Below are 72,089 nucleotides of genomic sequence, written 5' to 3' on the forward strand. Positions count from 1 at the left end.
GTAACATAAACTAGCCAAGCAGACCTTTGCCAAGACTACAGGGAAGATTTTCTCTTTTTGAGATGGGTGCCAGCTGAAGGGATGCTGTGGCTTGGGGCTGCCAATTCCAATGTTGTTAGCAAATGTTCAATTTATCTGGAAATGAAACCCAGCAAGGCTAAGAGGTGGGATTTTAACCTCCAGAGCAAACCACATTTTTGTGAGCTTTCCAGATGCAGGCCAAAATGAATTTAATTCTTCTGCTTAAGCTAGTCTTATTTGGGTTTCTGTCACTTACCACTTAAAGAGTACTGTTGCAAAACTCTTCCTAAAGTATTTTATTTCTTTGGACTTCTTCAATTGAGACTATTGAATGCAGTCTATCACCTGGGTAATCTATCACTTAACATATTACAACCTGTTAGTCTCAACTGTAAAATAGGAACAATAATATTTAGACATTTTCTAGAAATTTAGAAAATGCTTTGTGAGGATTAAATGAAATAAAGCACATACATAAAAACACCAACTGCTACGTATAGAATTCAACACCACTTCATTTCCCCCTTCTCCATTACTTTTCCAAAACATCCACAATTTGAGCATCAGATTGGTTCTAAGTTATTTTATGTATCAATTCATTTACTGTATGCAACTACCATGAGGTAGGTACTATCATTGGCCCCACCTCCTAGAGGGGAGGGGTGGTACAGACAGGCTTTGAACGTATCCAAGGACACACAGATGCCGAGGGGCAGCTGGGCTACAAATTGTCACATTATACAATCAAAGTCCGGTGTTTTCTGGATTTCATTGTCTTTTTGTTATGAGGCTGTCACTTCTTCTTACGTCACTAAACCTGTCTTCAGAAAAGCTTTCCAAAATTTAGCTGTTCTACTCTTTTGTAGATTAGGAAACCAGGTTATCAATCATACTGCACAGTTAGTGCCGAACAAAGTAAGGGATGTTCTAAGTGCAGACCTAAGAGGCACAATATATGTAGTACAGATGCTTTGTTAATTCAGAGGTTTAGAAGCCCTTTTTGCTTGTATCTTACTCAAAGTATAGTGTCAGCGTATTATGTATACATACCTATGCTCTATTTTTTTTCAATTAGTCCCTAAAGGAAACTCACAACAGCTGTAATAACAGCTGATGTTTACTGAGTGCTTATATCAGGTACTCTGCCAAACATTAACCTAAGTATTTAATTTACTCCTCATAACCACCCTAAGAAGTATTATAAAAGACCAGTCATTGCAAAGGAACCCAAGGACAGCCAGGGAGTGAAGGGCAGGGTTGGGACCGGCCTCGCTGTGCTCTGGGTCCGCTCTGAGGGAGGGGCAGGGTCTTACTCTTCTGGCACTGAGTACTGTGCAGCGCACCCCCCGGGAAGCACTCAAACAGTTAATGAAGGAATACATGACATGCTCTTTGCTTAAAAAAAAAAAAAAAGCGTACTTTCAGGTGATATAAAAGAGGACTTTAATGTGAAAGGGGCATTTATTGTGTAGAAAGGAAAAAGCTTTAAAAGCAGATCCTTTCTTGACAATTTATGGTAACTTCTTTAATCCTAAAAAATCCACACTGTCAGCGTAATACACATTTCCTGTCCCCTTTTCACCAGGCGGACTTGCAGACTCTACCCAAGTGAACACCCAGCCAGGGGTAGCAGAAGTTTAGTATGTCTGAAAGTGAGATGCAGACGAGGATCGAGGATCGGAAAAACAGTGAGGCAGCCACAAAGTAAGTTTATTTTATGATTCAATTTAATCCTCCTTACCCTCACCTTCTAATATGAGCAATGTATGCTATTATGATAGCTGTTAAGGGTGAAAGGATTAATTAAAACTATAATTATCTGATAAGACTAAGCATACTGTCTAACCGGATTTAAGGCAAATCCATCTACTTCAACTAAAAATACTGAATAGGAAAATAAAAAAGGTGAATAATGAAATAAAAACCCTGCAGGTCCTATTTCCTGAATGACCTAAGGAGGGTATCATTCAAAGAGTCATAGTGTGTTTTAAATTTTTATTAGTAAGAGTTCTGAGTACAAATAAATTTAACTAGACATTTAGAAAAAAAAGTTATTCACTAAGGTTTGTTCATAAAGAAAAACTTGTTCTGTACATTTTAATCTCCAATTTTAATGCTCAACACCATAATGCTTCTAAGTCTATAACTTAATTTTAGGTTTAATTTTAATACTTCTGCCTTATTGCATCTGGTTAAAAAGACTAGAAAACGTCAGGCAGAAAAAAGCAAGGGTAATTAAAATGACCTGAACATAAAACTTTACTAAAGGACTTTTAAAAAAGCCTTTAAAGCAAAAAAACCCTAAAAATTAGAATACTTTCGGCTGAAAAATTAGCAGCTATGAACAAAATTAAGATTACATAATAATATTTGATCAAGAACTGCATTACAATAATATTGTGGTTTACATATATTAGAATGATTTACAACATACTAAATGCTTATTTATATCAATCATAAAAAATCTCTATTAAAAAAATTTTAATATAGTTTAGCACTTTTGAGAGATTCAGTTCCCAGTAAATAACAGGAACACAATTTAGAAGATGCTAGGTGGTACGTCTATTTTAATTAGAGACCTAACCAGGTAAGTCTTATCAAATAATTATGAAGTTATATCAATAATAAGTGTTTATAAGAATTCAAGATAAAACAGCAACTAGTCCCCTCATCATTATGTATGCTTGGCATCAGAAATCATACTATGAGCAAATACGTAGTAAATTCTTGAAAAAAACAGTTCACTTTAGAATAAGTGCCAATCAACATTTATTTATTCTTCCCCTGACACACTACTTCCACCACCCTTTATCTGAACTGTGTTTTCTCCTTGGTTGGTGGTGTATTACTGCTTCTTAAAGACCAGTCATGCCCAGCATAATCCAAGGTCATCAACTCCTTTGCAGCTGAAGTGAGCTACAAACAGCAAAAGACCACACACTTTTGAAAAGAAAATCATCCACCCTACTCAGCAAGGCAGAAGCCCCATCTCTAAAAAAGTTTTAACCATGGCTGCTTTAAAGTTAGTCCTGTAAGTCCAATAGTATCACACTATCATTTCTCTTTGGTTTGACAGTAAGTTCAAATCTTAAAAGTACATATTAAAATTTCCTAGTTACGTTATCTGGAAACATAATTGAGTTGAAAATCTTGCAATATTGGGATGTATTTGGATGTACCTTCTATTCCATGTATTTGGTATGAAATCTCACATCCAGTCACTGAGACAAGAAAAGCATAGGAGAGGAATTACTGATTACACTGCAGCCACACCTCTGGAAGCCAGGACAGGGAACTGTCCATGCAAACAGACAAACATCTTCTGAATTGAACCTAATGTGTTAGCACAGTTGTAGGTAAGTGATTTAACGAGACTCTGTAATTGGGAAACGAGTAGCATTTAACTGTGGTTACTTCCAGAGGAATGGGAAGTTCCCATGTTGTCACTGTTTCCACTTAAGAGCAGCTCAGCCTTTCCATATAAGAAAGGGACCCCTCACCCCTCGTCACAGAGGACAGGGCTCCTGCGTAGCACCAGCTTTCTGCCTCTTGGGAGCTACGCTTCCGAACAGGGCCTCTCACTCTTCAATTCCATTCGACAATCAGCGGGAGGACTGTATTTAGCTCAGTGAGGATAGGACCAAAAATAAATAAATAAATAGGGACAACATAGAAAATGAATTTTTATGCCAATGGAGTAAAACTCCCCATAAAGCGGACTCAAGAGGTAAAACTTATTTGTAAAAAGAAAAGTAAGATATGTCTCTATTTTTGGTTTCAGTCAAAAGAGCCTCCTTCATTCTTGGCAAATTAGCTATGTGGTGTGATATGATTTACTTTTATTTCCATTGTATTTATACATTAAAAATTATTCCTTAATAAGAACTTTTTAATATTAAAAAGTCTAAATGTTTATAATAAATACTGTATTAAAATATTTTAATATTTACAATTGAAAAAACATTCTAGTCAGTCATCTCAGTGCTACTTCTTCAATTTCATCTTCTACAGAATCAACCACTTTTACTGCTGGCTTATTGTTTGCATGTTTTAATCGGTGACTATTCGGATTAAAACTTCTTCCTTCACTGAAGAAGTCGTCATCATCATCATCCCTACCCCTGCTGCTTTTGTCCCCAGGGAGAAAATTTAGAGGCTCAAAGTCTCCTTTGGTAGCAGCCAGAGAATTTGGGTCACTGCTTTTAGAGGAAATGCTGCTGCTGCCACTGGCACCAAATAGCTGTTCCATCAGATTCGCTTTTTTCTCTTTTCTTGTGATTAAATCTACACTGTCTTTACTAAATTTCTCTATATTGTTTCTTTGGAAATCCAAAAGGCCACTTTTTTGGCTAACTGGATTTAACTTCCCTGATGTTTTTGTAAATGAAGGCACATAGCTACCAAATGCAAGCTCATCTGGAGAGGCTGGGCTTCTAATATTGCCTGGATTCTGACCATCTCCTTTTATATTTAAAAAAGCGATGTCTTGCAAATGATGCCCATTAAATAATCTTTCTGAGGATTCAGAGAACATGTATGTTTTGGGGTTTCTCTCTGGGGAGTGCAGTTTTGATTTCAAATCAGGAAGCAATGGCAGAGAAGGATATTTTAAATTCTGAGAATCTTGGAGTTCTCTGTTGATATCATTCAGTTTATCAAGTAGCATTTCTCTCTTTAGCCTTTCTTCTTCCTCTTCTTCCAATTTATCAGTATTTTGAATTTGGTACATTTCCATTTGGTATCTTCCAGTTTCCAACACTGGCTTTTCTTCTCTCTCCAACAAAGATGTCTTTTCCTTTTGCTTTTCAGCAAGTTTTTCTCTTTCCCAGTCTGTATAAAATCAAATTTTAAAAATGGGATTTTATAGTAGTCAGTATTGTCAAATAAGAAAACTCAACTCTCAGCTTTTACAAACAATAGTTTTACCTAATTTGTGTATGATCAGTATAGTAAGGTTGGATACCACAAATACATTTTTATACTTGATATTCTAGGTTTCAAAAAATACATACTTAATATACTTAAGATTCACAATTCTAGAAAAAAATCTGTTCTTCAAGTTAGGGGTGAGGAAGAAGCTTCTCTGCCTATTTTTTATACCTAATGGAGTGCTTTACACTGAATGGAGGATGGTGGGATGGATGGAGCAAAGACTTTTAAAGTTAAAAATAAACTGAATCTCTGGATGTCATACCCTGAGAAGGACACAATATCACTTGTGTAGTGTTCTGAAAGAAGATGCAATAACCTGAATTTCATTAAGGGGAAACGTCAGATAAAGCCCAAACAAGAAACATTCTATTAAAAAAAGGATCTGTGTTCATAAAAAATGTTAATCTCACAAAATATTTTTAAAAGTCTGAGAAGCTGTTCTAGATTAAAGGGGACTGAAGAGATATGAGAACTAAATGCAATTCATGATCACATCCTAAAGGGAAGAAAATGCTATAAAAGACAACACTGCATCAACTGACAAAACTATATTATGGATGGCAGATTAGAGAGTTGTGTTGTATCCAAGTTAAATTTCCTGAAGTTAAACTATACTTGGATGATAAAAGAGAATGTCCTTATTTTGGAGAAATACATATGAAAGTATTTTAGGATACGGGCATGAGGTATACAACTTACTCTTAAGTGCTTCTCTGGCTATTATTGCCACTTTGTTATACTTTTGAAAGGATTTCTAAATGAAAAAACTAAAAATATTAAAACATTTAAGAACAGAATATATCTGGTAACTTTAGTAAATGACATATTCTCACTGATAATCAGATCATTCTACATAGACTCCAGGGGGAAAAAAAATTAGTCAAAATGAAGAAGAGAAGTGATAGACTTCTGTTACTTTATTCCTTTTCCTGGTCCCTAGACAGAACTGACCATAATAACTAATTTTCTATTTTCTAGGTTAACATGTGCAAGCACCTTCCTTTCTGTGTTAGCCAATAGTGATATAAATGTGGCTTCTTTTTCAACTGTTATATTGTTTTAAATACACACAAAACTATACATACTCTAAGCAACAATTAGGTCATGATTTTTTGTTAACTTTAAGGGAAAAAAGAGTATTTCTCTGTAAGCAGCTAATATGTAACTAATAAAATACATGCAAAGGATTAGAGTCTGGGATTGTTTTCGCTTATACCTTTAAGACATTTTATCCAAATGGAAATGAATTTACTCCTGAACTTTTTTTCCAGTATCTGAAACTATGTGAATTGGTTCACTAAACTTCCACATTAATGGCTGAATATGTTAAAAATTTACTTTATATATTAAAACCAAAGAAAAATTATAGGACTATATTCAAGGCCTCACAATTCATTGATTTTAATGTTTGGGCTGGTCTCCAGACTAGACAGTCTCAAGGTCAAGCCAATAAACAGGGTTGTCTTTCAGTTATCTCTTCATCAAGCTTTGGTTAATACACAAAGAACTTTTTCCTCTTTCATTTGAATTCTACATCATCTGAATTTTCTGAAGGTAACTTGTCTTTATCCCCTAACCCCAAGAGTGACTGACTTACAGTCTTCACTCTTTTTCTTTCCTTATAACTTCATTCACATGTTTGTGACTCTTGATAGACTCCCCCACCACGGTATCGACCTCTTCCTGCTCTGTGTGACCAATTCACTGTCCAGCTGGAAGATATCAGGGGACATTAACCCTTTCTTTCCCAAGGGATGCTGACTGATCACTTGCTTAAACTTTTTCTTACCATCCTCCAGTTTCACAACATGGAGTCCTTTAACAAATCTGTCTTCTCTTTCCACAACTGGGTTTAGAATTCCTGCTTCTTCATGATCATCTCTCTCTTGAGACTCCAGATCCTATTTACATTAAAAAAAAAAAAGAAATTCAACTTCACATGCAGGAAAAGGAGGAAAAAATTTAATATCATAGACTTATCTCCCATTAAGTACAATCCTAAGTTAGAAATTAAAGCAAATCTTCCATTTCTAAAGCAGCAAGCCACAAGTTACCACCTTTGAAAGATTTTCAAAAGCACACAAGATTATTTCTTTAGTTAAAAATTTTAAAGAGGCATTTGGAAGACATATCAGAACCAATATAATGGAAACAAAGCCAATACCCTACATAAAATTCTGAAGAGACAAGTATCAGAAGTATCCTTATTTTCCACATTTCACAACAAAATTTGATGAATTCAGTTAACCAAAAAAGGCTATTCATCAACTGTTGAAGGCCAAGTGATATGGCCTTGAGCTGCAACACTGGCAGTGACAACGGCATTGAATCTTTCAAGTTTATACTATGCCCAAGGCCTCCAATTAATAAATCTTATAATATTTAAATCAAATAAAAATGTAAACAAAATTTATTGTTTCTTATGGTCCCTTTCAGGTGTGTGTGTAACTTTTCTTAATAAAATTTATTATTAGTGGATTTTTACAGTAGAGAATTGTTCCCTAGTACCCATTTCCCCCTCCTTCCTTTCAGTTACAGAATCCCTTGAGTTTCAGCAGAGCACAGGGCTGCCTAACTGGAGATCACATTTGCTAGCCTCCCTTGTAGCTAGACAGGACAATGGAATGTGAGTGGAAGTGTGTATGCAACTCCTGATCACATTTATAAAAACAAAAGCTGCTTGCCCTCCATTTCCTCATTCCTCCTTCTCCCAGGTATGGTAAATTTCAACCCCACAGATGAGGCTACACTCTTTATGACTGAAAAACAATAAGACAGAGAATGGCTACCATGGAACAAAGGTGTCTACCTATTCTGGACTACCCACTGACCTTCAGTTCATTACAAGAGGAAGAATCTTATATCTTGTTTGAGCCATTGTATTCTGGGTCTCTTTCCTATAGTAACAGCCTATACTTTTACTAATACAGCTCCCATTTGCTGGGACCCCCTTAAAGTGACAAGATTAATCTTAAGAGCTTTGTGATTAGTTATTACCACAACCCTGAAGGGTAACCAACCCTTGTTTTATAGATTAGGAAACTGAGGCTCCAAGAAGTCACAGAGGTCACTAAAATGTTAGAATCATAATTTAATTAAAAAGCACTGCTAACTCCAGGGCTATATCCTTTTTCACTATATCAGATTGCTGCTGCTTCTGCTAAATCTTATAAAGAGCAAATTTTTTTACCCTTCTAAAATTAAGAATTACTTTGCTATTCTACACTTTACCTTTCCAAAAAACAAATTAACATGATCTAGTCTCAATGATATGTAAATATAGGAAGAAACATATTTAACAGGTACAGCTAACTTATCTAAAGTATAAAACAGAAGCAAAATAGAGGGGAAAAAAAAAAACTAGAATACACACAGGAACCAATTTAGTCCATCCTTTCTGTTTTATAGCACAGGAAGAGATCTCAGGATCACTGGGATGCTTACAAGGCACAAATATAGGATTATAAGAAATATGCAGGACCCCTCATATATTATTTTCTTTAGAGTTTCAACTGTAAACACTAAAGATAAAACCCTATTAGAGAAAAGGACCTTCCAGTACTCAATATATGAGTCCTTTTAAATGAAGATCCAACACAGACCTCCTGAATTCCACTCTAATTTTAATGATATAAAGTCAGATTCCACTGCAATTACCTTGCTAAACATTCAGCTGAAGTATAAAATTCTCTTACACGAGGCCCAAAAAATTAAATGTAGTCAAATTCTATCAAATCATTTAAAAGCTACTATAATTTGCTATTAAACATAAAAGCAAGAAGCATTTTTAGAGACCATCTGGTAAGAAACATAAAAGGTAAGAAACTTAGAAAATTTTCTTTTCTTCTTCCTCCAACCCAGAAAGTATAATCAACCTTTCTGAAGCATCTGAAAGATGCAGTGTTAACCAAGAGTCTATCCAAAGGAGTTTAATAAAGTGCACAGATGTTATCTCTTTCCCTGTAAAAGGCTAGTTGCATATTTATACAACTATGGCACTAGCTTCATTGCTGAAATTTTTAAATGTATGATATTGTGTATTTAGGAATAACTTCAAACCTAGAGTTTAGTACCTAATCATACTGCTAAACTCACCAAAGAAAGACGTTCAGGTTCTTCCCATTTGTTTTCATAACACATAACTGTTGGTGATGTTATAGGATATTCTTCCAGCTCGAAGTCTTCACTGGTTTGTACTCCTTTGGTATACTGGTTTGTAAAATCACTCTGGCATGCAGCTACCATGAAAATTATAAAAGAATTTTTCTAATCGTATTGAACAGTGCTAAAGTATATGGAATTCAACTGGTATATCTTCACCCTCTAAATGAGATAATGCATGTTTCTCAGCTCCATGTCTACTCACTATTACTATTTTTATTTCTAGGATTTACTGGCAATTTTGTGATTTGAGGACAATTCTGAGGGATAAGTCCTGTTAAACTTTTACAAAGTTTATGTTTTTAACTTTTTGCAATTCAGAGAAGAAGGAAATTATACTTTTGTTTTTTAAAAAAGTATATGCATAAAAATACCAAAGTATTTATGAGTGAAATGAAATGACAGCTGAGATTTGCTTTAAAATACTCTAGAAAAAAAGTAGAAAAAAATAGATGAAATAAAGTTAATAAAATGTATAACTATTAAAGGTGGTGATACATAAATAAAGGTTTATTATACTATAATCTCCCATTTAGGTACACTTATTTTTTTTATAAAAGTTTAAAAAAATAAGTTATAGTAAGAAAAAAAATTTTGATTATGTAGAACATAATTATAATGACCTCAAGGGAAAAAACTGAGAAAGTGAAAGGATTTCTGAAAAGTACCTATAAGGAAATTTAAATTTATTTCAATAAAGTTCTTTTCCCTTGTCTTCCTTCTACTTCAAAATTAATTTATTATTAATAACTACAATGTTTTTCAACAGTAATAACTACTGTACCATTTTTTCTTGATGTAAGTTCTTTTTCTTTCTTTGGAGAAGACTTTGGCAGACGATTAGAATATATGTTTTTTATGTCCAGTTCTCTCTCCTTTTCCTAAAAACAAATCCAATACAATTAAGAATGTAGAGTCTCAGTTTAAAATAAAACAAAAATCTTCATCTTTTCAACTGGTATTTTCCTCACCAAACTGGAATATACCTAAGTTTAGCTTCCCTTTGTAACTACCAACTGTGGAAAGGAATATCTTTAGAACATTTAGGTTAGGGTAGAGCAACGATTCTCCATTCAAAGTCCAATATGCACTGGCAGTCAAGAAAATTAGAATAAGACAAAATTCATTTTCTACCCACTCCTACATGATAGAGATATTAGTAATGTCTTCAACTGACTTCCAGGCTTAGCCACAGACACAAAGAATTTAATTAGCATCTCTCAAATGTGGGTTCCAAATTAATGATGAGTTAAAAATTAGACCATTTTTTTTAAAACACGAGTGTTCTTCACCATTTTGCTTATGTTATGGCTTTCTCTGAAAATCTGATTAACACAATGAAAATTATACGCAAGATAATGCATAAACACTTAATACTGCTCTAAATTTCAAGTCATCAGTGACCTTGGGACAGAATTAAGACAACCTACTTTAAAAAATTAATTAATTTGAATGCTCCCTCTAAACACTGTGAAAAGGAAGGTCATTATTTGGAACAACTTTTAAAAATAATCAACCATGGAGTTATCTGAGGAAGAACACTGGATTATTCAACCATGCAACACAGAAAAACTCTAGTTCCCATAACTTTCTTCCAGGATTTTGTAACTTTTTTCAGTTATATCATTCCTGTTAGTGTATCTAATGTCTCATTTTTGGTTAAAGTGATTATATTAAGAAATATTTTCTTTATAAGTGCCAAGAAAATATTAGAATTTTGTAAATGATGCTGTACCAAAGTTCTAAATATAAATGATAACAGTGTTTTAAAATATTGAGTTTTCATCTAATATATAACATAGGGAGGAATGATGCCATTTAAAATAAAATGCTTACCTTTAATTTGTGATATAGTTGTTGTAGCTCCTTTTGAAGAACTTTATTTTCATCATGAGCCTCGTATGCCCTTTTCCTTTCAGCAAGCAACTGTCGTTGGAAACTGTTAGTGCTTAGCTCAAGGTTTCTTGATAGTTCCTATGATATGTGTATAAATACATAAAAAGTAGTACTTAAAAAATAATTCAACAGTAAAATACTGTACTTAGTGTCAAAGTGACATTTTTAGTGGTACTAAACAAAACATACAAATCAGGCTGGGCTTAGTGTTCATAAATATACAATAAAATGGAATATAGATTTACCAACAATTTAGTAAGATACTTAGCCTACTATTTCTCTCTGTTTTTCACAATTTGTAGATAAACTCTTAAGCATTTGAATGAAGAGTACATAGATAATCATTTAAGTTGGGAGCAAAAGACAGCCAAAAGATGTGATGAGAAACACTGGCTTTGGGGAATCACTGTTTGGGCAAATAGAAACCAAGACAGCTGTGTAAAATTACACAGCACTATTCAAGGTGCAGAGATCATCATCCCAGTTTTTATTTATTTCAGCTCTAAAGACACATAGGATCAAAGTGAAAGGATGGAAGATGATTTATTTTAAGCAAACAGAAATCAAAAGAATGCAGACAGTCATACTTCTATCAGATAAAACAGATTTCAAGCCAAAAAGGGTAACAAAAGACAAAGAAGGTCATTATATAATGATAAAGAAAACATAACAATCATAACACATACACTCTCGGACTTCCCTGGTGGTGCAGTGGGTAAGACTCCACACTCCCAATGTAGGAAGCCTGGATTTGATCCCTGGTCAGGGAACTAAATCCCGCATGCATGCTGCAACTAAGAGTTTTTATGCCTCAACTAAGAGTCCGCATGCTGCAACTAAGAGTTTGCATGCTGCAACAAAGGTCCCACATGCTGCAATGAAGATCCCGCATGCTGCAATCAAGATCCCGCATGCTGCAATGAAGATCCCACATGCTGCAACAAATATCCCAAGTGCCACAATTAAGAGCCAGCACAGCCAAAATAATAAGTAAAAATAAAAAGTAAATAAGTAAACAAATATATAAATATTAAAAAAATAACACACACACTCCCAACACCCAAGCACTGAAACATATTAAGCAACTACTGATAGATCTTAAGGGAGAAATCAACAATACAGTAATAGGGGAATTCAATACCACACTATCAGCAATGGAAAGACTGTCCAGATAGAAAATCAACAAGGAAATGTTGGAACCACACTTTAGAACAAATGGACTAACAGACATATACAGAACACTATATCCAAGAATAGCAGAATACACATTCTTCTCAAATGCACATGGAACATTCTCCAAGATTGATTATACTGACCACAAAACAAACCTAAGCACATTTAAGAAGAATAAAATCATACCAACTATCTTCTCTGACAATGGTATGAAAATAGAAATCAACAACGAGGAAAGTGAAAAGATTTATAAATATGTGGAAATTAAACAACACACTAAACAACCATTAGGTCAAAAAAGAACGAAAAGAGAAATTTAAAAATTATCTCAAAGCAAATAAAAATGGAAATACAACATACCAAATCTTGTGGGATGCAGTAAAAGCTGAAAGTTCAGAGCATTAATGCATATATTAAGAAATTAGAAAGATCTCAAATAAACAATCTAACTCTACACTTCGAGGAACTAAAAAGAACAAGTTAAGCCCAAAGTTAGCAGAAGGAAGGAAATAATAAAGATCAGAGTGGAAATAAATGAAAGAGACCAGAAAAACAACAGAAAGGATCAATGAAACAAACCACCAGCTGGTTCTTCAAAAAGATAAACAAAATTGACAAACCTTTACTTGGACTAAGGAAGAAAGAACTAAAAGTGAAAGAGGAGATATTATAGCTGAACTACAGAAATGCACTTAATCATAAGCGACTAGTATGAACGATTATATGCCAAAAATTACATAACCCAGAAGAAATGGATACATTTTTAGAAACACACAACCTACCAAGACTGAATCAGCAAGAAACAGAAAATGTGAACAGACTAATAATGAGTAAAGAGATTGAATCAGTAATCAAAAAACTCCCAACATGGAAGAAAGGAGATCAAGATGGTGGAGTAAGGAGTTGTGCAGCTCACCTCCCCCCATGAGCACATCAAACATACCCCTACAGGTGGGACAATTCTCACTGAAAACTAACTGGAAACTGGAAAAAGGACTGTACAACCAAGGCTGTAAGGAAAATACACAGGTGATCAGATAAGAATGGAAGAAAAGTGATCAGGTAGGGACCTGTGCTCCTGGGAGGGAACTCAGAAGAAATGAGAAATTGCATGGGTGGACACCCACCCTGGGGAGTGAGTGGGTCAAGCTACAGACTGGGTGTCCCAGTCCTGGGGTCCTATGTGGAGAAGACAAGCACCCTGGACTGCCTGGACATAGAGAAAGGCTGCAGAAGCCCGGACTCCACTCATGAGGAGCTTGTGAGCACTGACCTGCCTCTGAGGCAGGGTGGAGAGAGATCTGTTCTAGCGGCTGCAGGATTTCCCACAACCGTGCCACTCTGGGTCCCAGCTCAAGCCAAGTGAACACTCCAGACCACCTCACTCCATGCCACTGTGAGGCAATGGATCTGGGGATGCCAAGACCAGAGAAAAGACTTAGCCTTGGGACACAGAGGCAACAAAGTCCTGGGGCAGAGTCCGGCTGGGTCTGTGGCAGCCATTATTGGCACTTATTTAAGTGGTTCCCAGGAGCAGGCCCTATTTCTGACAGAAGCCACTGTATCACACCTCAACACCCCCTACCCCATAAAGAAAGAAAAACCATGCAGACTCTACCTTCCCTGTGGAGCACAGTGGAGGCTGGGAACAGTGATCAGCTGTGAGGGAAAAGGGGTCTTGCCTCTGAGGAGAGGTATGGGTGATTGCTGGGTTTTCTGCAACCACTTTACCGTGTGCCCCTGCCAAAGCCAAGCGAGTGCTCTGGCCCTATTTAGCCTGTGCCACAGTGTGGCACTGGATGTGGGGTAGCCACAACCAGCCACCATGGTTTGCATCTGAAGGAGCCAAAGACACCTACACAAGCAGTGTGCTGAACCTCTGTATGTGAAAGGCCCCACTTGCTTCAGCACTCCCTACTCTGGGACAAAGGTCCTGGTGCTGGGAGAGAGAAAAACACACACTTAAAGGTAACAGAGGCAGCTCAAGCCTGACATGAAGGGCTTCTGCTTCAGCAACTTGGGATCAGACTCTGCCCCTGACAGAGAAGTGACAGCCACTGAACAAAAAGGAAGTCCCATCTCACACCAGGAGCCAGCTCTAGCCCCTCCATCTCCAGCTGCACCCACTACCAAGGTGTGAGTTGCCAGCACAATATCAGGAAAGATATGACTGGCATCCACATCAAATCCAGCCCTACCACCAAAGGCACTGGGCATGTGCAGTCTGCACAGGGACACTCCCAAATAAGAAAACTGCTTCAAGACCACAACAGGTCACTGTTTCACCTCAGTTCAGAGAAGCAGAGAAAATTAAGTAAAATTAAAAGGTAGAGGAACTATTCTCAATTGAAAGAGAAAGAAAAAGAACTCTGAAAAAATAATGAAACAGAAATAAACAACTTAACAGATAAGTAATTCAAAACATTGGTAATAAAAAGGTTAACTGAATTAGGTAAAAGAACTGATCTAAACAATGAACATTCTAACAAGAAATTAGAGACATAAAAAACACCCAGTCAGAAATGAACAATTCAACAGCTGAAATAAAAAACACACTAGAAGGAATGAATAGCAGATTAAGTAATACAGAAAAATGCGTAACTGATCTGGAAGATATAATAATGGAAATCACCAAATCACAACAGCAGAAAGAAAAACAAATTTTAAAAAATGAAAGCAATCTAAGAGATCTCTCCAATAACATTAAGTGTTCCAACATTTGCATTATAGGGGTTCCAGAGGAGAGAGAGAAAAGGGGATCAAAAAAGGATTTGAAGAAGTTATGGTTGAAAACTTCCCAAACATGAAGGAGGAAACAGATATCCAGATACAGGAAGCACAGAGGGTTCCAAACAATATGAACCCAAACAGACCCACATCAAGAAAAACAATTAAAGTGGCAAAAGTTAAAGAGAGAATTCTAAATGCAGCAAGAGGAAAACAAGTCATATACAAAGGAATCCCCATAAGGCTATCAGCTAATTTCTCTGCAGAAACTTTGCAGGCCAGAAGGGAGTGGCATGATATATTCAAAGTCCTGAAACGGAAAAGCCTGCAACATGCAATACTCTGCCCAGCAAAATTATCATTTAGAATAGGAGAGATAAAGAAATTCTCAGACAAAACTAAAAGAATTCAGCATACTAAACCAACCCTAAAAGAAATGTTTATATGTGAAATATACAAAAATGGTACAAATCAACCAGTCTGCAAGGCAGAAATAGAGACACAGATGTAGAGAACAAACATATGGACCCCGAGTGGGGAAAGCACAGGGGCTGAGGGTGAGGGATGAACTGGGAGATTGGGATTGCCATATGTACATTACCAATAAGAAAAAAAAATCAAATTGTACACTTAAAATATATGCAGTTTATGGTATGTCAATTGTATCTCAATAAAAGTTCTTTAAAAATAAATAAATGTTGAGCGGTCTTCTCTAAATTGAAAAGAAATAAGAATCTATAGGAAAGGGAAAATCCCAGTAGGAAAGGCAAATATACAGTAAAGAATTGAAGACCAGTTAAGCCAGTATGTAGATTAAAAAAGAAAAAAAGTATAAAAGTGGAACTTCCTGGTGGCACAGTGGTTAAGAATCTGCCTGCCAAACTGTATATCAATAAAAGTTCTTAAAGGAAAAAAAAAAAAAAAAAAGAATAAACTGAGAGAAAAAGAAAAAAAAAGAATCTGCCTGCCAATGCAGGGGACATGAGTTCAATCCCTGGTCCGGGAAGATCCCACATGCTGCGGGACAACCAAGCCCATGAGCCCCAACTACTGAGCCTGTGCTCTAGAGCCTGAGAATCACAACTACTGAGTCCATATGCCACAACTACTGAAGCCCACATGCTTAGAGCCTGTGCTCCACAACAAGAGAAGCCACCACAATGAGAAGCCCATGCACTACAACAAAGAGTAGCCCCTGCTCGCTGCAACTAGAGAAAGCCCATGTGCAGCAACGAAGACCCAATGTAGCCAAAAAATAAATAAATAAATAAATAAATAAGTAGTATAAAAGCAACTGTAACTAAAATATACAGTTAAAGGATAAACAGGAAGATGTAGAATATGATATCAAATCCACAAAATGTGGGTTATTGAAATAAAAAATACAGATCTTTCAGAATGTTTGAACTTAAATGATTACCAGTTTAAAACAAGTAGATAAAATTATGAGTCAATATATATGAACCCCCTGGTAACCACAACTGGAAGACAAGTAATAAAGTGGCAATAAATATCTATTAATTACTACTTTAAATGTCAATGGATTAAATGTTCTGATCAAAAGACGTAAGGTGGCTGACTGGATTAAAAAAAAAAGCCGAAGACCCTTGAATATGCTGCCTACAAGAGACTCACTTCATGGCTGAAGACACACACAGTGTAAGAGGATGGAAAAAAGATGTTTCATGCAAACAAAAATGACAAGAAAGTATGGGTAGCAATACTCATATCAGACAAAATAATACCAGACTTTAAAATAAAGACTATAATGAAAGACAAAGAAGGCCTTACATAATGCTAAAGGGATCAATACAAGAAAAGGGCATTAACTTGTTAACACAGACACACCCAATACAAGAGCACCTAAACATATAAAGCAAATGCCAACAGACATAAAGGGAGAAATTGACAACAACACCATAATAGTACGAGATGGTAACACTGCACTGACATCAATGGAGAAATCATCAAGACATAAAATCAATAAGGGACACAGGCATTAAATGACACAACAGACCAGTTAGACTTAATTGATATCTACGTGAGACTATATGCAAAAAAAAAGCAGAATACACATTCATATCAAGCACATATGAATGTTCTCCAGTATAGGTCACATACAAAGTCACAAAACAAGCCTCAACAAATTTAAGAGGATAGAAATTAGTTCAAGCATCTTTTCCAACCACAATAGTACAAAACTAGAAATCAACTATAGAAAGCAAAGTGGATGAGGGACAAACGTGGAAATTAAACAACATACCACTAAAAAAACAATGGATCAGTGATGAAATTAAAGAGGAAATCAGAAAACACCTCAAGATAAATGAAAATGAAAATACAACTTTCCAAAACCTATGAGATGTGGCAAAAGCAATTCTAAGAGGGAAGTTCACAGTAATATAGGCCTTCCTCAAGAGCGACAACTACTGAAGCCCACACGCCTAGAGCCCATGCTCCACAACAAGAGAAGCCATCGCAATGAGAAGCCCATGCACCACAACAAAGAGTAGCCCCTGCTCACCACAATAAATGACAACCAATAATACCACAGAGATACAAAAAAATCGTAAGAGAATACTATGAACAGTTATGTGCCAACAAACTGGACAAAAAACCACCCAGCAAGCCAAAGTCCAGGACCAGATGGCTTCACAGGGAAATTCTACCAAACATATAAAGAACTTACGCCTATCCTTCTCAAACTATTCCAAGAAACTGAAGAGGAGATAACACTGCCAAACTTATTCTACAAGGCCACCATTACCCTGATATGCAAACTAAAACAAGACACTACAATAAAAGAAAGTTACAGACCAATATCTTTGATGAATATAGATGCAAAAATCCTCAGGCAAAAAGTACTCGTAAACTGAATCCAAAAATATGTAAAAAGGATTATACACCATGATCAAGTTGAATTTATTCCAGAGTCACAAGGATAGTTCAATATTTTGAAATCAATCAATATGAACACCACATTAACAAAAGGGAAGATAAAAATCATATAATCATCTCAAAAGACACACACACAAAAAGCATTAGATAAAATTCAACATGCATTCATGATAAAAACTCTCAACATAATAATGGCCATTGATGACAAACTCACAGCCAGCAAACTCAATAGTCAAAAGCTGAAAGCCTTTCCACTAAATTCAGAAACAAGACAAGGACGCCCACTTACACCACTTCTATTTAATGCAGTATTGGAAGTTCTAGCCATAGCAATCAGACAAGAAAAAGAAATAAAAGGCATCCAAATTGCAAGGGAAGAACTAAATCTGTCACTATTTGCAGATAACATGGTACATTACCGTAGAAAACCCTGAAGTCTCCACCCCAAAACTATTAGAACTAATACATGAATTCAGCAAAGTTGTAGGATACAAGATCCATATACAGAAATTTGTTGTGTTTCTATGCAGTAACAATGAACTACCAAAAAGAAAAAGTAAACAATCCTGCTTAAAATTGCATCAAAAATAATAAAATACCTAATGATAAACTTAACCAAAAAGGTGAAAGACCTATATTCTGAAAAGTATAAAACACTGATGAAGGATATTGAAGACGATGAAAGAAATGGAAAGATATTCCATACTCTTGGATTGGAATAATTAATATTATTAATATGGCCATACTATCCAAAGCAATCTACAGATTTAATGTAATCCATGTTATTTTTCACAAATAATCCTAGAACAATAATCCTAAAATTCATATGAAACCATGAAAGACCCCAAATTGCCAAAGCAATATTGAGAAAAAAGAACAAAGCTGGAGGTATTACCCTCCCAGATTCCAGATTATACTACAAAGCCACAGTAATCATAACAGCATGGTACAGGCATGAAAACAGACACATTAATCAATGGAACAGAATAGAGAGCCCAGAAATAAGCCCATGAACCTATGGTCAATTAATCTATGACAAAGGAGACAGGTATATACAATGGAGAAAAGACAGTCTTTTCAATAAGTGTTGCTGGGAAAATTGGAAAGCTACATGTAAAATAATGAGATTAGAACATTTCCTCACAACATATACAAAAAAAAAATCTCAGATGGATTAAAGATCTAAATGTAAGACCTGAAACCATAAAGCTCCTATAAGAAAATATAGGTGGAACCCTCTCTGACATAAATCATAGCAATAATTTTTTGGATCTGTCTCCCATGATAAAAGAAATAAAAGCAAAAGTAATCAAATGGGACCTAATTAAACTTAGAAGTTTAAAACTTAAAACCCATTCCATAGGTTGTCTTTTTGTTTCAACAGAAATGAAACAAACCAAAAACAATCCAATCAAAAAATGGGCAGAATATCTGAATAGACATTTTCCTAAAGAAGACATACAGATAGCCAACAGGCACATGAAAAGATGCTCAACATCACTATTTATTAGAGAAATGCAATCAAAACCACAATGAGATGTCACCTCACACTTGTCAGTATAGCTATCATCAAAAAGAACACATATAACAAACGTTGGCAAGGATGTGGAGAAAAGAGAATCTTTGGTGAGGATGTAACTTGGGGCAGCCACTATGGAAACCAGTATGGAGTGTCCTCAGAAAACTAAAAATAGAACTACCACATGATCCAGCAATTCCACTTCTGGATATATAACCAGAAACAAAACTAAAACACTAATTTGAAAAGATACATACACCCAATGTTTATAGCAACACTTTTTACAATAGCCAAGACATGGAAACAACCCGTGTCCATCAACAGATGAATGGATAAAGAAGTTCTATGTATGCATGTGTGTATACACATGCACACACACACACACAATGGAATATTCCTGTCATAAAAAAGAATGAAAGTCTTCCATTTGCAGCAACGTGAATGGACCTAGAGGATATTATGCTTAGTCAAAGAAGTCAAACTGAGAAAGACAAATACTATACGATACCACTTATATGTGGAATCCAAAAAGCAATACACAAATGAATGTATATGCAAAACAGAAATAAACTCACAGATCTAGAAAACAAATTAGTGGTTACCAAAGCTGAAAGGGAAGGGGAGAGGGGCAAATTAGGGGTACAAGAATAAAAGATATAACCTACCATGTATAAAACAGACAATCAAAAAGGACATACTATATAACATAGAGAATTATAGCCATTATCTTGTAACAACTTAATGGAATGTAAAATGTCAAAATACTGAATTACTATGCTGTATACCTGAAACTAATATTGTAAATCAACCATACCTCAATTTTAAAACATTAAATTAAAAAAGAGCAGACAGAAAAACATCTCAACACAGAAAACTCCATGATCACACGATTTCACTGGAGAATTCTACCAAACATTTAAAGAATTAACACCAATTTTCCTCAAACTATTCCAAAAATATCAAGACGGGAACACTTCTGAACTCAGAAATTCTAAGAAGCCAGCATTACCTTGATACCAAACTCAGATAAGGACACCACACACAAAAACCCAGAAAACTATAGGTCAATATTTTTGATGAATATAGATGCAAAAATTCTCAACAAAATATTAGCAAACTGAATTCAAGAACACACTAAATGGATTATACACATGGCTAAGTGAGATTTATCCCTGGGATGCAAAGATGGTAATATATCACAGCAATAAAACAGAAAATAAAATTCATGTGATCATCTCAACAAATGCAGAGAAAGCATTTGACAAAATATAATATCCTTTTATGATTAAAACTCTTAACAGATTGGGCACAGAAGGAATGCATCTCAACATAACAAAGGGCATATACAACAAACCCACAGCACACAATAAACTCAAATGGAGAATAAACTCATTTCCTTTAAATCAGGAACAAGACAAGGATGTCCACTCTCACTCCTACTATTCAATATAGTACTGAAAATCCTAGCTAGAGCAATTAGGCAAGATAAAGAAATAAAAGGCTTCCAAATCAAAAAGGAAAAAATAAAATTGTCACCATCTCCTGGAAATATGATCATTTATATAAAAGACCCCAAAGAGTCAATCAAAAAACTGTTGGGTATAATTAATGATTTCAGTAAAGTGGCAGGATTTAAAATCAATATACAGAAATCAATTGTTCCTTTACACTAAAAACGAAGCAACTGAAAAAAAAATTATTCCATTCATAATAGCATCAAAAACAATAAAGTACTTAGGAATAAATTTAACCAAGGATGTGAAAGATCTGTACAATGAAAACTACAAGACTTTGCTGAAAGAAACCAAAGAACACACAAACAAATGGAAAGACATACCGTATTGATGGGTTAGAAGAATTAAAGATGATCGACATCACTAATCATAAGGGAAATACAAATCAAAACCACAGTGAGATATCACCTCACATCTGTTAGAATGGCTCTCAAGACAACAGGTGCTGGCAAGGATGTAATAAAAAAAGAGAACACTTACACACTGTTGGTGGGAATGTAAATTGGTCAAACCACTATGGGAAATGATATGGAGGACCCTCAAAAATTTAAAAATGAACCTACCATACAATCCAGCAATTCCACTTCTGGGTATATACCCAAAAGAAATAAAAACAGGATTTTGAAATATATGCACTCTGATGTTTATCACAGCATTATTCACAATAACCAAGTTGTGGAAACAACCCAAATGTCCATCAGTGGATGAATGGATAAAAAGATGTGAATATATATACATATATATACACACACACACAAATTTTTTTAACCATAAAAAAGGAGGATACCCTGCCATTTGTGACAACATGCATGGACCTTGAGCACATTATAGTAAGAAAGATAACCGAGACAAAGAAAGATAAGTACTGCAGGATATCACTTATATGTGGAATCTAAAAAAGTAAAACCTGTAAAAACAAAGTGTAAAATGGTGGTTACCAGGGGACGAAGGCTGAGGGGATAAGACTGATAGTGTTTAAGGGTGCAAACTTGTAGTGTTTAAGGGTACAAACTTGTAACGAGTAGTAAATAAGCCATAGAGGTCTAATACACAGTATAATGAATGTAGACAATAATACTGCACTAGAATTTTATAACACTGATAAACATCACTACAATGACAGTCACGTTACAATATTTAAATGTATCAAAGTAACACTATACACCTTAAATTTATTTACATTTATTATACAATGTTAAATGTCAAATTTATTCAATTAAAAAAGCTTTCTTTTAGGACTTCCTAGGTAGCACAGTGCTTAAGAATCTGCCTGCCAATGCAGGGGACACAAGTTCAATCCCTGCTCTAGGAAGATCCCACATGCCCTGGAGCAACTGAGCCCATGTGCCACAACTATTGAGCCTGCGCTCTAGAGCCTGTGAGCCACAACTATTGAGCCCATGTGCCGCAACTACTGAGGCCTGTGCGCCTAGAGCCTGTGCTCTGCAACATGAAAAGCCACCGCAATGAGAAGCCCACGCACGAAAATGAAGAGTAGCCCCCACTCTTCACAACTAGAGAAAGTCCGTGTGCAGCAACGGAGACCCAACGCAGCCAATAAATAAATAAATAAATTTATTTTAAAAAAATAACCATTACTACAATAATCTGTTATTAGTTACACACTATAAAAAATACGTAAACTGTAACATCAATAACCTCAAATTGGAGGTAAGAGAGAAGTAAGAGTGTAAAGTTTAGGAATTTTATTGAAGTTAAGTTGTTACTAGTTTAAAATACATTATAATTTTAAGAAATTTTATGTAAGCCTCATGGTAACCACAAAAGAAAACTGTAGTAATTACCCCAGAGAATATGATAAAGTCAAAGCATACTGATACCTCAAGACATCAAAACACACACAAAAAAAGACAGCAGGATAAGAAACAAGGAACAGTGGATCTACAAAACAACCAGAAAAGTTAACAAAATGGCAACTGTAAGTCCTAACTTAATAATTACTTTAAACATAAATTAAATTCTCAAATCAAAAGGTACAGAATGGCTGAATAAATTAAAAAATACAAGATCCAACAATATGCCACCTATAAGAGACCAACTTTTGCCTTAAAGACACACAGACTGAGAGTAAAGGGATGGAAAAAAATATTTCAAGCAAATGGTAACCAAAAACAAAGCAGGGACAGCTATACTTACATCAGACAAAATAGTCTTTAAACTAAAAATGTTAAAAAAAAAAAAAAAGACAAAGAAGATCTTAATATAATGAAAAAGGGTCAATACACCAAAAAGATGTATCAGTTGTAAATATTTATGCACCCGACATCAGAGCAGCTAAGCAAAAGAAGAAACAAACAGCAATATAATAATAGCTGGGGACTTTAATAACCCACTCTCAACAATAGATAGATCATCCAAATAGAATCAGTAAGAAGACCACAGATTTGAACAGCACTATAGGGCAAATGGACCTAACAGACATACACAGAGCATTCTATCTGACAACAGAGGAATACACATTGTTCTCAAGTGCACATGGAAGACTATATGCTAGCGTAGACCACAGGCTAAGCCACAAAACGAGTCTTAGCAAATTCAAGAAGACTGAAATCATACCAAGTATCTTCTATGAACACAATAGTATGAAATCATAAATTAATAACAAGAGAAAAACTGGGAAATTCACAAAACATGAAAATTAAACAACATTCTCCTAAACAGCTAATGGATCAAAGAGAAACTAAAGAGGAAACTAAGAAGTATCAAGACAAACAAAAATGTAAACAAAATACCAAAACTTAAGGGATGCACCAAAAGCAGTTCTAAAATAGAAGTTCAGAGCAATAAATGCTAACATTAAGAAGCAAGAAACATCTCAATAAAAAACATAACTCCATGGCTAAGATAACTACAAAAAGAACAAACTGAGCCCAAAGTTAGCAGAAGAAAGGAAATAATAAAGATTAGAGCAGAAATAAATGAAGTAGAGAAGAGGAAAACAACAGAAAAGATTAACCAAACTAAGAGGTGGCTCTTTTAAAAGATAAAATTGATAAACCTTTAGCTAGACTAACCAAGGAAAAGAGAGGATCCAAATCAACAGAATTATTTGAAAAAAGGAGACACAACAACTGAAACCACAGACATACAAAGATTCCAAAGAGGCTACTTATGAATAACTATATACCAACAAACTGGACAACCTAGAAAATGTATCAATTCTTTAGAAACATACAAACTACCAAGACTGGTAGTTCTATTTTTAGAGAAACCTCCATACGGTCTTCCACAGTGGCTGCACCAATTTACACTCCCAATAGTGTACAAATGTTCACTTTTCTCCACATCCTTGCCAACATTTGTTATTTGTGTTGTTTTTGATGACAGCCATTCTGAGAGTTGTGAGGTGATATCTCATTGTGGATTTGATCTGTATTTCTCTAATAATTAGTGATGTAAGCATCGTCTCATGTGCCTCTTGGCCATGTGCATTTCTTCCTTGGAAAAATGTCTACTCAGTTCTTCTGCTCATTTTTTAATCAGGTTGGTTGTTTTTTTTTTCATGTTGAGTTCTATGAGCTATTTCTACAGATTGGATATTAACCCCTTATTGGTCGTATCATTTGCAAAAATTTTCTCCCATTCAGTACATTGTCTTTTCATGTTGTTGACGGTTTCCTTTGCTGTGCAAAAGCTTTTAAATTTATTCAGGTTCCATTTGTTTATTTTTGCTTTTATTTCCTTTGCTTGAGGAGACAGATCCAAAAAAATATTGCTACGATTTATGTCAAAGAATGTTCTGCCTATGTTTTCCTCTAGGAGTTTTACAGTATCCAGGTCTCTAATTCACGTTGAGGTTTTTTAAATAAACATTTAGTATTAGAGAATGTTCTAACTTCATAGTTTTTACCTGTACCTGTTCAGTTTTCCAAGCAGCACTTATTGAAGAGACTGTCTTTTCTCCACTATATATTTTGCCTCCTTTATCATAAATTGACCATAGTTTGTAGGTTTATTTCTGGGCTCTCTATTCTGTCCCATTGATCTACGTGTCTTCGTGCTAGTACCATACTGTTTTGACTACTGTAGCTTTGTAGTATAGGCTGAAGTCTAAACTACCGTATGACAACCATGTGACCCAGAAATTCCACTCCTATGTATATATCTGAAAAAAACAAAAACACTAATTTGAAAAGATACATTCACCCCAATGTTCATAGCAGTATTTACAATTGCCAAGATATGGAAGCAACCTAAGTGTCCATCAACAGATGAATATACACACACACACACACACACACACCACATCTTCTTCATAAACACACACAGACACACAACAGAATACTGGTCAGATATAAAAAAGCATGAAATTTTGCCATTTGCAGCAACATGGATGGACTTGGAGGGCATTATAAGTGAAATAAGTCAGACAAAGACAAATACTTTATGATATCACTTATATGTGGAATCTAAGAAATACAACAAACTAGTGAATATAACAAAAAAAAAAAAAGCCGATTCACAGATATAGAGAACTAGTGGTTACCAGTAGGGAGAGGGAAGGGGGAGGGGCATTGTGGGGGTAAGGTATTAAGACATACAAACTATTAGGAATATAATAAGCTACAAGGATATACTGCACAACATGGGGAATATAGCCAATATTTTATAATAACTGTAAATGAAGTATAACCTTTAAAAATTTTGAGTCTCTATATTGTAACCTATAACATATAATATTGTACAGCAACTATACTTCAATTATTAAAAAGAAAACAAAAACCTATCAAGACTAATTCAAGAAGAAACAAAGTCTGAATACACCAATTACTAGAACAGAGACTGAATCAGTAACCAAACTTCTAATGAAGAAAAGCACACAACCCAGATGGCTTCACCAGTGAACTTTGCCAAACATCAAACTCTTTAAAAAAATCAAAGCAGAGGGAACACTCCCAAGCTCATTTTACAAGGCCAGCATCACCCCAATACTAACGGCAGAAAATAAAACTACAGATCAATACCCCTGCTGAATATGGATGCAAAAATTCTCAATAAAATACTAGCAAACCAAAGCCAGTAGCACATTAAAAAGAACATTCACCATGATTAGGTGGGATTTATAGCTGGGATGGTTCAATACACACAAATCAAATGTGGTATACCACATTAATAGAAGCAAAAAAAAATCATATGATCATCTCAATAGATGAAGAAAAAGGATTTGAGAAAATTCATTCATTCTTGATTAAAAAAAAAAAAACTCTTAACAAATTGGAAGAATTATATCTCAGCATAATAAAGGCCATATATGACATGCCCACTACTAACATGATACTCAATGGTGAAAACTTGAAACTTATTCTCTAAGATCAGGAATAAGACAAGGGTGCCCACTCTCACCACTCCTATTCAATACAGTACTGAAAGTCTTTGCCAGAGCAATCAGGCAAGAAAAGAAATAAAAGGCATCTGAATTAGGAACAAGTTAAACTGTCTCTATTTGCAGGTAACATGATTTTACATATAAAAAAACCTAAAGACTTTGACCAAAAAACTAATCATCGAAGTCAGTAAAGTTACAGGATATAAAATTAACATACAGAAAATTGGTAGCATTTCTATACACTAACAAATTATCTAAAAAAAAAATAAGATAATCCCATTTACAATAGCATCAAAACAATAAAATACTTTGGAATAAACTTAACTAAAGAAATGAAACATCTCTACTCCAAAAGCTACAAGATACTGATAAACAAATCAAAGAAGATATAAGTAAGTGGAAAGGTATCCAGTGTTCATGGATTGGATGAATTAATATTGTTAAAATTGTCCACACTTAGGGACCTAATGAAACTTCAAAGTTTCTGCACAGCAAAGGAAACTATAAGCAAGACAAAAAGACAACCCTCAGAATGGGAGAAAATATTTGCACACAAATCAACAGACAAAGGACTAATATCCAAAATATATAAACAGTTCATCCAGCTCACTATCAAAAAAATAAACAACCCAATCAAAAAGTGGGCAGAAGACTTAAATAGACATTTCTCCAAAGAAGACATACAGTTGGCCAAGAGGCACATGAAAAGCTGCTCAACATCACTAATTATTAGAGAAATGCAAATCAAAACTACAATGAGGTACCACCTCACACTGGTTAGAATGGGCATCATCAGAAAAGCTACAAACAACAAATGCTGGAGAGGGTGTGGAGAAAAGGGAACGCTCTTGCACTGTTGGTGGGAATGTAAATTGATACAGCCACTATGGAGGACAGTATGAAGGTTCCTTGCAAAACTAGAAACAGAACTACCATATGACCCAGCAATCCCACTGCTGGGCATATACCCAGAGAACACCATCATTCAAAAAGACACACGCGAGCAGAGAAGAATCAAGGTGGCGGAGTAGGAGGACGTGTGCTCACTCCCTCTTGCAAGAGCATCGGAATTACAACCAACTGCTGAACAACCATTGACAGACACTGGAACTCACCAAAAAAAAACCACCCCACATCCAGAGACAAAGGAGAAGCCGCAATGAGACAGTAGGAGGGGCACAATCCTGTTAAAATCAAATCCCATAAATGCTGGGTGGGTGACTCACAAGCTGGAGAACAGTTATACTACAGAAGTCCTGAGGGTTCTGAGCCCCATGTCAGGCTTCCTAACCTGGGGGTCCAGCAACGGGAGGAGGAATCCCCAGAGAATCAGACTTTGAAAGCCAGTGGGATTTGATTGCAGGACCTCCACAGGACTGGGGGAAACAGACACTCTACTCTTGGAGGGCACACAAAAAAGTGTGCTCAACCAGGACCCAGGGGGGAGGAGCAGTGACCCCATAGGAGACTGAACCAGACCTACCTGCTGGTGTTGGAGGGTTGCCTGCAGAGGTGGGGGGCAGCTGTGGCTCACCGAGGAGACAGGGGCACTGGCAGTGGGGGTTCTGAGAAGTGCTCACTGGCTTGAGCCCTCCCAGAGTCCACCATTAGCTCCAGCAAAGAGCCTGTAAGCTCCAGTGCTGGGTCGCCTTAGGCCAAACAACCACCAGGGTGGGAACACAACCCCCCCCCCTCCATTGGCAGACAAGCAGATTAAAGTGTCACTGAGCTCCACCCACCAAATCAGATTAAAGTTTTACTGAGCTCCACCCACCTAGCCCAACCCACCATCAGTCCCTCCCATCAGGAAGCACCCACGAGCCTCCTAGACAGCTTCCTCCACAAGAGGGCAGAAAGCAGTATCAAGCAGTATCAGCAGTATTTCCTCTTGTGGAACTGAAAATCACAGTCACAGAAAGACAGAAAATGAAAAGGCAGAAGACTTTGTACCAGATGAAGGGACAAGATAAAACACCAGAAAAACAACTAAATGAAGAGACAGGCACTCTTCCAGAAAAAGAATTCAGAATAATATTGGTGAAGATGATCCAGCATTTTGAAAAAAGATTGGATGCAAAGATTGAAAAGTTGCAAGAAAAGTTTATCAAAGACCTAGAAGAGTTAAAGAACAAACAAACAGAGATATGCAACACAATAACTGAAATGAAAAATACACTAGAAGGAACCAATAGCAGGTTAACTGAGGCAGAAGGATGAATAAGTGACTTGGAAGACAGAATGGCAATAATCACTGATGCAGAAAAGAATAAAGAAAAAAGAATGAAAAGAACTGAAGACAGCCTAAGAGACCTCTGGGACAACATTAAACACACCAACATTCGCATTATAGAAGTCCCAGAAGGAAAAAAGAGAGAGAAAGGACCTGAGAAAATACTGGAAGAGATTATAGTTGAAAACTTCCCTAACATGGGAAAGGAAATAGCTACCCAAGTGCAGGAAGTGCAGAGAGTCCCAGGCAGGATAAACCCAAGGAGAAACACGCCAAGACATATAGTAGTCAAGTTGACAAAAATTAAAGACAGAGAAAAATTATTAAAAGCAACAAGGGAAAAATGACAAATAACACCCAAGGGAACTCCCATAAGGTTAACAGCTAATTTCTCAGCAGAAACTCTACAAGCCAGAAGGGACTGGCATGATATATTTAAAGTGATGAAAGAGAAGAACCTATAACTAAGAATACTCTAACCAAGCAAGGATCTCATTCAGATTCAACAGAGAAATCAAAAGCTTTACAGACAAGCAACAGCTAAGAGAATTCAGCACCAAACCAGCCTTACAACAAATGCTAAAGGAACTTCTCTAAGCAGGAAACATAAGAGAAGAAAAGGACCTACAGAAACAACAACAAAACAATTAAGAAAATGCTAATAGGAACATACATATCGATAATTACCTTGAATGAAAATGGACTAAATGCACCAACCAAAAGACACAGACTGGCTGAATGGATACAAAAACAAGACCCATATATATGCTGTCAACAAGAGTCCCACTTGAGACATAGGGACACATACAGACTGAAAGTGAGGGGATGGAAAAAGATATTCCATGCAAATGGAAATCAAAAGAAAGTTGGAGTAGCAATACTCATATCAGATAAAATAGACTTTAAAATAAAAAATGTTACAAGAGACAAGAAAGGACACTACATAAAGATCGAGGGATCAATCCAAGAAGAAGAGATAACAATTATAAACATCTATGCACCCAATATAGGAGGCACCTCAATACATAAGGCACCTCAATACATAAGGCAAATGCTAACAACTATGAAAGAAGAAATCAGTAACAGTAACATAATCATAGTGGGTGACTTTAACACCCCACTTACACCAATGGACAGATCATCCACACAGAAAATTAATATGGAAACACAAGCTTTAAATGACACAATAAATCAGCTTGATTTAATAGATATCTATAGGACATTACATCCAAAAAGAGCAGGTTACACATTCTTCTCAAGTGCACATGGAACCTTCTCCAGGATAGATCACATTTTGGGTCATAAATCAAGCCTTGGTAAGTTCAAGAAAACTGAAATCGTATCAGGCATCTTTTCTGACCACAATGCTATGAGATTAGAAATCAATTACAGGAGAAAAACTGTAAAAAACACAAACACATGGAGGCTAAACAATATGCTACTAAATAACCAACAGGTCACTAAAGAAATCAAAGGGGAAATCAAAAAATACCTAGAGACAATTGACAATAAAAACACAATGATCCAAAACCTATGGGATGCATCAAAGGCAATTCTAAGAGGGAAGTTTAAAGAAATACAATCCTACCTCAAGAAACAAGAAAAATCCCAAATAAACAATTTAACCTTACACCTAAAGAAACTAGAGAAAGAAGAGCAATAAAACCCAAAGTCAGTAGACAGAAATCATAAAGATCAGAGTGGAAATAAATGAAATAAGAGACAAAGAAAACAATAGCAAAAATCAATAAAACTAAAAGCTGGTTCTTTGAGAAGATAAATAAAATTGATAACCCTCTAGAAAAACTCATCAAGAAAAAGAGGGAGAGGACTCAAATCAATAAAATTAGAAAGGAAACAGGAGAAGTTACAATGGACACCGCAGAAATAAAAAGCACCATAAGAGATTACTACAAGCAACTATATGCCAATAAAATGGACAACCTGGATGAAATGGACAGATTCTTAGAAAGGTATAAACTTCCAAGACTGAATCAGGAAGACACAGAAAATATAAACAGACCAATCACAAGTAATGAAATTGAAACAGTGATTAAAAACCTCCCAACAAACAAAAGACCAGGACCAGATGGATTCACAGGTGAATTTTTATCAAACATTTAGAGAAGAGCTAACACCCATCCTTCTCAAGCTCTTCTAAAACACTGCAGAGGAAGGAACACTCCCAAACTCATTTTATGAGGCCACCATCACCCTGATACCAAAACCAGACAAAGATACTACCAAAAAAAGAAAATTACAGACCAATATCACTGATGAATTTAGATGCAAAAATCCTCAACAATATACTAGCAAACAGAATCCAACAACACATTAAAAGGATCATACACCATGGTCAAGTGGGGTTTATCCCTGGAATGCAAGGATTCTTCAATATGTGCAAATCAATCAATGTGATACACCATATTAACAAACTGAAGCATAAAAACCACATGACCATCTTAACAGATGCAGAAAAAGCTTTTGACAAAATTCAACACCGATTTATGATAAAAACTCTCCAGAAGGTGGGCATAGAGGGAATCTACCTCAACATAAGAAAGGCCATACACAACAAACCCACAGCAAACATCATTCTCAATGGTGAAAAACTGCAAGCATTCCCTCTAAGATCAGGAACGAGACGTGGATGTCCACTCTCGCCACTACTATTCAACATAGTTTTGGAAGTCCTTGCCACAGAAATCAGAGAAGAAAAAGACATAAACAGAATCCAAATTGGAAAAGAAGTAAAACTGTCACTGTTCGCAGATGACATGATACTATACATAGAAAATCCTAAAGATGCCACCAGAAAACTACTCGAGCTAATCAATGAATTTAGTAAAGTTGCAGGATACAAAATTAACACACAGAAATCTCTTGCATTTCTATACACTAACAATGAAAGATCAGAAAGAAAAGTTAAGGAAACAATCCCATTCACCATTGCAACAAAAAGAATAAAATACCTAGGAATAAACCTAACCAAGGAGGTAAAAGACCTGTACTCAGAAAACTGTAAGACACTAATGAAAGAAATCAAAGAATACACAAACAGATGGAGGGACATACCATGTTCCTGGATTGGAAGAATCAACATTGTGAAAATGACTATATTACCGAAAGCAATCTACAGATTTAATGCAATCCCGATCAAATTACCAATGGCATTTTTCAAAGAACTAGAACAAGAAATTTTATGATTCATATGGAAATGCAAAAGACCCCATATAGCCAAAGCAATCTTGAGAAGGAAAGAAGGAGTTGGTGGAATGAGGCTTCCCGACTTCAGGCTATACTACAAGGCTACAGTGATCAAGACAGTATGGTACTGGCACAAAAACAGAAATATAGATCAGTGGAACAGGATAGAAAGCCCAGAGATAAACTACGGTCAACTAGTCTATGACAAAGGAGCCAAGGATATATGATGGAGAAAAGGCAGCCTCTCAAATAAGTGGTGCTGGGAAAATTAGACAGCTACATGTAAAAGAATGAAATTAGAACACTTCCTAACACCATACACAAAAATAAACTCAAAATGGATTAAAGACCTAAATGTAAGGCCAGACACTATAAAACTAGAGGAAAACATAGGAAGAACACTCTTCGATGTAAATAACAGCAAGATCTTTTCTAATCCAGCCCCTAGAGTAATGGAAATAAAAACAAAAATAAATAAGTGGGACCTAATGAAACTTAAAAGCTTCTACACAGCAAAGAAAACTATAAGCAAGAGGAAAAGACAACCCTCAGAATGGGAGAAAATATTTGCACACAAATCAACAGACAAAGGACTAATCTCCAAAATATATAAAGTTTATCCAGCTCAAGATAAAAAAAATAAACAACCCAATAAAAAAACGGGCAGAAGACCTAAATAGACATTTCTCCAAAGAAGACATACAGATAGCCAAGAGGACGTGAAAAGCTGCTCAACATCACTAATTATTAGAGAAATGCAAATCAAAACTACAATGAGGTACCACCTCACACCGGTTAGAATGGGCATCATCAGAAAATCTACAAACAGTAAATGCTGGAGAGGGTGTGGAGAAAAAGGAACGCTCTTACATTGCTGGTGGGAATGTAAATTGATACAGCCACTATGGAAAACAGTATGGAGGTTCCTTGCAAAACTAAAAACAGAACTACCGTATGATCCAGCAATCCCACTGCTGGGCATATACCCAGAGAAAACCATAATTTAAAAAGACACATGCAGTCCAATGTTCATTGCAGCACTATTTACAATAGCCAGGACATGGAAGCAACCTAAATGTCCATCAACAGATGAATGGATAAAGAAGATGTGGTACATATATACAATGGAATATTACTCAGCTGTAAAAAGCAATGAAACTGGGACATTTGTACAGACATGGATGGACCTAGATACTGTCATACAGAATGAAGTGAGTCAGAAAGAGAAAAACAAATATAATATATTAACACATATGTGTGGAATAAAGAAAAATGGTACAAATCAACTGGTTTGCAAGGCAGAAATAGAGACACAGATGTAGAGAACAAACACATGGACACGAAGTGGGGAAAGCGGGGAGGGTTGGGGAGGGAATGAATTAGGAGATTGAGATACCAAATAGCACACTCTAAATATATGCAGTTTATTGTATGTTAACTGTATCTCAATAAAAGTTCCTAAAAAAAAAAAAAAAAGCTGAGGGGATAAGTCAAGGGGCAGACTACATGGCATGGGACCACTGGCTTTATCCACATGCCCATCGGGAGTAGGGGACAAGAAAAAAATTGTCTGCACTTACCGAAAGCCATCTATAGATTCAATGCACTCCCTATTAAGATTCCAATGGCATTTTTTACAGAAGGAGAAAAAAATCCTAAAATTTATATTGAATGGCAAAAGACCCCAAATAGCCAAAGCAATTCTCAAGAAGAACAAAAAGCAGGAGGCATCCCACACTTCCTGACTTGAAGCTAATACTATAAAGCTATAGTAATTAAAACAGTACAGTAGTGGCATAAAAACAAAGAGATCAGTGAAACAGTACTGACAGCCCAGAAATAAACCCCAGCATATATAGTCAAAACTAATATTTGACAAGGGAGTCAGTAAGCTCAGTGGAGAAAACACAGTCTCTCCAACAAATGATGCTGAGATAATTAGATATTCACATACAAAAAAGATAGACTCCTATCTTACACCACTCACAAAAATTAACTTGAAATGGATTAAAGACTTAAATGTAAGACCCCAAACCATGATATCCCTAGAAGAAAACATTGAAAATAAGCTCCTTAATATGGTTCTTGGCAGTGATTTTTTTGGACAAGACACTTGAAGCACAAGCAACAAAGTAAAAAATAAACAAGTGACAGAATCATTTCATTTAATTCTGCAAACAAAGCAACCAAAATCTGGGCATTAAGAGGGCTGCACAACATCAGAATAGGGCAAAAACCGAGCTGACTTCCTGGTTTGACCTTCATTACTCTATCCTAATTAGCTTCTTTTTTTTTTTAGAAACACAGCAGGTAGGTGAGGCAAAGGCAGGCCTTCTGGATTTGGGTTTCTGGAGGGTGAAAGGGCAGAAAAACATTTACAGCAGAGACCTAGCCACTAGAGTAAGGTATGGCAGGGAAAGATTCAGGAAAAGGAATCTACCTGACCAACATTACACAGCTCAATTATTCTGAATAAACTAGATGGGTAAGGGAAAACAAAGCTGAATCAGTTCTTACTTTTGAAAATGATTTACAGAGGAGGACGATATTATTTTTTTACTGACGAGAAACAAATATAAACTTAAGGCCCGCTCTAGGGCCAAGAATGCCAGTCTCTTATAAGAAAAAGTATCAAAAGAAAAAGAAGTCTATTCAAATTTCCTTTTAGAGCTCTATGATATTCAGCCTACTCAAATCATTCCCCCAAATCTTCAGCAATTTCTAAAAAGGGAGAGAAAGCTTAGTTAATAGTTTCATTATATTTTTCTGACAAGGTAATTCACTCTGTGCCAATTTAATGTTAAACCAGAGTTGGATTTTTTAATGTATTACATGTGTGCCCTACAGCTTACTGGAGTATTTTAATAATTATGTACATGCTATTACATTTATGATCTTCTCATAAAACTTAGTAGATAACTTCCCATTTAGTGATCAATGATTTTTATGATAGTTAGCAATTCACGATATGTTTTATGATAGACTGTTGATCATACCCCAACTGTAAGGCTTTCTTATGAGGGATAGGACAGAATTGGTGTGTTTACCTTCAGCCCCTATTGGAGGCCAGTTCCAGGCCCAGTAAACAATGGTGCAGTTTGGTAGTCATTAATAGAAACTGAAAATTGGGGGAATCGCTAATGAAGTTGCTAACAAATAACCACTTATATTCAATCAGTGATTCTTGAAGAGTGGTGCAGGGACCCCTAAAGGTCTCTGAGACACTTTTGGGAGTCTGCAAGGTCAGAACTACTTTATAATACAATATTATCTGCTATTTCCACTCACTGTCACGAGTGTATGGTGGAGTTTTCCAAAGGCTATATATAACATGTGATGTATAACGAAACGTGTCAACATTCGGAAAGTGTGCCTAATACAATGAACAAACATTTTCCAAATGACAAACATTTTCCAAATGACTAATGCATGATGTTACAAAATCATTCATGGGTAAAACATTCATTCAAAGGAGGAGACCAATGGATTTTAATGTGACAGAGTACAAAAGCTTCTTTGATATGGCTTTAGATTCCACATTGCAACAAACCTTTGAGAACACCACTTACTAAGTTTTGATGTAGTATTAAAGAATATCCAGTTATCTGAAAAGCTTTTAAATATTCCTCCACTTTCTAACTCCTACAGACATCTGTATGACACTGAATTTTCTTTTACTTATCTACCATTACAACATATTGCAACAGACTGAATGCAGGAGCAGCTATTAGGACCCAGCTGTCCTCTATCAAGCATGACATTGAAGAAATTTGCAAATATATATCAATAAAATGATGCCACTCTTGTCCCAATTTATTTTGGGTTTAGAAAATAGATATTTCTCATTAAAAGATTTTATGATACCATTTAGTGAGTTGCTTATTGTTAATTTTAAATAAATTAAATATTTTAAATGTTCTCAATTTTAATTTCTAATATGGTAAATAACAATAGATATACCCACATAAACAAAATCTCCTGTGGTAATGGAAGGATCAGCAATACTTTTCAAGGGTATAAAAGTGTCTTGAGACCAAAAACTTTGAGAATCACTGCATTATATAACTGATAATATTTTACTTCTGTAAATGTTAGCACTTTAACAGTTTTTTGCAACTTTTTTTACAATTTGTTGCAGTTTTATTTAAAAATTAATATATAACTATTATATCAAAATTAACATATTTAGATGGGGCTACTACTTCGACGGGACTCTATTCAATAAACTTCTTGAAATAAAAGCCAAAAAGAAGGTATAAAGCCAAAGAAATAAACATGCAGTCTGATTTAGCTGTCTGCCCCTTTGTACAGAGCTCAACAAATTTAACCCTGTCAAGCAGCTTTTCATTCCTGGTATACAGCCCAGGATCCGGCAGAAGACATCGCACGAGGCTGGTGAAAAACAACTGTCATGGGAGATTGTCCCCACTCATATTTTTGGTTGTTCATTTAACCATGTGTTCACTTCTAAACTACTGTACTCTTAAATTATTCAGACTATGCATTCTGTCACTTCCATCAACTAACAAAATACACCTGTACTCAACTTACAGAGGATGCAGAGGGAAGTTTTTTTTACAGCTCAACTATTTAGAAGTAACCTTGAAGAATACTTTTTTTTTCCCACAAGGGGAATAAGAATTGTGGCCTGAAATCCTTTCTGAGAGGAGGCAATCTATAAACAAATAAACAAAGCTGCCTGTCACAAGTTTCAGCTTAAGGACAGACTCTTAAAACAAAAAGCTACAGCACACACAAAAAAAACACCATACAGATATAGTCAGCCTTAGCAAAGAACAGCACAAAACCTAAAGAGAGCACTATTAGGATTTTACTGCAGTTTCAAGGATACTCAAGACTTTCTCAGGTTTTATTTAATCTGCAAAATGAAACACCACAATAGAGCTCCTAGTTTCTTCCCCTTACTCTTACTGTCAATGGCACGGAGTTTGAAGAAAAAGGTTAACTTGGTATTAAGAAAAATTTGAAAAACCGAATGAACCATGGAGACAAAAGCTACTTTCACACTAAATTAAGACACTCAATAGTAAATATTTCAAATTCTGGATTGATTACTGAGATTATGAAAGATATAATTATATAGGACAGGCCGAAAACTTTAGGAAGTATAAAAAGGTAAGCTAAAAAGTAGAGGATAATTACCCTCAGATGGGTTGCAGAGGCTCCTCCATTCAGAAGAGAGGTAGTTTGGTATGACACTGACTTGAGATTGATTTGAGAGCAGCTTCATAATAACATATTAAATGTTGATTCCAATATAATTTCAATTACAACAGAAATGAAGCCATTTAGATCTCCCAAACAAACTTTGAGTCTTGGAGCTAATAAACTCAACATTTCTGAAACATGAGAGTAAACTTCTAAAGCCAAGCCATTCCTTTACGTGCATTAAACATAACCCCTTGTGAAAAAGACTTTTGCAATAAAAATAAGCTTTGAAATTTAAAATAATAGTTCAAAAGTAATTTTCTCATCCAGAAAGAATTGAGACTATTTACTATTGCTCCAAATAAAATGAAATATTTAGGTATAAATCTAACAAAACCTGAATCTGTATAGATCTGAATCCTGAAAATTAAAAAATGATGATGAAAGAAATCAAAGATGACCTAAGTAAATGGAGAAATATATTGTGTTCAAGAATAGGAAGATTTAACATAATAAGGATGTCAATTCTCCACAAATTGATCCATGTTAATGCAACTCCTATCAAAATCTCAGGAAGGTGATGGTAGACAGAGACAAGTTTATTATAAAGTTTATATGGAAAGGCAAATGACCTAGAGTAGCTAAAATAGCTAAAATTTTAAAAACAAAGCATAACATGAGAGGAATCACTCTACCACAATCATATATATAAGGTTTACTATGTAGCCTATAATGAAGAGAGTGTGGTATCGGCAGAGGGATAGACACATACATCAGCAGAATAAAAAATACAGAAATAGACCCACAAGAATATGCCCAACTGATTTTTGACAAAGGTGCCAGATTCAATGGAAGAAGAATAACCTTTTCAACAAATGGTACTAGAGCAACTGGGCACTACAATGCGGGGTGGCGGGGGGGGGGGGGTATGAATCTAGACCTAAACCTCACAACTTATACAAAAATTAACTCAAAATGAATCATGGACTTTAAAGTAAAACATAAAACCATAAAGCTTTTTAATAAAAATACAGTAGAAAATCTTTGGGGCTACAGGCAAAGGGTGACAGGGATAGGCGCAGAATTCTCAGACTAGACACCAAAAACATAATCCATGAAGAAAAACCTGATAAACTGGACCACATCAAAACTGAAAACCTTCCCTGTGAAAGACCTTATGAAGAGGATGAAAAAACAAGCTGCAAACTGGGAGAAAATATTTGCAAACCACATATCTGACAAAGAACCTATATCTAGCATATATATAAAGAACTATCAAAAATTAACAGTAAAAGCACAAACAATCCAATTAGAAATACAGGCCGAAAAAACATGAACAAAATGAGCAGGATCTTCTGATGGCAAATAATCATATAAAAAGATGTTCAATATCATTAGCCATTAGGAATAATGCAAGTTAAAACTGAGAGAGAGTGTTAAAAACTTATAAGAATGGCTAAAATTTTAAAAAGTGATAACACCAAATGCTAGCAAGGATGTGGAGAAAGTGGATCACATACATTGCTGGTAAAAACGTAAAATGGTTCTACAACTCTACAAGAGAATGGCAGTTTCTTACAAAACTAAACATGTGCTTATCTTACAATCCATCAAGTGCACTTTCATGCATTTATCCCAGAGAAATGAAAATTTATGTTCTCACAAAAACCTGTACATGAATGGTCACAGCAGCTTTATTAGTTAATAGCTAAAAACTGGAAACAATCCAAATGTCCTTCAACGGGATATACCATAACACTCTCGTATATTCATGCCATGGAATACTACTTGGGAATAAAAAAGGAACAAACCATAGATATATGCAACAACTTGGATGGAGCTTAAGGGAAAAAATGAAATTTGCCAACCTCAAAAGGTTAAATACTGCATGATTCCAGTATTTATATTACATTCTTAAAATGACAAAATTTTAGAAATAGTGAACAGATCAGTGGATGTCACAGGTCAGAGAGCCAGGGAAGGCAGGAAGGAAACTGTGCCTATAAAAGCTGGTAACACTAGGGATCCCTATGATGGAAATGTTCTGCATCTAGACCATCGTGATGGTTACATGAATCTACACATGATTAAATTGCATAGAACTAAATACACATACACATACACACACACGAGTCCATGTAAAACTGGTGAAATCTGAATAAGGTTGATGAGTTGTAACAATATATCACTACCAATTTCCTGATTATAAAATTATATTCTAGATATGCTGTAAGTTACCGCTGGAGAAACTGGATGAAGGGTATATGGGATCTCTCTATATAATGTTGTTAAAACTGTATGTCAATCTACAATGAACTCAAAATAAAAAGTTTTTTAAAATTTCTTAACTCTAATAAGAAAAAAAAGTAAGAACTGAGGACACTATACAGTTAATAAGTATTTCAAAGACATCATCACAGAGGACTGATTTTCATGCCCTCAAGTAGGTAACCACATAATTCAACTCCACCTACAACTCAGAATCCACAGACTTATTTCATTTTTCCTCTTTTCCTTCTTTCTCTTCCCTCCTCTTCCACGCCATCAACCCTCTTCATAACTGGCTATGAGAGAGAACTGCAGTGTGTGTGTGTGTGTGTGTGTGTGTGTGTGTATATGTGTGCATGCACACGCGTGCACCTGTACCACAGTTCTGTGTTCTCTCTAGTTTGATACAAACACGCACAGAGGTGTGGGTTGTTTTTAACCATAGATATTAATTAGCATTCTGTGCTCTTGGTTCCTAACTTTAAAATCCATCATGTGGCATATTTTATACTTCCCTTTAAAAAGAATTAAAATGTCAGCTATTTGTTTATGACAAATAGCTTCCATCCCCTACCCCTACCCCCACCCCCTACATAGGTAAATGGTCCTTAGAAGAAAGTTTTTATATGTTGCTCTACAGTTTGAGTTGATCACTGGTGGAAACTATACAATGAGATATCTTCTGTGCACTGAAACAGAAGTTAATGATTGCTAATTTCGGAGAATAAGCTAGGCACTTTTTCTGGCCACTGATATACACTTTAATAAGCCACTGCCCCTGGGCATGGCATTGGTATATTGAGCCTGGTATATTATACAGACTAAGAAGTACTATTAACATGTATTATTTAGATGTTTTTAGTACACTGCAGAAAGCTAGTTTATTTATAGTTTTGACTTTCCCTTGCTCAGAGAGCTCTCACAGCAGGCATCATCATCATACTTTTTCCCTTCCTTTGCTTTCCAAACTACTTTGTCAATTCTAAGCCCAGACTCAGGGCTTCTGTCTGATGTGTGTGTATATATATACACACACATACACATGTATACATACATAAAGAGAGCACGTGGGTGCCACGTTAGTGGGTGTTTAATTCAGTGGATCTTAGTCACTTGGGGGAAATACGCTATTTAATTTGAGATATATGTGTGTGTGTCTGTGTGCATGTGTGTGTTTATATATCTTAGGTAGTATCTAATATAAGTTCTCCATATAATAGTCATGGAGTAGTACTCTTTTCCTAATTACAAGAAAAAAAAATTTTTATAAGATCTGCTGTATTCTCAGACTATTAACTCAACATCATTACAACCACCTCTCACATCAGTTTTTATTTGGGGAAGTAGAGGCACACCCTGCCCCAAAATATATCTTTCACAAATGTTCAAAGAAATAAAAACAGAAAATATTATTCATGTGGTATTTATTACACAATGGCCCCAAAATGTCAGTTTTATACACTATAGCTCTTACAGTATCATTTTCAATTTTAGAGAAACACTCACATAATCAAATAGTTTATTTCCTCCAAATGGCTAAGATACATCATGGAATTAAACACCCATTAACATGTGGCCCATTAATATATATAATCTTTTACATCTTGCTCTTAAAGAGAAAATCTTAAATTTTTCCTAATCTCTTACTCAGAAAGATAATACTAAAAAATTAGCTTTCATTTCCAAGCAAATGCTGAACTGCAATAAGCAAGTCTTAAAAGAGCACATTTAAATGCCCAATGAAGAATAACACAAAACAACACAACTAAAAACTAGAAATTTTACCTTAATTCTTGTCTCAGTGTCATCTAATTTTAACTCTGCTGAGACGAGTTTCTTTGCTAAATCATCTCGTTCAGGTAGGTGTCTAGCTTCAGAGATCTTTTTCAGTTTCTGTAAAGAAAATTTTGTCCTAAATAGTTCATCTTCTGTATCTTTCACCCTTTTCTCAGTTGCCCGTTCTTTCTCTTGAGATTTTCTTAAACGTTCTTTGAGTGCTGTAATCTCATTGTTATGACGAGCAATAAGTTGTGAGATTTCATTTTCTGTATCTTCAAACTTATTCAGGGCTTTCTCCTGCCTGTACTGAAGCCTTTTCAAAGCCTTATTTTCTTTTAGCAGCTCAGCTAACTTGACCTGGAGTTCAGTTACTTCATTCTGCAATTCATTGATTTTTAGCAGTCTTGCAGAAAGAACCCCTTTTGTAACAAGATCAGTATCTCTCCGAAGTGGCTCCCTGTTGAGGCTCTGGGAGCGAAATCCTACTCGGACTCTCTGTCTGTTTGGTGGACCCTTAGGGCTTGGTTTCCTAGGGACTGAAAAAGAAACAGTAATAAAGTAAAGTGAAAGCTGTACCAGATGCAGTATTATTTACTTATCCTAACACAAGTGGATCCATAACATTCTTTAGTTATTTTGTTTCCTTAAAAAATGATTTTACAATATTTAGTTAAATATCAGGTTTTACTTAGAGCTTTTAATATAAGGTTTAAAATCTTTTAAGAAAGTTCAAGAATTATACTCTGATCCAGCAAAATAATATGCCCATAGTTTATAGGGAGTTATTTTACATTGTTTTAAAAGACGGCAATATCAGGCTTTACCACTTTTAACTTTACAGATAAGATAGCCAGCCAGCATTCAAACACAGGCACCATCAGCACCAGTATGGGCCCAATAAATACTGGACAAAATACTGTGACATTCAAGTCATTTGTGCTAAGGTATTTGGGATCATTATCTAAACTGTGGAAATGTATTTTTTTTAATTAGTTAGAAATCTCTCTTTATTTGGGGAAAGAGGATGACAACATGACAGCAAGAAGATCTGGGACTCAGATTTACCACTTAATAAATCCTTGAGCAATTCAATTTAAACCTTTTCTAGGTCTATTTTCCCCACCCACAGAATAAGGATAACACCTTATTTGTTGCTGTGAGGATTAACTGAAGTATGCATGTAAAACAGAAGGTTCTCTACAAATATTCTGTCAGTAACAAGAACTTAACCTCATGCATCAGTGACTGAAAATGGAAAACACTTTAGCAGTACAGATGTGATTCTAAATGCTCAGAGGCTTTTTGTGTGATGTTCAAATCAAAAACATCTGGCATAATTAAAGAACAAGATAAGCAAAAAACTCCATCCTAAAAAATACAAGCATATGAAATCTTTAAAGTGTACATATTAATCACATTTCACAAAAATTTGGAATGTTATTTTTTTACTAAAAGTTCATTAAACTTAAGCCTCAATATACAGAGTACCTGCCCTTTAAAAGAGGCATCTGGAAGTCTGCCAGAGTTGAGAATAATGAACTTTAATCTCCAAGGTGACTGCATTTTTTTCAAGAAGGAAATGCATTCCAGAGGGAAAAATATGAAGAAAAACTAGAAAATCCAATCTTTCCCCACCCCCTTCACCAGCCATGGATACCCTGATTTCATTATGTAAATAAGTAAAGGATAACAGTAATATTTAAAATGATAAACTTTCATTAAAGAGATGGAAGTTTTATAGAAGGCATTTTGAATGTATACTAATTTGGGATTCTAGCTCTATAAATGCTTGAATATATGAAAGAAAGTGGTAATAAAAAGAAATGAGGGAAAAGGTACTTGTAACTTTGAAACTATGCTATCCAATATGGTAGTCACTAGCCACACGTGGCTACTGAGAAATCTGAAATGTGGGTGGTCCAAACTGAGATACCCCATAGCTATCAAATACATACCAGATTTCAAACACTTAAGTTAAAAAAAAAAGGAATGCAGAATATTCCACACATTATGTTTTCTATTAACTGTATTTAGAAATGATAATATTTTGGATATGTTGAGTTAGATAAAATATATTATTAAAATTAATTCCATCTGTTTTTCTTTTTAAATGTGGCAATAAAAAATTGTATGTATGGCTTGCATTTATCACTTGCATTCTATTTCCATTGGAGAGATTGCTCTAGTTTTAAATTGGAGCATCCATCATTTCAATTTTCCTTCTTTCCCAACATACTGAGTTAACAGTTTTAGTATCTATAGGTTGTTATAGAATATGTACTCAGCTCTTGAAGTAACAGAAACTTTATACATAAAAATGACTGTATATAAGGATGAATATTAATCAGTCCAAATCTGATTTTTATGTATAAAATTATATTGCTCAACAAATAAGATTTCATGTAAATGGAAACTTAATTTGAAAAGTTAAAGTCTAGACATTATATGAATCAGAATAAAAATTTTCCACTAATATTTTAATTCAATGATTTAGCCAGACAGAAAGGGCTTCCACAACCAACTTTTGACATCCTAAAAACCTGAACACTGATTTTTAGCATATTCTATTACTATGTCTACAAAGTACACTGAACCAGAACTCAAAAATGATTCTCAGCTTTCTCCTACCTCTTTCATTTTTAAAACTATCAAGATGAAATACAGGACTAATAAGTCAGAAGAAAGATGACTGATTATTGTATATCATCATTCTTCATCTCCCCCTTGTTAAGTCACCACCAAAAACAGGGCAGGCAAATACTAGTTTTTTTCCTTCCATTAGGTGTTAAAACTACAGTATAACTCATTTAAAAAACATATAACAAAGATAAACTGTGCATCTACCAAAAACTCCATATGTTTATATTACTGATAAAATAAATAGAATATGTAATATACAAAGATGTATAATATAAATTATTATTAAATTTTATCTTATAACTTCTGATAGAGCACAATTTTATTTTTAAAAATAAAATATGCTAAAAATTTAAAAGGGGAAAGGAAAAATATGTTATCAAACATGAAATTCCACAAATTCAAGTGTTTAAGATGGTTTTTTAATCACATTTTTTTCTTTCCTTAATTTAGTCTACACTGATGATTGTGACTTAAACCAAAAGAAATTAACTTAGTGTTTAAGGAAAGTTATCAGTTTGGTCCTGTTGCCTGATCTAAGGTAGACAAATTACCACAGATTTTAATTCAAACGATAATGCAAAGCAGAAAACAGTGCAAGTCAGGTTGAAGACAGTAACAGAAATTTTTCTGGGTGATACTAGAACTATTTCTCATAGCTTTTTCTCAATTATCTTCTTAAATAAGATAAAGTGTAAGAAGTTCTGATTCCTTAATTGGGTAGTCTCCTAAACTGCTTCTGGGTAATGAGTGAAAAATTAAAGTATTCCTGCCAGTAAGTCCTGAGGTATGTAAATGATTTCTTGGGAATAAATAGTCATTTTCTAAGGTACAACCCTCAGGTCTGTTTGTTCTTAATTATATAGCAAAAGTTTAATATCAGATCATGCTCTCAACCACAGAATCAAAACAAGAAAACTGCACTGAGACAGATATGGAGGAAGAGACTAAGAAACCTGCAGCATTGCACTTGCAGGAAACAAAACAAAACAAAACAAAACAAAACGAAAAAGCACCCAGTTGTTAAAAGTATCAACACCCAGGGAAGCTAGATCAGGGATCCATGAAAGGGGTGCTTTCTAAAGGAACATACATTCTTCGCGGATTTTAAAAAAGCAAATGTTACTTTTCAAAGTAAAGATTTATAAAGGCAAATTTAATCAAAGCCCTGCTTAAAACTTTTCAATAGCTAACTATTGCCCCGCACAGAAACAGTCAATATCTTAACACAGGATTCCAGGCTTTTCATGACCTTGCCTGTTTTCCTTTTCAGCTCCTAATTTTACCACTACCTGCCTTGCAATCTTACCATTCTAAGCTACTGCTATGTATTTATATTGTGCTGCATTTATTAACATGTATTATAAAACCTCATTTACCTTAGCTTACTTTTCTATGATAGACTCGTAGTCCTTGCATATTTTGTTACTAAGTACATCAGGGTTTTCTCGACCAGGGATTTATTAAGATGAAGAAGAGATTTCTAGAACATTATCTAGTCAAATATGTATTAATACCTAGTTCCAGACTAGTAACATTTTAATAAGAAAAATCATTTCTAATGATTTATGTTGTTTCCATTATAACACAGCTTAACAGAAAACAGACTGGTGATCACAAGTCCCAAATTCCAATTCTAGGCTGAATTTGAACTTGTAGTAAGTAGGGAAAGTAATTTTACTCAATCTATAAAAATGCCCCTTAACACTTTATATCACCACTTTATGAAGTTGAAGATAAACAAAGGTACACGTTTTGAGGGTTTTTTTTTTTTGCCTTTACAGTACCCCAAAAACCCTAAGACAATCATTTATTTAGGAACAAGAGAAAACAAAATGAGAAGCCTCAGTTATGGTTCTTTCTTCTGTATACAGTATGACTTTGAATATACCAAAAAATAATACACAGTACCATAAGCAACATTTATAAAAATACATCCTATCCTAAATGTAAATCATCCCATTTCCATGCACATATCAATATACATATTAACAGAAAATTTTCATTCATACCCGTTTTCCTTAAGCATTCAAAATGAATATTCTAGGTCTACTGGATTTTTTTAAAGGATGCTTACCTTGATGATGCACATGGCTGTCTGAAATTTGTTTTTTAGGATTTTTTGCCTTAATACTCGTAGGTGAGGAGGGATGGACCAGCGATGACTGGCCAGAAGACTGTGGTGTAGTTCCAAAATCAGATGAACAGTAAGAGTAATAGTGTCTGTCTGCCTTACTTTCTCGATCAGTGTCTGGACTTCTTTCTCTTTCCCCCATGACTCTGAAAAATCGCCTGTATTCACATAATTTCACAGATTCTTTTCTTCAGGAAAATCTGTGGCAAGCCCGAAGAATATTTTTGAGAGTCTTCAGATCCTGGGGATAATATTCATGTCTGTGCAATTTGTTTTCTCTATGTATCTGTAGCCCACCACTCACAATAGCGACCAGAAGATACACTTTTTCCCCTACAATTAAGGAAGGGGGAAGGAAACTCAACATATTTCATGAAATACATTTCTACAGTTAATTACAATGGAAGATACTAAAAGCAAAATAATACACTGCTTATAATTTTTAAAAGAGGCTGTAATTTAATTCACCTACATTTACACACATAGTTATTTACAGTATTTGGAGAAAAGACAAACTGTAATAGTCTAGATAGAGAACATATAAAATACCTGACATATACTTGCTTCTGAATAAACGTTAATTGAATTTGACTTCCTTGACTCTCAAGATTTAAAATAAACACAAGTGCTGATTTTTAACAGGTGAATAATGATCAAATCCCCAATTTCTTTCTTCCTTTTTTTTTGTGGTGGGAGGGGGTGTAAATGACAAGCCTGCTAACAAAACCAAAGAAAAATATCTAAGATTGACTGCATAAAAATGTAAAACTGAAGTATGTAATAAATTAATCAAATTAAAGCACCTGATGAAAAAACATTTGCAACATGACAGAACAATGGTTACCATCCTTAACAATAAATAAATACCTCATATCATGCCATAAGAATAATATGAGGTCAAAAAATAAATGGACAAATACATGTTAAGACCCATAGCAGGCAATACAAACTACAGGCACATAAAAATATTCAACCTCAGATACCATTTTTAAACCTATCAAATTATCACAGATTTCTCAAAATAACACTCAATGCTTCCAGAATGACTATCAAGAAAATATTGGGAGAAAAGTTGGCAAAATATATTAAAACTTCAATTATGCTTTTAACCTTTGTTCCAATAATTCCATTCCTGGATACCACGAATATTACCCTAAAAATAGGGGGAAAGTTATGCACAAATGTTTAATACAGTACAATCAAAAAACCAAAAAACTAAAAAGGAAGCAACCTGAATGTCTAACCACTGCAAAATAACTAAGAAATTAAAAGTATTCAAAAAAATCAATATAGCACAGCATCACACAGCTGTTAGAAATGTTTACAAAAAGTCTGTGTTAACAAGGAAGATGCTTATAGTATTACAGTAAAAAGAAAAAATTCAAACTGGTAAATACAATATGATCTCAACTACACAGTCTGAAAAATACTGAAAACACTGAGTATTCTTTTTAACTGAATTCAGGAACTGAAAAAAAATTGCAAACCAAGGTATATATATGTACCAATATAAAGTCTGTCTGGGCAACATGAATTTTAGATAACTTTATCTCTCTTATTATAGTTTTGTTTTCTAATAAAATGAAATTGGATCACCTTTATAATTATAATAATTGTTTTTAATATTTATAAGAAATGAAAAGCCTATTGATGAAATTAGGGTTTAAAGTATATTGGGTCTACAAAGAAGACGAATAAAAATTACTTCTTTTCTCATAAAAAAAAAGTACACTGGGTCTAGCAACAAATGAAAAAGACATACGCACAAAGCAGCACTACTATTCAGTGCAGCACTTTTGTAGTGTTAAAGGACTAAAACAATCAAAATGACCATCAATAGGGAACTGGCTGCATACACTGTAAACCTCCACACAGTGAAGTACAGTACTACAAAGATATTAAAGGAATGAGGATACCTTTGTATATTCTCTGCAGTCTGGAGTGATCGCCAGGATATATTCAGAAGAGGGAGAAAAGCATGTATAGCACACTACCATTTATCAAAGAAGGAGGATTATAAATTTATATATACAACTTTTGATATTTTTAAAAAGTATTGTAGAAGAATAAATTAAACACAATGAAAAAACAATGGGTTCTCTAGGGCAGGGCTGTCTAACAGAACTTTCAGCAAGAATGGAAATGTTCTAAAATCTGTTCAATATGATAGCTAGCCACATGTAGCTACTGAACACCTGAAATGTGGCAACTGTGAATGAGGAACTAATTTTTAATTATGCTAAATTTTAATCAATTTAAATGTTAAAAGCCACATGCACTGGGGTTAGCTGATTGGACAGTATAGCTGTAGAGGAAGGCAGGAAGCAGAGTTTAGGCACAGGGATAGGAGCTAGACTTCTTCATAACTTCTGTAGACTCGATTTTGCAAATAATAATTTTCAGAAATTAGATTTTTAAAAAGCATTTCCTATGAATCAAAAGAAAACGAAACAAATAAATGTAACTATATATACAGTCGGTGGTAAAATCACACAGATTAACCAGTTCTAACGACTTTAAAACATAATCCCTAGTGAGATATATCCTACTGACAAAAAAGGTACAAAATTTTTCCAAAAACTACTTTCAATAATTACATTGTTGGTATTGTTATTCTCAAGCCTGTACATGTGCACTGTGAGATAAAGCAAACAAGTAACTGTTGGTGCAGTTAGGTATCAGAATTTTCTGAAAACTTACAAATATAAGCCAATACGAGTTTTAAAATTCTGGAGCCCAACATGTAAATCTGGAGTATCAATATGAATTTATAATGGATCTTACATTTAAATAAAAACACCACTATTTCCTAGCTCTGTCCACTGAAAAACCCTAGAAACAAGAAACAAACTAGTAGCAACAAACATTCCTAGCACCCAAATGTAATGTCTAAATACCATTTCCCCTTAAAAGAAACTAGAATTACTTGTAAAATGTCTTATTCCACATCTGAGAGAGGAAATATACAAGATGATTCTAAGAATCTAGAAGTTTGGTCATACTAGAGAGCAAGAATGCTATGAGACATTCCTGATGGAGCATAAGAAGGGCTTAGGAGCACACTCCAAGAAGCCCTGACTAGTCAATAATGTGTGAACAATTGCATCATCAATAAGGATTACATCAGCCAAAGATTAAAATGCATCAAATACATTTAAATTCACACGGTCATATGTTATTTTAAAAACTAATTAGTCACCTCTGAAAGATACTAGGGAACCAACTCATTCATCTGAAATTGATACATAAAGAGAAAAAAATCAAACATGTATCCTGCCTATACTGTTACAAGCTGTATCTTAAAATAACAAAATAGTAGATGGGGAAGTATTGGGTTGGCCAAAAAGTTTGTTTCTTTACAGAATTATTCTAGCTAATAAATTAAATAAGGGAATATCAGAATGACAGAATTAGAATATTGCCACTTTGTAGCCATTCATGAAATAACAAAACTAGACAATGCTCGCTAATGGCTGCTAACACAACTGAAAAGAAATAATCAGATGCTGTATGCTTCCAGATAGGACACAATGATACCTCTGAAGTAATCTGCTCCTCCTACAAGAAAAATAAAATCTGATTCTGGTCAAACCTCTAAACTGAAATGACAATTTATAGAAAATTCAGGGGACAGAGGTACAAGGAAGCAATTAGCAAAATCTACACTGTGGCAAATCCTATAGGACAAACTGGCTTCTTTAAGGCATAAATCGCAAGCAAAAAAGAAGAGATAGGAAGAGGGTATCTATATATTTTAAAAGTCCTAAGGAAAATAAACAATTGCAATCTATGAGCCATGTTTCAATCCTGATTCAAACAAATTATATAAAAGGAAATTATAAGATAATTGAGAACATTTAAACACTGACTGGATATTTAATGACATTAAGGAACTGCTATTGCTTTAGGTGAGATCATGATATTGTGGTTATTTTTTAAAGCAGTCCTTATATTTCAGAGGTAGATGTTGAGATATTTATAGGTAAAATTAAATAATGTCTGAGGGAAATTATAATAAAACTATGTAAAAACTGTGTGCACTAACAATCTACCACGAACTTAGATTTTACTTCCTGGTAGATTATTAGTGCCTGGCAATTTCAGTCTCTGTTACAATTAGCTATCTGATCTGAAATCAGCAGCAAGTACTAATATTAAAAAATATATAAATCAGTCAATCTTTCACTTTGCAATCATGAAAGAAAATATTTACACATTTAAAAAACTGTCTAGGAAAAAAAGGATGAAGGATTAAAGCATTTAAATGGCTCAATCACTTATTAGCTGTGCAAATCTGGAGAAGCCACCTAACTTCTCATTCTAAACCTCAATTTTATCACCTGTAAAATGGAAATAATAATGGTAACTTCCTTAGAGAACTGCTGTGACAATTAAATGGGATACTTCAACAACTATCACACAATAAGCACTTGGTAAATAATAATTATATTTACAATTCAAACATACAAGATGCTCAGTAAATTCTGATTAACGTTCCTTGTCAAAGACTTTCAGTTTTAATTTTGTCAGTATAATGAAAAGTTGGTTATAAGATATGGATGAGGATTATTTCTGTTTATATGCACATAGCAGAAGTAGCTCCCTATGACCTATTCCATCTAAGTCAAGGGTCCCACCTAAGTTTTTCTTGCAAAAGGTAAGAATCCACAAAAACATTACCTGCCATTCATCTCCTATGCACCACCACTAGCTGTCCCCCCTTCCCCATCCCAAATACATACATTTTTGTTTTAAAGGAAATATCCACTGCCCCATTATCCAAGTCCTGTTCCCTGGGCCAACTATTTTAATGACACACACACGCATATATACACACACGCATATACATACATATACATACATATATTCCTTTCCAGATTCTTTTCCCTTATAGGTTATTACAAAAATTGAGTATAGTTCCCTGTGCTATACAGTAGGTCCTTGTTGCTTATCTATTTTATATAGTAGTGCACTTATACTATTTCTTGAATTAGCAATTTTAGACTATGAAAGATGAGGATTTCACACACCTCATTTTAAATGGCTGTAACATGCAACTGCGTGTTGGTTATGCAGAGTTTCTTCTTTAGAATTCCAACTGTCCTTTTTTCTTGAGAGGAAAAAACATCCTTCTTACCACATCACAGATACCTATCAGTTTCTCAGTCATTCTATCTATAGCATCAAATCTATTATTCTTCCCCTTAAAGACATCTTTCTTGGAGACCAGGAATTTCCTATTCTAACGTAAACCAATTACTTTCTACCAGCTGCACCACTGTCATTCTAAGTACAATTATTTTTATTGTACTTCTGAGTTAATCTACGATTTCTAGTAGCCCATGTCATCATCTTCATTAGTATTCATTGTATTTTACTGCTCCATATCCTCAAGTAACTTCTTCAGAAACGGTTATCTGAAGTAAAAGTTTTGAGTCTTCGCATGCCTGAGAATGTCTTTGCCTCATATTTGATAGTTTATATAGACTACTATAGTTTAATAAGATTACATAACAATTTAGCACTTGGAAGGAACCTTGGGAAATCACTCCTTTCTTTGCATAGATTAAGGAAACTAAGACCCAGAAAAGCAAAGTGGACTTACCCAAGATCACAATTTATCTAAGGTCACAGACCTAAGTCAGTAAAACTTGAAATGCACTACAAGTTTTCTGACTCTTAGTTGAGGGACATATTCAATATTTCAATGCCAACAACTGGATGAGAACTACCTCTTCTTTAGAGCCACCTCCATCTGTATCTATCCTGTACTGTGGTGCTCCCCCTGCTAAAACTGAAGCAGCATTTCTGCTCCTTTTTAGAGCTAAGCTTTTCACCTGTCTTCTTTCCCACTCTTCTCCATCTCAAGGACTGATCATCTGCAATTGTGCCCTCTCTGCAGGATCATTCCTATCAACAAAGAGGCTCTAATAAAGCTGTTGCTTGAATCCATGTCCTATTGCATCTACAACCCAATTCCTCCACTCCAACTTTCAAATAAAATTTTTTGAAGAGTAAACTATAACTAGAATGTTATCTCTACTTCCTTTCCAACAATGTTTTTCTGAATCCACGCTAGTCAGATTTTCATCCCAAACAATCCAATGAAACAGCTTTTGTCAAAATAGATAATGACGTTCATTCTGGTGAAACCCAATAACCAATTTTCTGTCCTTACCCTCACAGCAGCATTTGACAAGACTAACCATTCCCTCCTTCTTACAACACTCTCTTTTCTTACTTAACTTCCATAGTCACCTGCTTTCCTGGTTTTCTCATTACTTCACCAGCTGTCTCTTCTCAGTCTTCTTTACTGAACCTGCTTCCTCTCCCCGATCTCTAAAGGTCTGAATACACAAGGCACCACATATTTGGCCCTCTTTACTTTAGCTACACTCTCTCCTTAGGTGATCTCATCTAGACTTCATTTACCCTGCCTTCCAGATTCATATACTCACCTTCCTATTTGACAACTCCAGCTGGGTATCTAAACATCATTTCAACCTTACATGCCAATACAAAATCATGATCTGTCCCCTTTCTACTCCCAGCCACTCTTTCCTATTTTTCTGATCTCATTAAATGGCATTTCCATCTACTAAATTATCCATGTCACAAATATAAGGGTCATCCTGGATACCTTCTTAATCTCACACCCCAAACCCAAACCATCTGTAAAACCAGGCTGTTTTATCTTCAAAATATATTCCAAATTTGATGGTTTCTTACCATCCCCACTGCCACTGCCCTGGTCCAAGCCACCATCTTTTCTCACTTGAACTTCTGCAATAGCCTCCTAACTGATATCCTGCTTCCATTCTTGTTGCCCCAGTTAAAGAAAGCTATTGATACTTGACACAGAGATCAGACATCATTACTCTCCTGCTTAATACCCTTCAATGGCTTCCTATAGTCATCAGATTCCTTAACCAGACTTGCAAACTCCTATCAGATCTGGCCCTCCTGCCTACTTCTCCAATCTTATTTCAAACCACTCTTCCTCTCATCCGCTTTTTCAGCCACAGTGGGGTTCTTTTGTGCCTCCAGCATGCCATACATGTTGCCAACTCACAGACCTGCTGCACCCTTTACCTGGAAGGCCATTCCCTTAGAACCTAACAAAGGAGACTCCTTCTCTTCATCCTGTTCTCATCCAAATGTCACCTTCTCGAGGATGACTCCCCCTGGCAATTCCATTCAAGTGAGCCCAGTTACTCTTTCTACTCTGCTTTATTTTCTTCACAGACTTTGTTACTATTGGGAATAATCTCACATTTATTGTCTTTCTCTCTTATTAAATATAAGACCAGAACAGAAATCTTATCTGTCTAGTTCACTACAGTAACCACAACACTATGTACTAATTTTTTGTGGAATGCATGATTATTCTATAATGCTATTTTGAATAGAATATTAATAGTTTCATTCTATAAAATGTGCCTGTTTAAAAGGAAATATTAAATCTTCCCACTTTCAAATAATTGCATAAGACTTACGTAAATCTCTAAAATGCCTAAGAAGGGAGAACGTGAGCAAATCAAAGTTTTGCTCACAGCCATTCCCATCATAAAGCTGGAATATTCCTATTGAGTTACTAGGGCTTCAGACAAAATAAATTTTACCTGCAGTTACAACAGTAGTTTCTATTAGACTAATATAAACTAGTCACAGTATTATTAAGTGAATAATTTTTTCTCTTAAAAGAAAAAAATTATCTAGATCAGCAGATACAACATTGAAGATTTATATTCCACATATAGTTCTCCAGCTAATTTAAACTATTTTGACGGGGAATGAATCATTTAACAGTTGTTCATCTGTTTCCCTTATTTGTACAGGGGTAACCAGATTAAAAAAAAAAAACAAACTATAAGTTTTGTCCAATTTCAATTTCTAAGAATTATCTTCTAAAAATGGCCAAGTGTGCTACTATGGCAATGCTAGAAAGCTATCAAATCTAGCATTTGTCATTTTCCAAAAATAAACTTTAAAAAAAAAGCCAAAAAAACTCCCAAGAAATACATATCACATAACAGGTCAGAAAAAAAGATTACACAAGCTCCTGCAGTGCCAGAATTGCCTCCTAGAAAGGATATATAAATTTGGTTTCAAATGAATCAGAAAGTAAATCTAAGCTACAGAGTCCACTGTACATGGAATAGCATAATGATCATCTGATTCATGGGATTTTAAGAAAGGTTCTTAGTTTTAAGGAAAAAAACTTTATAAAATCAAAGAACTGTTAATATCCTGTCATTTCCCTACGTTCGGCTTCTTTGTATAAAACATTGCTACTTGGCTATCTCTGCTGACAGCAAGAGCTCACACAACAGGCAACTAGGTGAGTGAAATAAAAATAAACTAAGAGAGAAAGATATGAACAAGGAGATCTCCCCCCCCAAAAAATAAAGATAAATAACTAAAGATGAGATAAAGGTAAAAACAATACTGCTGCATTAAAATTGCAACTCCTTCTCTCCTATAACGGAGGAGAAAAAATGATTAGAAACAAATAAAACCAAGTAAAGTGTTTCCATTTCTCTACTTCTATGTTCCAGGATATTGCTAAGCATTTCCTTATTCTACATTTATTTACACAACACCTACTATTGCTTAAAAATCAAACTGTGTTTAGATTTTAAATATAGTTTCCTAGACTTTAGGTCAGATCACAGTAAATGGCAGACTTAAAATTTAAGGTATAATCAGCTTCTTTTAAACAGCACATTGAAACAATGGGTCAAATTAAAACATCTTAACTACAGTATGTATTTCCAAACTTCAGTCAGTCAAATGAAAACATCACAGAATATTCATTCATTCATTCATAAGGCATTTACTAAGCACCTACTAAGTGTCAGGCACTGAACTATGGATGGAACTAGAGATACAAAAATGAGACACAACTGATCCCCTACCATTAAGAAACTCCCAGCCTAGAAAGGAAAGATAATGCAAGAGTATTAAATACTAATGACAAAGGGAAGTAACGGGGGCTGAGTAAACTCAAAACTAAGATTAGAAGACAAAAGGGAGTTTGGGAAGGTTTCCAGAGGAGAAAATGCCTAAAACTGAGTTTTCAGGTATCAGTGGAGGTTAAGCACCAGTATGATTTGGGTTGTATATTTGCATTTTGTGGGGGTGAGATGATAGATAAGGTTAGCAAAAGAAGGCACTTGATGAGGGAAGACCCTATTTCGGTAAGGGGAAACAATATGTGTAAAACATGGGCAAAAAGTAAAAGGCATGATATAAATTGCAAAGAGTTTAACAACTGTGCTGTCCAATACACTGCTTAGTGAGCACCTGAAATGTAGCTGGTTAGAACTGAGATATGCTGTAAATATAAAACACATACAGGATTTTGAAAACTGAGTACATAAAAAAGAACATAAAATATCTCTTGAATCATCTTTTTAATATTCATTATGTGTTGAAATAGTATTTTGGATATACTGGGTTAAATAATTAAAATTACTTTCACTTGTATGTATTCTCTTGTGTGGCTACTGAAATGTTCAATTACAAATACAGTTCACATTATATTTCTATTGGACAATGCTGGTTTAAAGTGAATGCATTGGCTGGGGGTAGTGATAAAGTAATAAAAAGTGAGGGAGGGTTAAGTGGAAGAGACCATCACAAGAAGGGTTTTTACGCCATACTCAACTGGTTGAAAAAAAAAAGCTCTTCAGTAAGATTAAAATGATCAGATCTGACAAAGATCCAAAAATACAAAGACCCATCCCCAACCCATGAGAGCAATAAGGCTGAAGGAAGAAGACCAACTGGTCCAAGTGACAGTGGATTAAAATAAGGTTCGGTAACTAGAGATATATAGAGTGCAGAACTGATTCAATTCGGACATATTTATCAAGTAAAATAAACTGGACTTGGTGGCCCATTATTATGTGGAGTATGAGAAGAACGAACCTAAGTAAATCCTTGAAAAATCAGGTGAATATGGCACCATTCAATAGGACACATTTGGTGGGGAAACGTGATGAGTTCAATATCAGACACACTGAGTTTAGGATGCCTACGGAAAATCTATGTGGAAATACCAAAAATCAGTTCTAAACATCTGTAGATATCTCAAGTGTTCCAGGACAGAGATAAAAAAAACTCATTGTACATGAATAAAATATACAAGGTTGAAGCCAGGACTATCAAAAGCCTGAGGATGAACTCAGCCAAGAAAAGAACACAGAGTGAAGAGAAGGCAGAAGACTGAATTGTGAGGAAACACAATAATCAAGTGGTGGGCAGAGGAGGAGGATTCCATAAAGGAGATGAAGAATGACAGGCAGGAGAAGAACCAGGAGAGAGATAAGCATCTTTACAGTGATAGTCCTCTACTGAGTCTTACAGAATTATGGTTCCATGACTGTTTAACAGATGAGATGACTCTGACAAAAGAAGAAAAATCGCTTTTCCAAAGTCACAATTACATTTTTTTTTAATTTTTTTTGGGGGGTACACCAAGTTCAATCATCTGTTTTTATACACATACCCCCGTTACAATTACATTTTGATATCTGAAATGACATTCTGTCAACTTAGAGAATCAAAACAAACTATTATTTCCTATTATGTTTTGGATAAATATACAAGTCAACATGAAGCAAAATCCTAAAGTGAAATATTTAGAATAGTAATATAAAATTCAAATATAGAACTACAGCTAGAAAAATAGCTTAAAATAACAACCATGCTAAAAAAGAAAGTAATCTCCAGAACTGTATCCTTTTCTCAGCTTTACTGTTTTCCAAACTGCATGAAGCCCCCTCAACAACAACAAAAATCATTTAAAGGAAGACTTTTCCTCTCAAACAGATACCTAGTCCAAGTTCTTAACCTGAAGGTAAAGGACCACCATAAACACATAGGCGCCCAAGTGTACTTTTGTAGGGGAGGAGCCAAAACTTTCTTCAGACTTTCAGAGGGGGCTCCGCCACTAAAAGATTAAGAAAATCACCAGTCAGTGCAGACTATCGAATAGCTCATACGAACCAAATTCCAACAAAAAACGCACTTGAACAAAATTATCCATATTTTTTCATTTATGTAAGTGTAGATGTAAACATCTCAATAAAATTCATCCTCACAATATCTACTATTCCCATTCCGAAATGGGGAAAAAAATGAATGCTAGTAATTTGTTCCTAGCTGGTAATTTGTTACTAATTGATGTTCGTAATTCGTCCAAGGCCACAAAGTGAATGAGAGGAGTTTAAGCTCAGGTGAAAGTCATTGAGAGCAGTTTAAGTTCAGGTGAACTGGACGGGTACTCTTCACCACTGTTAAACTGTCCCGTGGTCCTGCCAACGTAAAACACCAAGTGTCTGAACATCCACTCCAATTCATCTACGTCAAGAAGGCACTTTCTTTGACAACTATTTCCTCCTCTCATCCCATCTCTGAAGATGTGTAAAAATCTCACAGCCTGCACCAAAGAGCCTTTCCACCCTAATCACAATCTTAATTTCCTACCATTTATTAATCCCAGGGCTACCAAAAGCCTCACAGCCTCCTTCCCCTTCTTGGCGCCGCCCCTCCTTTCCCATCTTCAGTGTCTACAGGCCTCTAGAGTTTTCTAATCACTCCGAACCGCTTCTTCAGCTTTTCCTTCAATGCGCTTCCTTTCCTCTCTTCTTGATCCCCCAAGCAACCCCTCCCGAACTCTTTCTCCTCCTAACTTCCCAATCCCCCACCTTTCGGTCAACCTCCCCTCCTCTCAACTCCCTCCCAGCCGCCGGGCTCCAAATTTATTTTCCGAGGACCTTCTTCTCCCCGTGCCCCCATATCCTCCTCCATCCCTAATCCTTTAACAACTCCCCTCCCTCGCACTCGCCCAGCCAAGAGCGCCACCTCCCCACCCCCACCCTCACCCCCCTCCCTACCCCCAGCCCAGCCTCACCTCGCACCCCCAACTCCCGCGTCTCCACGCCCACCCCAAAGCCCACCTCCAACCCGCTCCGGCCCCTCCTCAGCGACAACGCGGCGCCCGCCTCCTTGCCTTCTCTCCGCGGAGCCTCAGCGTCGGGCCGCCAAGGAGGGGGTGCCTGACTCGGATGCGGGGGCTGCGGGGCGTGCGCTGAGGGCGCCGGGGTGCGGGAAGTTTGAACCCGGTGCTAAGGTAGGGGCGGGGACAGCAAGCTCTGGGTGCCAACAGCGCCGCGACCTCGCTTCCAGGGTAACGGGGGCGGAGGCCCAGACTGCACTGCGGAACGCCCGCAGCCAATGATAGGCCCGCCCCCGACCTCCCATTGGGCTTTGTCGCCAGAGGGCTCTTTCTATTGGCTTCAGTGGATCTGGAAGGCGGAACGAAGAGTTCGAGAGAAGGCAGTCATTGGTTGACCGCTCTGGCAGTAGCGGCTACCGAGAGTCTGGCGCAGTCGTGTGCGCCAAAGCTCCGAGAAGCGCGCCCGGCCATTTAGGCTGCGGGGAGCTAGGCGCGGCCGCAGGGGGTCCAAGGCCCTTGGTGGTGGGAGATGAAGGGCGTGGGCGGAGGGGAAAAGGGGGTACGTGAAGTGAATCGTAGGACGAGCGACTGCATAAGGAAGAGTATTTACAATTGTCTCGAATCGTTTTTGGAAATCAGTTGGTTTTAAATTAGAAATTAGGAACAGCTAGTCTCTTCTCTGTCTTAGCACTGAAATTGCTGATTTTCAAGAGGACGTGGAGTAAGTGTACTGATGCTCCTGCCTCGAAGTCCTGGCTCTCGTGAAGCACGGAAGCGCCCCGAGTTTGGCTTCAAAGTGATTGTTAGGTTTGGGGACGTGTTTGAGGTGGAATGCCATTTGAAGCATTCGCACACAGTTTTTTGAAAGGAAACGTCTGTGGCGCATGTCCGTAACCTACTGAGAGATGCTGTACGGCATATTTTTCCCCTTAAAAAAAAATTGACGGTGTATTAAAGGGCATTGATTGCGGGAACCAGGGAAGGGAAAAAGAAAATCTTCTCTGCGATGAAGATTCTTTTAAGCCTTTCTGAGCCTTCGGATTATCAAGATGGTTTAACACCGTCCTCCGCTGTTCTCGCCGTTGTTAATTTCTCTAGCACCTCCATTCTGCAGTCTAATTTTTGAAGGCAAAGGCGTTCTAATCAATCTTCTGACCATGAATTATGGTAGTTCCGTTTCTTGTTTGACCTTGCTTTCGACTTGCACTGTTTCAAACCTTTCATTAAACAATACCAGAATTAAATGTAATTTTTTGTATGCGCAATAATCGGTAGACGATAGTAGTCACCTGTTAGTGAAAAGTTAAGATAAATAATACCAGAAACTGCACTGAGACAATTTTTCATTAGTTTGTTTAAATCTGCTAATACTCTTCGTTAAAATAGCTCACTGGTTATTATACTGCATTAAAGTTAATGCTATGTAGGTTAGTAAACGCATCGCTGGATTACTTCTAAAGGGAGTTTTTAAAAAGAGCCCCAAAACCATGCTGTAATTAGGTTAAAAACAAAAAACCAAAAAAAGTCTCTCCCCAAAGAGTCAGCTGGGGTTTGCTAGCTCTCAAGGACAGCTGAGAATGAAGCAATGTTTATTCAGCCCTCACAATGTGCTAATCAGTGTAATCTCGTTCTAGCCTCATTCAGGTTCTAGAGGGGTATTGTTACCTATCTTTCTGCCTGCGGAAACAGATTCTGAGAGGTTAAAGGATCTACCACTAGATTCTAAAGTAGTAAGTGGCAGGGCGAAGATTCCAACCAGGGTCAGCTAAATTCCAGGTTTCAAATTTAAGACCTTTAATGTGTTTCACCTACAGATTAATAGAGTTGCAGGAAAGCAAGAAAGAATTCAAAAGTTCAGGGGTCCCCACAAAACTGCGTGATTGTATGGAACACATTTCAAGATCTTTACAATGTACAGTTTTGTTCACTATCATATTTGGAATAACGGTGCCTATCAATTTATTGGACCTAGGAAAAAGACCAAAAGAATTGATACACCTACACAAGTTAAAAATCAGCTTATTGAACTAATTTTTTAAAAGGTTATCCCCAGATGATTTCAAATGTTTTTATGTGATTTTACATGGTTTTGATATCACTGTGATAGAACTGGAATTTTCTAAGATTATACCATTTGCCATTTCATTTCACTATATACTACATAGAATTCTGCTTTTCAAAAAAAAAAAAAATGAAACTAAGCCAACAAAATTACATCTTTATATTTCTGCCACTTGAAATGATAAGAACCAGACTTATTATTTTTAAAGATTATGTTTATGAAAAAAATTATGTTAATAATTATTAAGCACTTCAGAGTTTTATTTTTAATATTCTTAGGCATACATTGATATTGCAATGTCACCAGATTTAACTGAATGTTAATTTTTTGCAGGGCTCTGATTGCCTTGTGTAATGCAAATGTGGCAATGATACAGATGATATCAATTACAGTCTTCCTAGAAATGCTTACCAGTAGCCTTATTGCCATTTTCTATACGGGGAAACTAAAGTGTTTGAACAATTTGTTAGAAGCTTCATAAAATTAATAGAGTAGTAAGTAGACTTTCCAACTGTAGACAATCCAGAAATTACAACTATAATTTAAAATGGGCATACTAGAAATAATCACAACTTCAGAAAGTGCACCAGCACATAATTACTCTTAGCTAAAGTTCACTTGTCCATTTAATACAATTCTTAAAAAAAAAAACAAAAAACACTGTCGGTTTTATATATTTTACTGAGATATGTAATAAGTAATACAAAATTAAAAAATTCTGAATCTTTTTGGTGTCCATATTGCTAGAAAATTTTAAATTTATTAATAAATTCCAGGTAAATAGTGGGTTGTCAACACATAATATTAACTTTTAAACATTACCTAATACACCAGGTGTTTAAAAGAAATGGAATGGCTTAGGAAAACTTGAGTAGGGTATAAAGAACAGTAAAACTGGGGACACAGAAAGCAGTCTGCTTTTATAAAAACAAATTTAGTCTGTTATTATTTGCCTTTGCAGTACAGAAAGCTGTACCCTTTGATTATTGCTATCTTTAGTTAAAGGATAAATCTTATTTGATCACTTGATGAAATTTACAAGTTTATTTTGTTAGTGGAAAAAGAAAGAAAACTGAGATGTTTGCTAGTAATTTTTCTTTCATAATTGGTGAGTAAATCATTAATAGTTTCTCAATTTCATGGAGCTTATGTAATTTGGGGGGCTTTTGCTTTTGCTTTGCATAAAAAGAACTAAACCAAAAGTTGGTTTAAGCTAGTTTTTAATACTAGCTTGTGTTTTCATATTTTGTTACTCCACAATTACATCTTTAAGTAAATTGACCTACAGATCAAATGCTGTCTCCAACGCAGTAGGACTAGCATTGAAGGAAAGTGTAATTCTGTTTGTATTCACACTGTTAGATTTGAAAGGGAGAATGTTAATATAGTTTTCTTAGTAGATAATTGCCAGTTCTCAACTGAAAATAATCCACAGGAGATTCTGTTAAAATCAGTGACTGTATTTTTAACTGACAATAAATATCCTAGGTATAGAAAAAAGTGTTTTTACTACTTCGGATTTCTAGCATAATAGCCAGCTGTTTTTCCAGTGAAAACAAGAAAATGGCATAGCAGAATTGCAATGGAAAATTTCTGAGTTAGAAACCTTCGTTCATTCATTAAATACATATTGAATACTTGGGGAATACCGAGATGAAAAATGAAGTCCTTGTCTTCCAGCTGTCTGCTGTCTAATGAATAAGAAAGATAAGTTTTTCTGATTGCAGGTCCTATGTAGTAAGGGCAATTATAAAGATATGCCTAAGGTGCTAAGGGGACTTGGAGAGGGGACTCAACTCAGCCTGGTGGCCCAGATATGCTTCCCAGAGGAAATAACTCTTGAATTAGAGCTTATGTCACATAAAGCTAACCAGAAATAGGAAGATAAATAAGGTAGAAATAAATCAGTATATACCCAGGCAGGGCAGTACATGCCCAGAGGCAGGGCAAATCGTTTAGTAAACATCATGGGGGAGGGCATGGGGAAAGGTAGAGCATACACTGGGAGAGGGGGTGGCCCCCTCTCTTGCCAGTGCATGGCTGGAGAGGAGGCAAAGGCTAGAGATGTTTAAATGCTTTTTTAAGCTTATATTTAATCCCAAACACCATAGGTAGCGACTAATGAATTTTTGGACTGATATGATTTGATCTGCACTTTAGAAAGATTATCCCAGTGGCATCATGCAAGGTGAGATTAGAAGCAGAAAGGTCAGCTAAGACCTTTGAAACTTCAGAAGGGGCTAGTGACATAGGCAAGAAATGAGGAGGGCCTGAATCAACTAATATTGATCAAGTGAGCAATATTGACCAAAATCAAGGGAGCATCTTCTATTCCTGGTCTTGGGCATATAGTTTTACATACTCACTTTAATCCTTGCTGCAACCCCTTTTAATCCTTACTACTACTCTGATACAGTATTATTTTTGTTATTTCAACCTGTGGCTGAAAGAGGCTGAGTGCCTTGCCTAGGGTTATAGTTAGGAAATAGTGGACTATGGGTTTAAATCCCTGTCTGACTCCAGGACCTGGGCTTTCAACCACCTGTTCTTCAAACTGTGGTTTGTTAATGAATCATCAAATCAATTTATGGTTTATACCCACATTTTTTAATGGATATAGAGAACAGAAAATAGAGTATATTGTGTATAGGAAGGATAAGTATCATTTTATGAAACTTATGTTTCAATTATTTTTACATATTTATAATATTGTATTACTATGGCTCAAAGTTAAAAAAAAGTTTGAACACGACTACTGTTTTACTGCAATTGTAGGAAGAGAAAGAAAATGTGTATGTACTACCTATGTTATAAGTCTGGGTGACTGATTGTATGTGGGCAGGCAATGGGGAAGAAGAATCCCAGGTTGACCCCAGATTCTTGGAGAAGACACCTGGTACCCTTCACCAAAGACGGTGAGTACAAAAGGGCAAGTGAGAGATAAAGGACAGTAATAAGTGGTTTGGGGACCATGTTTGAGATAGCATTAGGACAATCCAGGTGAAAATGTAGAAGGGATTTCTTAGGAACTTAAACATACATTTCTAACATGACCTAGTAATTTCATGCTAAGGTTTTTACACTGGAGATATAAAAACATATATTCACAAAATACTTAATCAATAGTGTTTAAGCAGCTTTATTCCTATTAGGCAAAAGAGGAAACAACCCAAATATCCATCAACATGAGAATAAAATTTTTAACTACAGTATTATCCTTACAAGGTAATGCTGGTCATCAATAGAATTAACTAGTCACCATGGATGAATTTCAAAGGCGTGATGTTGAGCAAAATAAGTCAGACACAAAAAAATATATTCTGTATATTTCCATTAATAATCAGTTCAAAATCCGGTGATGTTCATCTTAAATGGTGAAAATCAGAACAGTCGACTATGGGGGTGGAGTAGGGATGGACTAGAAAGGAGTGAAAGAATGATGTGAATATACTATATCTTGACTGAGGAGGTAGTTTAAAAAGTGTTTTCTTTATCAAAACTCATCAAATTTAGGACTTCCTAGGTGGCACAGTGGTTAAGAATCTGCCTGCCAATGCAGGGGACGGGTTCGAGTCCTGCTCTGGGAAGATTCCACAAGCCACAGAGCAACTAAGCCCGTGCGCCACAACTATTGAGCCTGTGCTCTAGAGCCCGTGAGCCACAACTATTGAGCCTGTGTGCCGCAACTATTGAAGCCCACGTGCCTAGAGCCTGTGCTCCACAACAAGAGAAGCCACTACAATGAGGAGCCCGTGCACCACAATGAAGAGTAGCCCCCGCTTGCAGCAACTAGAGAAAGCCCATGTGCAGTAACAAAGACCCAACACAGCCAATAAATAAATAAAAATAAAAATAAATAAATTTATAAAAAAAAAACTTATCAAATTTATACTTAAGATAGGTGCTTATCACCTGTACATGAACTTTACCTCAATTTTAAAAAGTGGCTTAGTAAAAAACAAAAATAAATTGTCTTATATAATAGAAAAATCTAGAAGCAGGCCCAGCTCCAAATATGGTTGGGTCCAAATGCTCAATGTTACTAAAATTTTGTTTTCTCTTTACCATTTGCATGTATTTCTTAAGTGTACATTTTTATATGTCAGGCTTTTCCTGCCAGGTTTGACCATCAAAGCTCTAAACTTACATTCTATTCATCTAGCAATCCCACTGAAAAAAGAACATCTCTTTTCTGACTGGTCCAGCAGAAATCCTGGTATTAACTCTGCTTATACCTGAACATGAACTAAGTACTGTAGCCAAGTGTTTCCTTGGGATGGGGGAGGCAGAAAAGATATGATCAAGTTACCTGAATTTTCATGTTTACCCAGAAGAACTGAGAGAGGTGGTTCTCCACAGGAAAACTGAAATGCTGTTGCTAGAAAAAGGAATACGGACAAAATCAATAGATGTCCCTAAAAGTGATGATAATTTTATTCAAATAGGTTCATATGGTCTGGTGTTTTTAAAATTCTTTTTAGGAAAGCACATGTAATTCTAAATTCCCCAGTCTGTAAATACAGATCAGATCAGCCAAATTTTGCTGTCTTTGACCCCTTCTGATTTATACTTGACCCTCCACTGTCAAAAGACTTTCCCACCAGTAATTTCTGGGACTTCCCAGAGAGTGTCTCATACTTACAAACACAACTACTTTCACTGGTAATCCTTCTTAGGAAAGAAAACAGGACCACTGCCCTATCAAGCAACAGTCTACCCCATTTCTCTCCAGAACCCGGCAGTTTCCACTGGTGGCTGTCACTGATTCACTGAGTGCCACCAATGTCAGTGCCAAGTTGAATGAGAATAGTACCAGTTATGTGCCTATTGTTTCTCAGTTCCTAGCCTGCCTTTCTATATTCCATTATGTGATGCTGAGACTAGGACTCGGCTAACTGCATTTTCCAAGACTCCCTTGTGAGTTGGCTGATTGTCAGGTTCTGGCAGCAAAAGGCATCAGGTAAAGGTCCAACCTTTACCTGATGAGGAGAGAGACGTTCCTTTTTCATGCCCCTGTCCCTATCAGTGTTACTCCAGCAGCAGCAGCAGCAGTTGGCTCTAGTCTGACATGTCTTTTGCTGCTCCTAGGACCAGATATCTAGAGCTCTCTCCTCTGGGTGTAGATACCAGCCCCATGGGGCCTTTTCTCTGAGTTCCTAGGTTCTAGTGATCCCAATTCTCTTCATTTATTCCTTTAATCCATACAGGTAATTGCTTTTTGCAGTTACAAATATCTGGGTTATCTTGGTGATCCCTTTGTGATCGTTCAGCCTTTCAACACCTGTGTACCAGTCCCCTGTATTAAATACCCTCTATTTAAAACTAGTGCAGTTTCTATTTTCCCAATAGCATCCTGACCTAGTGTTCTAGAGCCAAGTTTTGGAGGTGAAAGTGATATGTTCCCTTCCCTATGTGTCACTCTCTATTAGATGGATCCCAGTTAAGTGTTACTTGCTGTTATAGACTGAATGTTTGTGTCCCCCCACCCTGACAAATGCATATGTTGAAATCTAATCCCCAAGGGGATGGTATGAGGAAATGGGGCTGTTATGGGGTAATTAGGTCATGAGGGTGAAGCCCTCACAAATGGGATTAGTGCCCTTATAAGAAGAGGCCAGAAAGCTAGCTCTCTGCTCTCTGCCATGTGAGGGAACAACGAGGCAGCCACCTGCAAACCAGGAAATGGGTTCTTACCAGACACCAGACCTGCTAGCATCTTGCTCTTGGACTTCTCAACCTCCAGAACTGTGAGAAATATATTTCTGTTGTTTAAGCCACCCAGTCTATGGTACAGTATTTCTGTAATAGCAGTCTGAAATAAGACACTCATTATCCCCAGATGTTTTACATAATTTAGTGAAACACTTCATTTATCTTGCCTTATGATACAAACACAGTAGGGAGCTGGACTGGGATGGATTTGAGTGCTGGAGTCAGACACTGCCTTCTCTGACAGCTCTTTTTTTAAAAGTTTTTATTGGAGTATAGTTGATGTTACAATGTTGTGTTAGTTTCAGGTGTACAGCAAAGTGAATCAGTTATACATATACTGTACATATATCCACTTTTTTTGTTTTAGATTATTTTCCCATAATAGGCCATTACAGAATATTAAGTAGAGTTCCCTGTGGTATACAGTAGGTCCTTATTATCTATTTTATATATAGTTGTGTGTATATGTCAATCCCAATCTCCTTATTTACCCCTCCCCCCAACCGTACCTTTGGTAACCATAAGTTTGTTTTCCACATCCATGACTCTATTTCTGTTTTGCAAATGAGTTCATTTGTACCCTTTTAATTTTTTTAGATTCCACATATAAGCAATACCATATATTTCTTTCTGTGTCTGACTTACTTCACTCAGTATAACAATCTTTGGGTCTATCCATGTTGATGCAAATGGCATTTCATTCTTTTTTTTATGGTAAGTAATATTCCGTTGTATATATGTACCACATCTGACAGCTCTTGATCAAAGTAACTGTACTTTACCCTTTTCCCCTTGGAAGAGTTCTTTCCCAGGAGGATTCTGAGGTCTATGGCTCAAGCTGAGATCCTCACTGCATATACGCTGTATCTACCACCAAATGGCTCAGGACTGAGCTAATGAGTTGACAGACTCAAAACACACACAGAATATAAATGAGAAGACCGAGTGAATGTGCTCATAATTATGTTTGTAACCTACACTATTACTTTAGCTTCCCCTGCCCCACCCTCCAAAAACACATAAACAATAACAAAGGAAAAAACTCCACAAAACCTAACCTCACTCCAAGGAACAACTAACACAGTGGGTGACCCAACAAAGCATCAAAATGCCTTGGAGAGTGATCTTATGTTTTTTTGCATAGCACTTTCACAAAGATTACCTCATTTGATTTTAAAACAACCCTGAGAAAAGGCAGATATTTTCCACTTTCAATCGATGAGGAAACTGTCTAATAGACCGATAATGTGAGTCACATGTTTAACTTTAAACTGTCTGGTAGTCATACTAAAATAAGTTTTTAAAAATGAAGTTAATTTTTACAATATATCTCATTTTACATAATATATCCAAAGTATTATCATTTTCAACATGTAATTGATATTTTTAAATTATCAATGAGATATTTCACATTTTTTTCTACTAAGGCTTTGACACTTAAAAAAGTGTCTATTTTACAGTTACAACACATCTCAGACCAACCACACTTCAAGTACTCAACAGTGGGTTGTGGTTACCCTTTTGGGGTTAGACTATTTATTCAAAGGCATGTAATAGGAAGGCAATCAGCTTCTGAAAAGGGAAATAATAGTCTTAAAACCTAAAGACCTAAATTTTAGACATGACTCAGCCTCTTACTGGTTGTGGGTTAAGAGAACAAGGAATTCTTCTTCTTTAAAAGAAAGCAAATGGCATTAATCAATTGTCTTTACTTCCTTCCCAGCCTTCCTCCTTCTCCCATACACACATCAGAACCCTTCCTCAAGAAATCTTGAATGGAAGGCCAATATTTAAAACATAACATGTGCTTCTCTGTTGAAGGAGGAATGGCAGTGGGGGGTGGGAGGAGGGTACAAGTAGCTAACAACCTGTTCTGCACACACACGTGTTTGCACGCACACATGCTTATACACACAGAGAGCATCATCTAAGGGGGCTTGGATGAATCCCTCGGATGTATTTGAAAACCCCTCGAGCAAATCATCTCTAAGATCCTTCTTGTTTTAAAGTCTATGATTCCATGGGTACAGTTCCACTCAGGTATGGTTGACTCTTTCAGCCAGCATTCAGTTTAAGGTTTAACCAAGAAAAAGAAAGTACTATTGTGAGTACAGTTCAATCCACAGACATCAGTATATTGGTGTTTGACTCACATTTTTAGTTTTGTAGAATCAGCAATTTTCATAAATGGAAGGGGGTCTTTAAGATCAATTATTCAAGAGGCTTTCTGATTTTTTCCCCTAGTAACAGAAGCTTCTCTTCAAATAGTAGTTTACACAGAAACCTAAAATACACTCTATGAGAAAAAGGAACCCTCCTACACTGTTGGTGGGAATGTAAATTGGTACAGCCACTATAGAAAACAGTATGAAATTTCCTTAAAAAACTAAAAATAGAGTTACCATGTGATGCAGCAATCCCATTCCTGGGCATATCTCTGGAGAAAACTATAATTAGAAAAGATACACTCACCCCAATGTTCATAGTGATACTATTTACAATAGCCAAGACATGGAAGCAACCCAAGTGTCCATTGACAGATGAATGGGTAAAGAAGATACGGTACATATACACAATGGAATAAAACTCAGCCATAAAAAAGAATGAAATAATGCCATTTGCAGCAATATAGATGGACCTAGAGATTATTATACTAAATGAAGTAAGTCAGACAAAGATAAATGTCATATGATATTGCTTATATGTGGAATCTAAAAAAAAAAAAGATACAAATGAACTTATTTACAAAACAGAAAGAGACCCACAGACATTGAAAACAAACTTATGGTTACCAAATGGGAAGGGGGGTGGATAAATTAGGTGGATGGGATTTACATATACACACTACTATACATAAAATAATCAACAAGGTTGTACTGTATAGCACAAGGAACTCTACTCAATATTTTGTAATAACCTATATGAGAAAAGAATCTGAAAAAGAATATATATGTGTATAACTGAATCAGTGTGCTATATACCCAAAACTAACATACATTGTAAATCAGCTTCAATTATTTTTTAAAAGAGGGGAAAATATATATATATACACACACACTCTATGATAGAGTCAAGATAGCTGTGCGAAGATGAAGTGCACATGAGGATCTCCCAAACACCCCTCCCAGAAGCAGGCCCGCAAGAAGCTGCTCTCAAATCACCAGGGCAAACCAACGCAGAATTTTAACAACCAAAGTTTAAGTCCAGTTCCAACCTCTTCATCCCACGAGGAAACCAAGGTCTTGTGAGGTGCTCGGAGTCCCAGGGCAAGTTGGTGTCAGAGATGCCACAGAAACCCATCAATAACCTGCGAGAGCTCACTGGTACTGGTTCCCAAGAGCTAACTGTTACATTTTCAGAAAGTTTGCAGGCCAGTTGACATCACGACCATAGCTGGAAATCAGCCATGGTGAAAATATTTAAACCACAGAAATCAGCAAATGCTACAAATCAAGGCTTTCCCCTAGGGAAGCGGTTGTTAAACTTTGACCAGCACACCTCCCAGCCCAGAGTTTCCAAGTCCAGGTCTTTATACGCTAGGCAGCAACCTGAGAATAAGATGCACTCATTGCCGCTTGATAGGAAACAAAATTTTAAGTTAATAAAAAATTTTAAATAGTAAAAATTGTGTCTGTTCATGAAGAACTTAATACCTATCAATTTGTCCCAATATTTACCACTTTCTACTGTACTGGTCCCACTGTCTTTTCAGCTGTTATTTGGAGATTTCAGTTACTTTGCGGACTGAGGTTTCTTTTGTTTTTTGTTTGTGTCTTTGTTTTGACAGCAGTGACTTGAGGCATGCGGTATTTTAGTTCCTGGACCAGGGATTTATCCCTGCTTCCTCAGAGTCTTAACCACTGGCCAGGCAAGTGAAAGCTTTAGAACATTAGTTAAAATTAAAGTGTAAAAATAAAATAAGGAGAACATGAATGAAACTATCGAAACTGCCGTTTTGAGTAGCGAATGATCTGATATACCTCCTCTCAGTCTCCCTCTGGTTCTATTTCTGGCTAAGAAGGTATTTAAAGGTCAGTGTAAACAACTGCTGGTCTCCAAGCTTCTCAGTTGGCCTTGTGCCTCCTCATATTTAATCCTTCCAACTGAACTTCTGATTCATCATTTTAACAATAACCCTTTCCCTCTGCCTCTTCCTCCCCTCCCTTCGTGGCTTTTCTTCCAGCTCTTTGTGGCTCAGCTCTCCTCCCTGGCCTGTTTGGACATGCTTGTGATGTCAGATGCCTGCACTTGAGCTGTCCTTTTGTATCCATGGTGACAGATGAAAAATAAGCTGCTTTGCAGTGATTTGAACTTTAATCCGTTCAAATGATGCATGCTTTACTACTCAGGTGATTTTTTCCCCCAATACTTTCAGATCACTGGAATCTTGAATTATTAAAGAAGAATTAACATGCTTTTTCTTTTCTTTCTTTACTTTTTTTTTTAACCTTTTTTGCCTTGTAAGTTTGAATAATCTTTTTGATTTCAGCACCTGAAATTTTTTCTTGATAATTAAATCAATAGGAAAATAATTTCAGAAATGTGATTCCAAAGAAAAAGGAATTATAAAAGACATTTAAAGTTCCTTCTCACTACATGTACGTAAGGAACTTTATTAGGCTAAGGAAAGCTTGGAGAACCTACATAACACTAGGGAAAACATGAGCAAACTGTAAAACATTTACAAAGTAGTACTGCCCAAAATGTTGGCCTCTTAATACTAGTAGTATGTGAAATCACTTCAGTGGTCTGTAGGTATAGTATTACATAACTGGCTTCAACTCTTTCTGAATTCAGGAAAGAGAAAATCTCAGCCTAATGGCATTTTTTTTTAGCATTTTGCTAATGCCTGCTGACCATTTTTTAAAAGAGGCTTTGTGCACACAAGCTTTGCAAGCAGTAGATTCTAGCGAAAATGTAATAACTCTTTCCATTCTATCAATGTTTACAGTTTCCTTCCCGTTTATAAATGACACTGACTTTCCAGTGATCTAAAGTTTCCTTATATTAAAAAAAATGTAACAAATACTACAAGTGATACAAGCAAATAGCAAAAATTATGAAAGCAGTAGTCATGGAAAGCTCAATTCTCTACAGTTAACAGCCAAGATCCTGCCTGTTTTTCTGGTGGGGAAGGGGGTGAAGGGGTGATATGCATTTGCACACTTTTCTTAAGTTAACTATTACCTCTCTTATTTTCCTGCTTCAAAAGTCTGGGCACTCTTTGAATTAGTGTTTTTGGTTTTTTGGATATATGTACCCAGGAGTGGAATTGCTGGATCAGTGCACCCCAGTGTTCATAGCAACATTATCTGCAATTGCCAAGATATGGAAACAACTTAAGTGTCCATCAACAGATGAACAGATAAAGAAGATATGATTGTGTATATATACGCAATGGACTATTACTCAGCCATAAAAAAGGAATGAAATTTTGCCATTTGCAGCAACATGAATGGATCTGGAGGGTATTATGCTAAGTGAAATAAGTCAGACAGAGAAAGACAAATACTGTATGATATCACTTATATATGGAATCTAAAAACAAAAACAAAAACTAGTGAATATAGCAAAACAAAACAAACAAGACTCATAGAAATAGAGAAGAAACTAATGGTTACCAGTGGAAAGAGGGAAGAAGGGATAGGCAAGATAAAGGCAGGGGATTAAGAGGTACAAACTATTAGGTATAAAATAAGCTACAAGTATATATTGTAAAATATGAGGAATATTCCCAATATTTTATAACAGCTATAATGCAGTATAACCTTTAAAAATTGTATGTCACTGTATTGTATGCCTGTAACATATAATATTGTACATCAACTATACTTCAACTTAAAAAAATAAGAAAAAAACAACAAAAACCAACCAAACAAAAAACCCCACAAAAGTCTGGCACTCAATGATCAGTGTAACCAGAGGTGAGTAAGCCTTGGGAAAAAACATTTATATCATATGAAATATCCAGAATAGGCAAGCTCATAGAGAGAGAAAGTAGAATAGAGGTAACCAGAGGTAACAAGCAATTGGATCCTGAGATAAGAATGAGGGACCTGGCTGTGAAGGTTCAGGTAAGAAATCAGACAGCAGGAAGCAAGATCCAACTTGTCCTGTTTGGCATCCCTCAAGTCTATTTCTTCTTATAAAAGCCATAGTGGCCAGTTGCCTGCTCCTAGTGATAAGACAAGAGTGGGGTTAAGGTCATGGTATGTGGACCAGGTAGCAGGTTAGGGAGAATAGGGTAGCCATTTCAGAAGCGTTGGCCCAGTCTATAACACCAACATTAATAACTGGGAACAGAAGCCAGGCAGACTCTTACACTAGAACATTACCTAAGATATTTAAGAAAACCATGTGTTGAATGAATTGACTTTTTTTTCAGATAATATAAACTAAGCAATAGAAATAGTGGAGTAAAAGTTATTAAACTTGACAGTGTCTCTGGTCTTCCTCATACCCACTTCCTGCTAAGTGAAATGTTGCATGAGATTTTTTCCTGTTGGTCCAAAATTGTGACTACTGCACAAAGCTGAGATCATTCTCTAAAGAGCTGTAAATAATTAGGACTCAAAACCTTCTACCAGGGCTTATTAAAAAGTATAGAAGGGGAGGAGAGAAAAGATGGCGGCGAAGTAGAGAGACGTGGAGTGCATCCCTCTCCACAGATGCATTGGGAATGCATGGAAGGACGCAGTCATTCCCACAAAGAACCAGCTGAACACCAGCAGACGGCCT

General features: G+C 35.9%; 1 protein-coding gene across 2 annotated transcripts; it reads right to left on the reverse strand.

The window, feature by feature from the left end:
- Positions 1–2,096: 2,096 nt before the first annotated feature.
- Positions 2,097–48,275, reverse strand: LCA5 (lebercilin LCA5). Of its 2 annotated transcripts, XM_057740181.1 has the most exons (8): positions 46,162–48,275; positions 45,556–45,945; positions 40,848–41,377; positions 10,951–11,088; positions 9,899–9,995; positions 9,049–9,191; positions 6,743–6,854; positions 2,097–4,851 (listed from the first exon to the last, which is right to left on the reverse strand). In XM_057740181.1, the coding sequence occupies exons 2-8, from the start codon at positions 45,752–45,754 to the stop codon at positions 3,995–3,997; spliced, it is 2,076 nt and encodes a 691-aa protein (XP_057596164.1). In that variant the 5' UTR covers positions 45,755–45,945; positions 46,162–48,275; the 3' UTR covers positions 2,097–3,994. The 2 variants fall into 2 exon arrangements, with proteins under 2 accessions (XP_057596164.1, XP_057596163.1); XM_057740180.1 differs by having other exon boundaries at positions 45,556–48,275.
- Positions 48,276–72,089: the final 23,814 nt, after the last annotated feature.

The sequence above is a fragment of the Hippopotamus amphibius genome, chromosome 6, assembly GCF_030028045.1.
Source record: "Hippopotamus amphibius kiboko isolate mHipAmp2 chromosome 6, mHipAmp2.hap2, whole genome shotgun sequence".
Classification (NCBI taxonomy): Eukaryota; Metazoa; Chordata; class Mammalia; order Artiodactyla; family Hippopotamidae; genus Hippopotamus; species Hippopotamus amphibius.

What these genes read in the sequence shown, in the direction of transcription:
- LCA5 (XM_057740181.1), bottom strand. Translation starts at nt 45,754, where the DNA reads ATGGGGGAAAGAGAAAGAAGTCCAGACACTGATCGAGAAAGTAAGGCA. An exon ending in CAGCCATGTGCATCATCAAG is followed by an intron (nt 41,378 to 45,555) that starts GTAAGCATCCTT and finishes TTTCTTTTTCAG; the next exon opens with TCCCTAGGAAACCAAGCCCT. An exon ending in AACCTGAACGTCTTTCTTTG is followed by an intron (nt 6,855 to 9,048) that starts GTGAGTTTAGCA and finishes TAATGTAAATAG; the next exon opens with GATCTGGAGTCTCAAGAGAG.